Source organism: Triticum aestivum, chromosome 3B (genome assembly GCF_018294505.1).
Source record: "Triticum aestivum cultivar Chinese Spring chromosome 3B, IWGSC CS RefSeq v2.1, whole genome shotgun sequence".
Lineage (NCBI taxonomy): Eukaryota > Viridiplantae > Streptophyta > Magnoliopsida > Poales > Poaceae > Triticum > Triticum aestivum.
In genome coordinates, this window is record NC_057801.1 from 233,953,844 (window position 1) to 234,025,932 (window position 72,089).

Genomic DNA, 72,089 nt, shown 5'->3' on the forward strand with positions numbered 1-72,089 from the left:
TCGTCCATACCGTCGATGTCTTTGGAATCATAATAGAGCATGTCAGTTAAGTCTTCGACAGTGGCTATGAAGTGGGTGGTGGGTGGGAAGCAGAATTCTCCGCCGTCAACATCCAATTCGAACAAGATATAGTTCGCTTGAGAGTCTCCTGACAAGGAGAGGGCTTTTAATGAGTTTAGCACATCAGCAAAAGGCGAGTGCCGGAAGATGTCCACGGAGCTGAACTCAACGATCGGCGCCTCATCAGATTCAATGGGCGCGGATACACGCGGTTTGGAACCTATAGCCAGAGACGAATCTGAGGTTCCGGTGACACGGGCCCCGCTCAAGGTGGGATCTGCGTGCGGCTCCAACGCCGCTGAGTCTGCGGCTTCCGTGACGGGGTTGAGCTTCCCATCCTCAGACGGTGCAATCCGCTCTGGATCTAGGGCCAGAGCGGTTATAGGTGCTATCTCCTGAGCATGGTCTGATGACTGATTTAGGTCACGTTCATCGTGGTGGCAGGGAGCGGCCGTCATGGGCTCGAATCCGTCGAAGATCAAGTCCCCACGGATATCAGCCACGTAATTCAAGCTTCCAAACCTGACCTGATGGCTAGGGGTGTAGCTGTCGATCTGCTCCAGATGGCCAAGCGAGTTGGCCCGCAGTGCTGTCACGCCCAAGATGCGACCCTATCCGAAAGGAACTCGAAGGTCCCACCAAGGATAGAAGCGCATCTTGAAGACGCTTTTGAAAGGTGGATATCATTACATCAACATTACATAATAGATGGGGATACATACAAAAGGCATACAATGCCACACGAATACAAGATCATCTTACATAAGATCAACATCCGGCTACGATGGAACACAAACAGAAACTCAAACGACATCCACCCAGCTAGCCCAGGCTGCCGACCTGGAACCTATCCCCTGATCGAAGAAGAAGTAGAAGAAGAACTCCAAAACAAGCAAACATCACTCTCGCATCATGATCATCGCACAACCTGTAATTGCAACTGCTGTTGTAGTAATTTGTGAGCCACGAGGACTCAACAATCCCATTACCATGGGTATCCAGACTAGCAAAGCTTAATGGGAAAGGAAGGGGTAAAGTGGTGAGGTTGCAGCAGCGACTAAGCATGATATGGTGGCTAACATACGCAAGTAAGAGCGATAAGAGAAGCAAAGGAACGGTCGTCAACTAGCAATGATCAAGAAGTGATCTTGAACACCTACTTACGTCAAACATAACACAAAAACCGTGTTCACTTCCCGGACTCCGCCGAAAAGAGACCATCACGGCTACACATGCGGTTGATGCGTTTTAATTCGGATCTGGTGTCAAGTTATCTACAACCGGACATTAACAAATTCCCATCTGCCACATAACCGCGGGCACGGCTTTCGAAAGATAATACCCTGCAGGGGTGTTCCAACTTAGCCCATACTAAGCTCTCGCGATCAACGAAGGATATACCTTCTCCCAGGAAGACCCGATCAGTCTCGGAATCCCGGTTTACAAGACATTTCGACAATGGTAAAACAAGACCAGCAAGACCGCCCGATGCGCCGACAATCCCGATAGGAGCTGCACATATCTCGTTCTCAGGGCAACACCGGATGAACACTATGTACAACTAGAACTAGACCTCGAGTTTCCCCGAGGTGGCACTGCAAGTGGCTCTGGTTCGGACCAACACTTAGACAAGCATTGGCCCGGGGGGGCTATAATAAAGATGACCCTTGGATTAATTACTCCCAAGGGAAAAGTAGGTGGTGGTGAGGCAAATGGTAAAACCAAGGTTGGGCCTTGCTGGAGGAGTTTTATTCAAAGCGAACTGTCAAGGGGGTCCCATAAATCACCTGACCGCGTAAGGAACGCAAAATCCGGGAACATAACACCGGTATGACGGAAATTAGGGCGGCAAGAGTGGAACAGAACACCAGGCATAAGGCCGAGCCTTCCACCCTTTACCAAGTATATAGATGCATTAATTAAATAAGAGATATTGTGATATCCGAACACAATCCTGTCCACCATGGAGCAATCTTCAACTTCACCTACAACTAACAATGCTATAAGAGGGGCTGAGCAAAGCGGTAACATAGCCAAGCAATGGTTTGCTAGGAAGGGTGACAAGGTTAGAGGCTCACATGGCAATTTCGAAGGCTTGAAGAGCAAATGATAGGTAGCGCAGCATAGCGATAGAACGAAGCAAATAGCATAGCAATGATAGTAGTGAGATCCAAGGTGACGGTCATCTTGCCTGAAATCCCGCAAGGAAGAAGAACGAGTCCATGAAGAAGATGAAGCCACGAAGACGAACCAAGCGTAGACGAACGAATCCTCACGATCGCAACGAAAACGGGAACTATCGAGAAGAAGCACACAACACGGTAAACACACCACACATAGACAAGACATGATGCACAACAAGCATGATGCATAACAAAGCTACATGAAGCTACTCATGGCAAGAGACGATGCATACAGGACCAACACGTCAAAGTAAGTTTAAATGAGGCGAGGAACAACATATAACAACTCCGGTAAGTCCTCATATGCAAATTTCAAAGTTGGTCCAGAACTGAATAAACCTTATGTTCAAGTTGTTAAACAGCAAGTTAAGATGCACCAAGATGATCTACACGAGATTATAGTCAAGTTACATATAAAGTTCATTAGATTCGGAGCTACGGCCTAGAAGATATGAGCAAAACAAGTTAAACATGGCATTGATGCAAAAGGCACTCAAACATCAAGCAAACACCTCAAAACAAGGATGCAACATGATAATATGAAACTACATGCAAAATCAAGCAAGTTTCATATAGAGCACACTCAAAACGGAGCAACGGTCCAATACATACACTCTATAGAAGTTTAAAGGACAAGCTGTCCAAAACAGCAACTAGGCATCTAGCAAGCACCAAAACAACATGCTACAACATCTCAACGTAAGAACAAAAGGCATGGGCATGATTTACAGGTAAAGCATGACAAAACATGAACACTGAGCTATCTCCAGAAATCACTAGAACATGCTCCAGAACACATGGCAAGATTGCAAATAATAACAGTTTCAGGCTTAGCAGAAATAACATCAGGTTGCAATGTTTAGAGCTATCAAACAACATGCTACAGGAACTTATCATGGCCAATAAAGGCATGGCAAGAATCTACTAATTACATAGAACAAAAGTCCCTTACTGACCATAAGCCAAAAAGGATCAGAAGATATGATGGCACCCATGTAAACATGGCAAATAATATGACAGATTCAAACATGGCAGGAACAATGATAAGTAGACGTGCTGGTGAGCTTGAATCACTCATCACAGAGCAATAAATGGCATGACAAGGCAACCAACAGTAAGATGACATGTTTATGAAGCTAAGCATGGCAAGAGCAAGTTCATAGGGTGCATGGATCACTAACAACAAACATGGCAACATTGAACTTAATGTTAACAGGCTGACAACAACATTATTTAGCAGTTTTGAGGCAAGATAACCACATGTTACAGCAGGCTATAAATGCAACAAGGGGCATGAATGGATAGAGCAAGACATGTATAACAAAACATCCTTAGTGAACATCTCCAGATTATGCATAGAATGACTTGTAGCAGCAGGTTTACATAGCAAGAAAATATAACAGAATCAGCCTAGCAAAACAGCAACAGCAAGTACCCTACTTAACAAGCTCGATGCACTCAGTACAAGACTCACAAAAATACATGGATAGCACCACTTTAAAGATGGCATGACATAGTTCAAAACACATGTAGAGCTCATGCTCATAAGATGCACACATCAAATGCAACAAAAATGACAAATCACCAAGTTATAACAGTTTCAGCAGATTAACATCATATAGCACTTTTGCAACGATGATTAGGGCATCAAGATGGACCCAAATGAACATGATGCAATGGAATGAAATGAAGTACTCGTCGAGATGAACAATTCGACATATTACACGCACGAAACAGAGCAGTATGCAAAGAGTTATGATGCGATGAACATGGCATGATAATGCAAATATTTACGGGACTTGGTGGAATAAACGGGTCAACCTCGGGCACGGAAATCGAGGATGGCCGGAGAGCTCACCGGAGTAGACGGGGAAGACGCCGGGGACGGCTGGAGATGGTGGATCCGGGCTGCTCCAGATGGCCAAGCGAGTTGGCCCGCAGCGCGAAGCCGCCATATACGAAGATCTGTCCGGGAAAGAAAACCTCCCCCTAGACTGCATTGTTGTAGATGATTGACGGAGCCATCAAACCTTTTGGCGATGACGCAGTGGAACTCTCAATGAAAGCACTAATGTCGGTGTCAAAAACCGGCGGATCTCATGTAGGGGGTCCCGAACTATGCGTCTAAGGCTAATGGTAACAGGAGGCGGGGGACACGATGTTTACCCAGGTTCGGGCCCTCTCTATGGAGGTAATACCCTACTTCCTACTTGATTGATCTTGATGAATATGAGTATTACAAGAGTTGATCTACCACGAGATCGTAATGGCTAAAACCCTAGAAGTCTAGCCTATGTGATTATGATTGCCTCTACGGACTAAGCCCTCCAGTTTATATAGACACCAGAGGGGGCTAGGGCTGTACAAAGTCGGTTACAGAGAAAAGGAATCTACATATCCGAACACCAAGCTTGCCTTCCATGCCAAGGAGAGTCCCATCCGGACACGGGATGAAGTCCTCTGTCTTGTATCTTCATAGCCCAACAGTCCGGCCGTCCCAGGACCCCTTAATCCAGGACTCCCTCACTCCCCCCCACACACTTTTAAGTCGGCGGGCATAGAGGCATCTCACCAAGATTGATCGTAAAACGGACCAAGAATAATCCACCTTGGTCGTACAACCTCTCTCTTGTTGTTGGTCAAAGTGATGGTCGTCCATGCGACCCCAGATAGGCTAGCTCGCCAATAATTACGCAAGTAGCTAGTCCCCGAAGACAACCACTGCATATGTGTGGCCCAAACATATGTATGGATCAGGTGTGTTTTTTAGTACACAATGGAAAAACTTTGATGTGGCACCGTGATTTCGAACTAGAAATCCCCACACTGAGTGAGGGTTAGGTTGATGATGCATATGTATGTTACACCACACTTCAAGCTGATGACGGTGATTCATGCATGCATGGGTGCATAGTATATGCGCTCAAACTTTAATTAGGTCTGAATCTCACCATGACCTATACTACAATAACACGAACCAAATGAAGAATCTGCCATGGTAACCTATCTTGTTGTCGATCAAGGTGATCTGTGATGTCCACACGGGCCCACGAATATATAGGCTTGTCGCCGATAACCATGCGAGGGAGTGTGCGTTCGAAGACAACCACTACATGCATATGTATGGAGGTGATGCGTGCATGCATGTTTGAATACCATTTCACAACATTGATGTGGCGCGTGCATCGAAATCGGACACTCTCCCCACACAGAGCGAGATCGGTTCATGACGTGTCGTTGTACTAGCCACTTCGACTCGATGGGAGGGATTCATGCGCACACATGCATGCATGTGTGCTCATATATACCATATTTAGAAGCAAAAAAATAACCCCCTCCTAAGTCAAATTAACCACTCTCGTTGTGAGGAAAAAAGTAGTGATGGACCAAGCGGGCCCACAAATGGAAAGCGTCGATATCGCTGATAACTGCTTAAGTGGGTGCGAGAGGACAACCACCATTGCTTTGCAAGTGGGCCAAACATATGTTGAATATAATACCTAAAATGCATAACTTTGATGTGCCACACATGCCTCAAAAACAGTAAACCATGCACCCACACAGAGCGAGGTTCATGAAGCGTACTACATATGATGGTCCCCTGCCCCCTCTTGACGCATACTATATGCTCCTACCGTAACACAACCCAAAAAGAATCCTCATCGATGGCGAAATTAATTAACCTCTCCCGATGTAGGTCAAAGTGATGCACATGCATCGACGATGGCCTCATGGGCCCACAGATTGAAGCGTCACAAGTGAGTGTCCTAGCTAGGATAACCACCGCCTGCATGCATGTGGCGCAAAGAGCTATTGTGTGATATTTGAATAGCCATTTTCACAATTTTGATGTGGCACGTGCCTCGGAAACCGAAAAGTCCCGACACTGAGTGAGGTGTAGTTGTTCACGGACGCGTACGTATAGGATATATATATATATATATATATATATATATATATATATATATATATATATATATATATATATATGCTAGTCCCTTCCCACCTCTTCGACATGTACTATATACCACCATAACACAAACAAAAAGGATTCTACCTTGCTGGTCAAATTAACCTCACTACCGGCTGTTCGTCAAAGTGATGGATGATGACCTCGCGGGCCACAAAAAGCGTCATACGCGAGTATCGAGTGTCGGGACAACCATCGACTGCATGTGGCCAAAAAATGTATGTATGAAAGGGTTGTGTAATGTTTTAAATTACGAATTCACGACTCTGATGTGGGCACTGGCCTGCCTAACAAAACGGCCAACCCACATAGTGGCTCACAACTTGTAGTGTACTGCGAGCCACTCGCGACCCCCAGACGCACACACCCACACACACACACAGCGAATCCACCACAACTATGATGCATGTTAAATTAATTATCATGGGGTGAACATATATATGTTACCAAAGGAGGGACGTTTTAATTTCGAAAAAAAATCAGAGATCATTAAGACATTTTAGTACATTAATTGATTGATTTTCTACGTGTATATTGTGCAAAAATCAAATTCGAGCTACATGCACACATGACAGTGTACCTAAATGGATTGCAAAAACACATGTGTCTCACTGGGTGCATGTTTACTCCCCGTGCAACAAATTTCAAACAATGAGAATCTTGATTTTTAAATTCTAGTACATCCAAAACTTATTTGAAGTTCATGAAACTTACCGTGTTGTCATATGGACACCAATACAATGTTGCATTGTACTTCTTTTGGTCAAATTTGAGACCAGTTTTGATGTAATCTTTATCTAACTACAAATGGGAGATTATTAATAATTGAGAACCAATATCGCAAACGGACTATTTATCCGAACTGTGAGCATTAGACCAACAATGGATACGTGCCATGCTGCGATTAAGCAAAAATAAATCAACATCATTAATCATCCAAATAGAAAACAATATACGTGTCGGCACACGACAGTTGTACCGCGCGAGCAGGCGTGAGTTGACGGGACGCATGCAAGCAGTCGGCCGCGCAGGCAAACCAGGAGGCGTGCGTGCAGGTGTGTGAATTGGCGCAGGCGTGCGAGTAGCTGTGTGACGACCGTAGGCACGCCAACAGTCTGGTGCGCAGGCTCACCGGGAGGCGAGCCAGCGGTTTGACCGCCGCCCGCCTCTCTCCCACTACTCCATATTAATGGTGTGCCTGAGCGGCCGCACCCCCCATCCTCACCACACACACAATCCCCTCTCACCGCTTGCATCCTCGACGCCGCTCTCAGTCATCAAAGTCATGAGTGTATGAGGATGCCGCCGAAGTGCCCCATCGGAGGGAGTGGGGATGCCGGGTCTGCTAAAGCACCCGAGCACGGTGTGGAGATGGAGACAGAGGTTGCCGTCACCGCCGGCGAGTTATCACTGCAACCTGACATCATCGACGATGTTGAGCTTCCACAGCCGGAGGCGGAGTTCCACACCGACTCTGGTGAGGACTCGGGCCACGACTCTGATGGCCACTCCGGCGACGACTCCGACGATGACGGACAACTGGTTAGTCATCTATACCCATTTATGTGTCAAATAGATCCCAGGCTTTCTCCGGTTACTCCTGCCTCCCCCTTTTTGGTATAGAAATCCTATGGTTATGTTCTCCCAATCCATGAAATCTGAGTAAGTTTCATTAGATCCTTGTAGTGTATTGATTGTTTGAATGGTACAAGTGATAAGTGATTGGTTGTTTCATCTGTGGAAATGATTTCTGCTAGTAATCCGACTAGGGTTAGTGTTCATGCCAATAATTCCTAGCCAGGACTTGAAAATTGATTTTGAATGATCTACATATGTTTGTGCCATTATTTTCTTCAAGGGTGGTCTATTCATAGACAAATGTGCTTAGAAATCGAACCATAATCTCTGGATATGTATAAATAAATATCCATAAATTCCTAATCCTACTTCACGGCATGTAATCGTTGATTTGATGCCAATTTGTGGCAACTGCCAAATGTTCGCTAGAGATTAGTTTGTAACCATTAATTTGATGCCACATTTTTTTACTATTTGTATAGGTGTTGTCTGACGATGTGGACAGCGAGGATGAGGATGTCCAGAGGAGGTACAAGAGGCAAATCCTGAGGGAGCTTTATGTGGGAATGCATAACAGACGTATTAGGACCTGGAACGGCGGCTATCAATGCCCATTCTGCAACCACAAGCTTCATGACGCGTATCAAAATGTTCTGGCGCATGCAAGAGGATGGGATGTTGGCTCCTTCAAGCAGAAGTATGCTCGCAGGGTGGAGCACTGTGCATACGCCAAGTACCTGGAGAAGCTTCGGGATCATGTCGGCTTGTGAGATGAGATGTGGGATCACTACAAAAGAAATACACTTCCGTGATGATACATGTACATCCATGACGATTTTATGACAGAATCAAGATAGTCATACCTGTGATGTCGTAGAAGTGTTCCATGACATTACCAAAATTATCATCACGGAAGTGTCCACTTCCATGACGATAAATCGTGCGTCATAGAAGTGCTTTCATCAAGGGTGACCAACACGTGGCATCCACTGTAATGGGACGTCGTTAAGCTATCGGGTCCGGTTTTGGATCCGATAACCCGCTAACAGCCACGACCAATGCCGATTTTCCACGTGTAAAATTCTCATTGGCCGATGGAACCACATGTCAGCTCCGCGTTGGCATAGGTGTCACTCATCCAATGGGCGAGATGTGCCTATGATATGTTGACACGTGGACCAGCCCAAAAGTGGCCCATAAAGATTAAATGGGCCGGCCCAACTAAAAGCCCACAAGATTTTGCGGGCCATAATGGGCCGGCCCAGCTAAAGGCCCACAAGATTTTGAAGACCATAATGGGCCGGCCCAGCTAAAGGCCCAACATTCTCAGTGAAGGCCCGTACGGCTAGTGTCAAATTGGCCTGTCAACGGCCCGTCCTAAACTTTCCATCATCATGGCCCATGGTCACTTCTGGCCCGTTAACAGCCTGCTAAGTATTTGGGCCGAATTATGGCCCGGAGTATTTCTGGACTGTTAAAGGTCCTGCTTCATTTGGGCCCATTTACAGGCCATTGAAACTTTCGGCCCATAAACGACCGTGAAGGATTTGGGTCATATTCGACCATGTCTAACATTTGGCCTGTTAGAGGCCCACTATAGATTTGGGCTAGTTTCAGCCTGTTGTGATTTTTAGCCTGTTAATGTCAGACGAAATCCATGGGCCATATGTGGCCCAATGTCACATCGGGCCTATTAACGGCCCATATAAAAATGACACTAGTCAAGCCCAACCGAACTACCGGCCTGTTAAAGGCCCGTGTAGTAGTTCGGCGCATTTACGGCCCATCCGAATTTTGGCCTGTGAACGATCCGCATTGTAAATGGGCCACCATTTCGATCGGTGGGTTACTTGGCACAATCAGGGCCCAATCTCACTTTCGGCCTATTAACGGCCCATGTTTTTTATGGGCTCGAGATATTTACACCTGTAAACGGCCTATTGTTACTAAGGGCCCAAATTATATTTAGGCATGTTAAAGGCCCACTATGGGCACATGCCTACCAAAAAAATATGAAAGCTTATGCTGATTTAGGCCCAGATATTTTAGTGGGCTACGTGCAAATTTAGGCCCATAATCATTTTTAGCCCAATTGGAATGGGCCCGACGAACGTTGGCATGTTGGGCTCCTACGAAGCTTTCGGCCGAATACATTACTAAGATAAACCTACACTATACAAAAATAGCATCGTAATTACTGCAGCCTTTGGCAGCATCATAAATGTTGTATCACAACAAAATAAATTCCAGACATACAACAAAAGGCGTGTTGGCATAAAGTTTACAGTCCTTGCATATAAAAGCACCATCAGATGTACAGAAGCACAGATCATTTGACCTGAGTGCTAATGTTTCAGGTTGTAGAATCCGATGGAATAGCACGATCTTCACCTTTTTCCGCCATTGCTCTTGAACAACGAAGCGAATGTCTAATAGTCTGGTTTCAAAACCATTCATATCTTGACGACATTTTATTTTGAAAGCTCACTGACAGTAGGAGAGGCTCCTACTGACTTTAAATTAACACAACACCTGGATCAGGGGAGGTGTGGCCCCATAATTACAAAGTGGACTCTGGGTACAAAAGACAACTTACTATATAAAAGAGGTAACAAAACAGACTTAAAAACAGATTAGGGGTGGGGGGGAGGGCAAAAGTCAGACGGCAGCCACCAATCCTCTGATGAAGGGATGGAGAGAGTCTCTCGTGCGATGCACCATCATGGACATGTCATTTCTGAATCTGTCTCTCCAAGACTCCAACGAGGGCATCATATTTCTAAAATATCTTGACGACATTTGTGAACCACTATTCTTGTTTCATAAACGACGTCCATTAGGGATTGGACTTGTGTCTGGAGCACAGACATATCACTCTATCTAGCCGGAAGATTTTGTTCAGTAGGCGATTTGGACGAGGTTACTGATACGTCTCCGTCTTATCTATAATTTTTGATTGTTCAATGCCAATATTTTTCAACTTTCATATACTTTTGGCAACTTTTTATACTATTTTTGGGACTAACATATTGATCCAGTGCCCAGTGTCAGTTCCTGTTTGTTGCATGTTTTATGTTTTGCAGAAAACCCATATCAAACGGAGTCCAAACGGGATAAAAATGGGTGGAGAATTATTTTGGAATATTTATGATTTTTGGGAAGTAAAATCAACGCGAGACGATGCCCGAGGGGGGCAGGAGATGGGTGGCGCGCCCGAGGGAGGCAGGCATGCCCTGGACTCTCCTGGGCCCCCTGTAAGGCGGTTGATGCTGTTACTTTGCCGCAAGAAAGCTAATTTTATGAGAAAGTTCCGGGCGAAAGATTCACCCCAATCAGAGTTATGGATTTCCGGATATAAAAGAAACGGTGAAGGGGCAGAATCTGAGAACGCAGAAACAGAGAGATAGATCCAATCTCAGAGGGGCTCTCGCCCCTCCCAAGCCATGGGAGCCAAGGACCAGAGGGGAAACCCTTCTCCCATCTAGGGAGAAGGTCAAGGAAGAATAAGAAGAAGGGGGCTCTCTCCCCCTTGCTTCCGGTGGCACCGGAACACCGCCGGGGGCCATCATCATCACCGCGATCTTCACCAACACCGTCGTCATCTTTACCAACAACTCCATCACCTTCCCCGTTCTATATCCAGTGGTCCAGTCTCCCGCAACCTGCTGTAACCTCTACTTGAACATGGTGCTTTATGCTTCATATTATTTTTCCAATGAGGTGTTGCCATCCTATGATGTCTGAGTAGATTTTTGTTGTCCTATCGGTGATTGATGAATTGCTATGATTGTTTTGAGTTGCATGTTTTATTATTGGTGCTGTCCTATTGTGCCCTCTGATGTCTACTACACAACCTTCTTCTTTTAGACATTGTTGGGCCTGCAAGTGCATAGGTTTGTAGGACAGTAGCGAATTTCCCTCAAGTGGATGACCTAAGGTTTATCAATCTGTGGGAGGCGTAGGATGAAGATGGTCTCTCTCAAACAACCCTGCAACCAAACAACAAAGAGTCTCTTGTGTCCCCAACACACCCAATACAATGGTAAATTGTATAGGTGCACTAGTTCGGCGAAGAGATGGTGATACAAGTGCAATATGGATAGTAGATATAGGTTTGTGTAATCTAAAAATATAAAAACAGCAAGGTAACTAATGATAAAAGTGAGCGTAAACGGTATTGCAATGATAGGAAACAAGGCATAGGGTTCATACTTTCACTAGTGCAAGTTCTCTCAACAATAATAACATAAATAGATCATATAACTAGACCTCAACATGCAACAAAGAGTCACTCCAAAGCCACTAATAACGGAGAACAAACGTAGAGATTATGGTAGGGTACGAAACCACATCAAAGTTATTCTTTCGGATCAATCTATTCAAGAGTTCGTACTAGAATAACACCTTAAGACACAAATCAACCAAAACCCTAATGGCACCTAGATACTCCATTGTCACCTCAAGTATCCGTGGGCATGATCAAACGATATGCATCACACAATCTCAGATTCATCCAACCAACACAAAGTACTTCAAAGAGTGGCCCAAAGTTTCTACCGGAGAGTCAAGAAAATGTGTGACAACCCCTATGCATAGGTTCATGGGCGGAACCCGCAAGTTGGTCACCAAAACATACATCAAGTGGCATGTGATATCCCATTGTCACCACAGATAAATACGGCAAGACATACATCAAGTGTTCTCAATCAAAAGACTCAATCCGATAAGATAACTTCAAGAGGGAAACTCAATTCATCACAAGAGAGTAGAGGGGGGAGAAACATCATAAGATCCAACTATAATAGCAAAGCTCGTGATACATCAAGATCGTGCCATAGAGAGAACACGAGAGAGAGAGAGAGAGATCAAACACATAGCTACCGGTACATACCCTCAGCCCCGAGGGTGAACTACTCCCTCCTCGTCATGGATAGCGCCGGGATGATGAAGATCGCCAACGGTGATGGGTTCCCCCTCCGGCAGGGTGCCGGAACAGACTCCCGAGAGGTTTTTGGTGGCTACAGAGGCTTGCAGCGGCGGAACTCCCGATCTACTGTGATATTCGATGGTTTTAGGGTACGTAGGCTTATATAGGCGAAAGAAGTCGGTTGGGAGGTGGTCAAGGGGCCCACGAGATAGGGGGCACTCCCTATAGGGGGGGCGCCCTATAGGGGGGGCGCCCTCCTATCTTGTGGCTGCCTCGAGGATCTTCTGACATGAACTCCAAGTCCTCAGGATCATATTCTTCCAAAAAATCACGATGCCGAAGGTTTCATTCCGTTTGGACTCCGTTTGATATTCCTTTTCTTCGAAATATTGAAACATGCAATAAAACAGCAATATGGGCTGGGCCTCCGGTTAATAGGTTAGTCCCAAAAGTAATATAAAAGTGTATAATAAAGCCCGTAATCATTCAAAACAGATAATAAAATAGCATGAATGCTTCATAAATTATAGATACGTTGGAGACGTATCAACATCCCCAAGCTTAATTCCTACTCGTCCTCGAGTAGGTAAATGATAAAAGAAAGAATTTATGAAGTGTGAATGCTAGCAGGTGCACAAGTTTGATCAATGATAAATTCAATCACCTTTCCTAGAATGATAATATGTCATAATAGTAGTTCATCTCATAAAACTTCTCACGATAAAGTAACAAGCAATTCACATGTCGAAGCGTAGACCATAAACTTTCTTGAAAACTAGCAAACTTCATTCTCAGTCATCAAACAATTGCAATTCATCTTATTTTCAGGAATAGCAAACTCCACATACTCCACTATCATATAGTCTTCTACAATTGCTAACACTCACGCAATACTAATGGTTATGGAGTTTCAATCGGACACTGAGAAAGATAGGGGATTATAGTGTTGCCTCCCAACGTATTCACCTTTGGGTGATGTCAACAATAATAGTTCATGCTAACTTACATCCAATTGGATATATAAATCAGGATCACCCCAACACAAAGTGCTTGCCAAAGGATAAAATGAAGAAGGGAAAGGTGAAGATCGCCTAGACTCTTGCATACAAGTAAAAGACATAAAGTAAAAGATAGGCCCTTCGCAGAGGGAAGCAGAGGTTGTCATGGTTTTTAGGGTTGGATACACAAAATCTTAATGCGAAAGAACGTCACTTTATATTGCCCCTTGTATATGGACCTTTATTATGTAGTCCGTTGCTTTTATTGCTTCCATAACAATATCGTACAAAGCTTATTTTCTCCGCACTAATAAGTCATGCATATTTAGAGAGCAATTTTTATTGCTTGCACCGATGACAACTTACTTGAAGGATCTTACTCAATCCATAGGTAGGTATGGTGGACTCTCATGGCAAAACTGGGTTTAAGGATATTTGGAAGCACAAGTAGTATCTCTACTTGGTGCAAGGAATTTTGGCTAGCATGAGGGGGAAAGGAAAGCTCAACATGTTTGAATGATCCATGACAATATACTTTAACTGAGATGTTGAAAAACATAAACCATTACGTTGTCTTCCTTGTCCAACATCAACTCTTTAGCATGTCATACTTAATGAGTGCTCCCAATTATAAAAGATGTCTACGATAGTATATTTATATGTGAAATCTCTCTTCCTTCAATATTCTTTCATGAATTGTTCAAATGACCAATACGATGCTTGCTAACTTTCAATAAATTTACAACCTCTACTTCTTAGATGTGAAGTCATTACTCCCCAAGGGACAAGCAAATGAGACATATATAATTTCAGATTTATGACAATCAACTCATTCAACCATTTACTCATAGGATATAAGTGAAGCACATGAGTAAATGACAAACTACTCCAAAAAGATATAAGTGAAGATCCATGAGTAGCTAAATAATTATGCAACTATGCGAAGACTCTCTCTCATTAAAGAATTTCAGATCTTGGTATTGTATTCAAAAAGCAAGCAAAACAAAATTAAATGACATTGCAAGGATAGCACAACTCATGTGAAGAAGCAAAAACTTAGGTTCAACCGATACTAACCGATAGTTGTTGAAGAGGAAAGGTGGAATGCCTACCGGGGCATCCCCAAGCTTAGATGCTTGAGACTTCTTGAATATTATCTTGGGGTGCCTTGGGCATTCCCAAGCTTGAACTGTTATGTCTCCTTGATTCCTCTCATATCATGGTTTCTCTTTTTATCAAAAGCTTCATCCACACCAAACTCAACAAGAACTCGTGAGATAGGTTAGTATAAACCAATGCAAAACCTTATCATTTTCTACTGTAACAAATCACTAAAATTATTATTCAACATTGCATACTAAATGCCTCTGCATATTTAATACTCCTATCCTCAAATAGAATCATTAAACAAGCAAACATATGCAAACAATGCAACCATAACAGCAATCTGCCAAAACAGTACAGTATGTAAAGAATGCAAGAGTATCAATACTTCCCTAACTCCAAAAATTATGAGATAAAATTCCCACTATAGTGAATTTATCAGAGCTCAATATGCAAAAAGATTCAACATTATACCATTCTCTTACTTTTCTAGGGAATTTTTGCAACAGTGGTAAACTTTCTGTTTTCAAATAGCAACATGTATACTAGCAAAATAAGCATGGCAAAGGCTATCCTTGACCTTTTTTATTGAAACTAAAGATGCAAAACATTATTATAAATAACAGCAATCAAACACTAACAAAAGGAAATGACACTCCAAGCAAAACACATATCATGTGGCGAATAAAAATATAGCTCCAAGTAAAGTTACCGATGAACGAAGACGAAAGAGGGAATGCCATCCGGGGCATCCCCAAGCTTAGGCTCTTGGTTATCCTTGAATATTACCTTGGGGTGCCTCGGGCATCCCCAAGCTTAGGCTCTTGCCACTCCTTATTCCATAGTCCATCGAATCCTTACCCAAAACTTGAAAACTTCACAACACAAAACTCAACAGAAAACTCGTAACTCCGTTAGTATAAGAAAATAAAACCACCACTTAGGTACTGTAACGAACTCATTATAAATTCATATTGGTGTAATATCTACTGTACTCGAACTTCTCTATGGTTCATACCACTTAATACTTGCCATATATGCATCAAAATAAGCAAACAACACACGGAAAATAGAATCTGTCAAAAAAAGAGCAGTCTGTAGTAATCTGTATCAAATGTATAATTATGGAACTACAAAAATTCTACCAAATTAGTAAGACCTGAAAATTTTGTGTACCAATCCAGATCAAAAATAAACAGATCAGAAGCACGTTTCTGTGAATTAACAAAACTAATTTACTGGGTGAAAAAGTTTCTGATTTTCAGCAGGATCAACGCAACTATCACCGTAGGCTATCCTAAAGGTCTTACTTGGCACTTTATTGAAACAAAAGCTATAAAACATGATTACTACAGTAGCATAATCATGTGAACACACAAAAACAGTAAGGGTAAATATTGGGTTGTCTCCCAACATGCGCTTTTCTTTAATGCTTTTCTAGCTAGGCATGATGATGGCAATGATGCTCACATAAAAGATAAGAATTGAAACATAACGGGAGCATCATGAAGCATATGACTAGCACATTTAAGTCTAACCCACTTACTATGCATAGGGATTTTGTGAGCAAACAACTTATGGGAATAATAATCAACTAGCATAGGAAGGTAAAATAAGCATAGCTTCAAGATTTTAAGCACATAGAGAGGAAACTTGATATTATTGCAATTCCTACAAGCATATGTTCCTCTCTCATAATAATTTTCAGTAGCATCATGAATAAATTCAACAATATAACCAGCACCTAAAGCATTCTTTTCATGATCTACAAGCATAGAAAATTTACTACTCTCCACATAAGCAAATTTCTTCTCATTAGGAATAGTGGGAGTATCATAAAAGACTTGAACACTGAAAATTGTTTCCACACTAAAAGAGTAATGTTCAGAAAAAGGGTAATCATAATCATGACAAGATTTGTAAATATAATCATCACTAATTTTTATAGCGTAAGTTTCATCACAATAATCATCATAAGTAGTAACTTCGTTCTCATCATAATCGATTGAAACCTCTCCCAAGATAGTGGAATCACTAAATAAAGTTGACACTCTACCAAATCCACTTTCGTATTCATCACAATAAAATTCAACATCCTCCAAAATAGTGGGATCACTACTTCCTAAAGTTTACACTCTTCCAAACCCACTTTCATCAATATAATCATCATAGGTAGGAGGCATGCTATCATCATAACAACTTTGCATATCAAAACTTGGGATGCTGAAAATATCATCTTCATTAAACATAGCATCCCCAAGCTTGGGACAAACATTAACTCCAGCAAATATATTCTCAAATATTTCATCCTCATCAAACATAGCTTCCCCAAGCTTGGGCCCTTTCATATCGTAAGCATAATCACTCTCATCATTAATAGTATGGATAGCACCAATAGTATAGCAATTATCATTATCACAATGAGTAGTAGGAGCAACATCATTTGGGAGGGATACCTTTTTACCTTTGTTGCTCCTTCTTTTCTTTTTCTTCTTCATATTATGTGTGGGTCCAACCTTCCTCTTTGAGCTCCTTATTGATGAGATTGGTTGAATAGAAAGCTCCTCCTCGTTACCTGATTCATCATAAGAAATAATAGGAGGAGATTGGGAAGTCTCTTTCGTTTCATTAGTATTCTCATCATCTTCTATTTTCTTTCTTTTCTTTAGGTAATTGGCAATATAAGGATTTTCAATGCAATTCTCCGCACAAAACATATAAATCTTTTCTAGATCAATATCAAGGAAATGCTCAACATTAAATTCTGGAATAGGCTTAGTTAAACGTTTCAACTCTTCATAACTCAAAAGCAAACTAAGTTCATTATAATGTGCAAGGTAAATCAAATCATCACAATTTTTGGACACGATTAGGTCATGAAACAATTTGCATTGGAGATGTAAATGACCACGTTCATTGTAAAGTTCACAAGTACGGCAAAGGAATTTTAAATTTTCAGCACTCACATCTAGCCTTTCTTGCAACCATTTAGTTTCTAAATGCTTATGCCTCTTGCAATATATATCTTCTCTATTAGGTGTGTTGATGCAAACATGCATTCCACAAAAGTTGACATGCTCATAAGAGACATTTTCATCATGACTAGAGCAATCATCATTAGTACTATGGATATTCAAGGAGTTCATACTAACAACATTGCAATCATGCTCATCATTCAAAGATTTAGTACCAAGCATTTTAATGCACTCTTCTTCTAGCACTTGAGCACAATTTTCCTTCCCATCAAAATCACGAAAGATATTAAAAAGACGAAGCGTATGAGACAAACTTAACTCCATTGTTTTTGTAGTTTTCTTTTATAAACTAAACTAGTGATAAAACAAGAAACAAAAAGATTCGATTGCAAGATCTAAAGATATACCTTCAAGCACTCACCTCCCCGGCAACGACGACAGACAAGAGCTTGATGTCTACTACACAACCTTCTTCTTGTAGACGTTATTGGGCCTGCAAGTGCATAGGTTTGTAGGATAGTAGCAAATTTCCCTCAAGTGGATGACCTAAGGTTTATCAGTCCGTGGGAGGCGTAGGATGAAGATGGTCTCTCTCAAATAACCCTGCAACCAAACAACAAAGAGTCTCTTGTGTCCCCAACACACCCAATACAATGGTAAATTGTATAAGTGCACTAGTTCGGCGAAGAGATGGTGATGCAAGTGCAAGATGGATAGTAGATATAGGTTTTTGTAATCTGAAAATATAAAAACAGCAAGGTAACTAATGATAAAAGTGAGCGTAAACGGTATTGCAATGATAGGAAACAAGGCATATGTTCATACTTTCACTAGTGCAAGTTCTCTCAACAATAATAACATAGATAGATCATATAACTAACCCTCAACATGCAACAAAGAGTCACTCCAAAAGCCACTAATAGCGGAGAACAAACGTAGATATTATGGTAGGGTACGAAACCACCTCAAAGTTATTCTTTCGGATCAATCGATTCAAGAGTTCGTACTAGAATAACACCTTAAGACACAAATCAACCAAAACCCTAATGTCACCTAGATACTCCATTGTCACCTCAAGTATCCGTGGGCATGATTATACGATATGCATCACACAATCTCAGATTCATCCAACCAACACAAAGTACTTCAAAGAGTGCCCCAAAGTTTCTACCGGAGAGTAAAGAAAACGTGTACCAACCCCTATGCATAGGTTCATGGGCGGAACCCCCAAGTTGGTCACCAAAACATACATCAAGTGGCACGTGATATCCCATTGTCACCACAAATAAACACGGCAAGACATACATCATGTGTTCTCAATCAAAAGACTCAATCTGATAAGATAACTTCAAGAGGGAAACTCAATTCATCACAAGAGAGTAGAGGGGGGAGAAACATCATAAGATCCAACTATAATAGCAAAGCTCGCGATACATTAAGATCGTGACATAGAGAGAACACGAGAGAGAGAGAGAGAGATCAAACACATAGCTACTGGTACACACCCTCAGCCCCGAGGGTGAACTACTCCCTCCTCGTCATGGATAGCGCCGGAATGATGAAGATGGCCACCAGTGATGGGTTCCCCCTCCAGCAGGGTGCCGAAATGGACTCCCGAGAGGTTTTTGGTGGCTACAGAGGCTTGCGGCGGTGGAACTCTCGATCTATTGTGATATTCGATGGTTTTAGGGTACGTAGGCTTATATAGGCGAAAGAAGTCGGTCGGGAGGTGCTCGAGGGGCCCACAAGAGAGGGGGGCGCCCTACAGGGGGGGCGCCCTCCTATCTCGTGGCTGCCTCGAGGATCTTCTGACCTGAACTCCAAGTCTCCAGGATCATATTCTTCCAAAAAAATCATGCCGCCGAAGGTTTCATTCCGTTTGGACTTTGTTTGATATTCTTTTTCTTCGAAATACTGAAACAGGCAATAAAACAGCAATATGGGCTGGGCCTCCGGTTAATAGGTTAGTCCCAAAAGTAATATAAAAGTGTATCATAAAGCCCGTAATCATTCAAAACAGATAATAAAATAGCATGAATGCTTCATAAACTACAGATACGTTGGAGACGTATCACCCTCTGTGTCGCGCAAGCATGAGGGATTCCCGCTGTAGGGTTTGCGATATGTTTATGATTTGCTTATTGTGGGTGGCATGAGTGACAGAAGCACAGACCCGAGTAAGTAGGTTGTTTGCATATGGGATAAAGGGGACTTGATACTTTAATGCTATGCTTGGGTTTTACCTTAATGAATCTTTAGTATTTGCGGATGCTTGCTAGAGTTCCAATCATAAGTGCATATGATCCAAGTAGATAAAGTATGTTAGCTTAGGCCTCTCCCTCAAATAGAATTGCAATAGTGATTATCGATCTAGTAACGTAGTCAATTGCTTAGGGACAATTCCACAACTCCTACCACCACTTTTCCACACTCGCTATATTTACTTTATTGCATCTTTATCTAAACAAACCCTACTTTATGTTTACGTGCTCTTTATTATCTTACAAACCTATCCTATCACACCTACAAAGTACTTCTAGTTTCATACTTGTTCTAGGTAAAGCGAACACTAAGCGTGTGTAGAGTCGTATCAGTGGCAGATAGGACTTGAGAGAGTATTTGTTCTACCTTTAGCTCCTCGTTGGGTTCGACACTCTTACTTATCGAAAGAGGCTACAATTATCCCCTACACTTGTGGGTTATCAGTTACCTTGACAACCAACCCAGAATTACGCAGGAAGGTGCTTTTTGCACTATTAGTGGAGTGATACTGTCACACTGCAACAAGAGGTGACATTGTGCCTCTGGTAGCCTCGTCACCTTCAGGTGGTTGTGGCTATTCATGAAGGAAATATGCCCTAGAGGCAATAATAAAGTTATTATTTATTTCCTTATTTCATGATAAATGTTTATTATTCATGCTAGAATTGTATTAACCGGAAACATAATACATGTGTGAATACATAGACAAACATAGTGTCAATAGTATGCCTCTACTTGACTAGCTCGTTAAATCAAAGATGGTTAAGTTTCCTAACCATAGACATTAGTTGTCATTTGATTAACGGGATCACATCATTAGGAGAATGATGTGATTGACTTGACCCATTCCGTTAGCTTAGCAGTTGATCGTTTAGTATGTTGCTACTGCTTTCTTCATGACTTATACATGTTCCTATAACTATGAGATTATGCAACTCCCGTTTACCGGAGGAACACTTTGTGTGCTACCAAACGTCACAACACAACTGGGTGATTATAAAGGTGCTCTACAGGTGTCTCCGAAGGTACTTGTTGGGTTGGCTTATTTCGAGATTAGGATTTGTCACTCCGATTGTCGGAGAGGTATCTCTAGGCCCACTCGGTAATGCACATCACTATAAGCCTTGCAAGCATTGTAACTAATGAGTTAGTTACAGGATGATGTATTACGGAACGAGTAAAGAGACTTGCTAGTAATGAGATTGAACTAGGTATTGAGATACCGACGATCGAATCTCGGGCAAGTGACATACCGATGACAAAGGGAACAACGTATGTTGTTATGCGGTTTGACCGATAAAGATCTTCGTAGAATATGTGGGAGCCAATATGAGCATCCAGGTTCCACTATTGGTTATTGACCGGAGACGTGTCTCGGTCATGTCTACATAGTTCTCAAACCCGTAGGGTCCGCACGCTTAAAGTTCGATGACAGTTATATTATGAGTTTATGTGTTTAGATGTACCGAAAAAGTTCGGAGTCCCAGATGAGATCGGGGACTTGACGAGGAGTCTCGAAATGGTCGAGACGTAAAGATCGATATATTGGACGACTATATTCGGACATCGGAAAGGTTCCGAGTGATTTGGGTATTTTTTCGGAGTACCAGAGAGTTACGGAATTCGTATTGGGCCTTAATGGGCCATACGGAAAAGGAGAGAAAGGCCGAAAAGGGTGACCGCATCCCTCCCCATGGACTAGTCCAAATTGGACTAGGGAGGGGGGGCGCCCCCTTCCTTCCTTCTCCTTCTCCCTTCCCTTCTTCTACTCCAACAAGGAAAGGAGGAGTCCTACTCCCGGTGGGAGTAGGACTCCCCCCTTTGTCGTGGGTACGAACACCTATGGGGCAGGGCCCCTTTCGGTCCGGCGGGGGGCGGAGATCGCACGAAGAGCGGATCGAGGCGAAGCACGCGAGCGGTTTACCCAGCTTCGGAGCTCTCCGAGAGATAATACTCCTACTGCTGCTTTGTGGTTTGTATTGTGTTCTTGCTCGGGAGCGCAAAGTGCTAAAGTACACACCAGCCGCTAACGAGACCGAGCGTGAGTGCTTTCTGGTTTTCGAACCCCGCCATACGTTGCGCATGGGCTTCCTTTTATATGCTCAAGGGGTCACCGACAGGTGGCAACGCATGCAAGGGTAAAAATGGAAAAGAGGTGCGGTTGGTACACCTACTTGTATAGTGCATCATACCTAACCCTGACGGCAGGGGACAAAGGCATTAAATGCCCGTCTGTGTCGCCCAAACAGTGCAGAAAAGTGACCGTTAGGGGCGCCACCGCTTGCCACGATGGCCATCTTGTCATCTCCGCTTGCCACCTCGCACCGCTGGCTGCACAGCCTCTCGCCACGCGCGCCTGGAAAGATCATAGGGCGACAAGTTGGTGGATGTGCTGGAGCGTGGGTACAGAGTGGTAGCTTGTCGCGGCAAGCGCCTTGCCGCGGTCGTTGTCTTGTTGCGTTCGGAAGCTTGTCGCTCACCGGGCCTTGCCGGGACGCGTGGCGCGTCGCGGAAAGTTCCTTGAAATGCCTTGGTTGGCCTTCCCGGCAAGCTCCTCTTGCCGGGCGTCCGGAAGCTTGTCGGTCACCGGGCCTTGGTTGGCCTTCCCGGCAAGCTCCTCTTGCCTGGGCCTTGTCTTCTTGGCTTAAGCACTTTGTTCTAGAATGGCTCCAAAGGAACCATGGAGGACCTTGGCGGTCACCCGGCAAGCCTTGCCGCAGGGCGCTGCGACTGCCCGTGCACAAGTTCGGGATACTAAGGTACCCCTACTCTAGTACACCGACAGGAGCCCCCGGGCCTGGGCCATACACGGTGCCGAGCGCTGTTGGGCCAGGCCCAAAACAGGGCACGGGCACGCGCGGCCTGGGGTACGCCGTATCTAACTCCGTATCCACCGCGCCCTCCCTTAACGGCACGCGTCGAATGCGGCATCGTGGGAGAGATCGTGGGTGGTTCTTTATTCGGAAAAAGCATAAGGTTCGCCTCCTCCCTCTTTATAAGCAGGGGAAACAGGGGCAATTCCCCCATCTCGCCAGTCGCTGTCCCAATCTCAGAAATCTCCGCCGCTCCCCCCTTCTTCCAAAGCCGAAAGAGAGCAGCGCTCCGCCCCCCATCGCCACCGTCGCCACCAACGCCGTCGATCTCCCCCACCACCTCCGCCATGGCTCCGAAAGCCGGGAAGGGCATGAAGTCGGCCGAGGCGCTGCGGCTCGAGGCGCTGCGAAGGGAGCGGGCAACCCCCCCCCCCCCCGAGCTCGCCGCGACGGAGCTGAGGGAGTGGTATTACCTCTTCTGGTCGACGGAGACATGAGCGCATCCGCGCACGAAGGTACTCTCCGCCGCCGCTTCGAAAGGGGCTCCAAACGGATACCCCTTTCTCGTACTGTTCTTCTACTGCGGGCTCTGCCCGCCTTTCTCTGAGTTCTTCCGCGACATCATGAACACCTACGGGTTCCACCTCCTTGACTTCACCCCCAACGCTGTTCTGACCATGGTAGTTTTCGCACATCTCTGCGAAAACTTTGTCGGAGTCCATCCAAACATAGCCCTCTTCCGCCACTTCTTCATGCCCCGAGTTGAGAGAGGAGAGCCTCTATCCGGCGGGATCGCCTGGATCTCAAGGGCTGGCAAGAAGGAAGCCTATCTGGAGGGGGATCTCCGTAGCAAATGGGAGGAGTGGAGAGCCGATTGGTGCTAGATCGTCGAGGAGAACCTGCAGCCGTTCACCGCCCAGCGCCAAGCCCCAGTAGTGCGCGGCGGCGATTGGAGCAGTCTGGCCCCGGAAGACGATAGGCGGAAGATCGCCGTCACCCGGATTCTGTGCCTAAGGCTTGCCGGGCTCACTTCAGGCGCCGTTGGCGCAGATTTTCTTCGCCGCCGCATCGCCCCCTGCAAGAGAGGAGGAGACCCGCCTGGGAGTTCGGGGGTCCGCCGGATATCATGAGGTTGCGCCCGGGCCTCAACTTGAACTTCACCGTGCTGGAACTGGACGCGATGCTCAAGGAGCTGTTCAAGCACGACCCTCAACATCCTGAATGGTTCAGGTTGCCAAACGGTGTTGTTCCGCTGTGCAACAATTCCTCGCTCGACCGCATCCGTGCAATTGTACCAACCTGGCAAGAGCCTGCAGACGATGTCGTGCAGGCGTTCTTCGACGGCTTGGTGGAGGTGGCGGTCCGCGCCGATGAACAGAAGAGCCTCACCCGCGACACCACTGACGAGGAGATGCAGCGCATCGCCACCAGGGCGGAAGAGGCGGCGGCAGCCGCTGCCGCGGGCGAGTTTGGGTTCACCGTGGAGGAGGCAGAGGCAGCAGAGGCGGCAAGCCTTGCCGAGCGAGAGTGGCTTGACGGCGAGGAAGATATTTCCGCGCCTGACACCGAGTCGAGCGAGCCCGCCGAGGGTGCGAGCGGCCTGCCGTCTCCAGGTAGCTTGCCGCAAGAGGAGCCTCCAGCGCAGCCCCCAGCTCCACCAAGAAGGCGTCTCCGCAAGGCCGGGGATGTAGCAGGGCGGCAAACGAGTCAACAGCCGTCGCGCCGTGCGACACGCTCCACCGCGACAAGCAATGTTGCCGCGGGAGCGCCTCGCACCGCCGCGGCAACTGGAGCGGGGTCATCCCGGACCACCGCCGCTGCCCCCGCCAAGCGGCCAAGGGAACCTACTCCTCCGCCTCGTCGCGCCGAAGGTGGGCCGGACTTCGACCTCTCCGCACTCAGCTCCGACGAGGAAGAAGAAGAGTAAGATTCTCTGCTTGTACTTATAGTTCTTCAATTCTTGCTATTTTTGTCTTGTATCTGACTTGCTTTACTCTGAACTCATAACTTTTCAGGACCCTGGCCTAGAGAGCGGCAAAGAGAGCCAATGCTCTGGTGGTTGTCATCGAAGACGAACCCACAGCGACAACAGGGGGTGCGCCCGAGACCACCTTACCGGACCCAGCAACTCCTCCCCGAAGCAGCCCCCAGCGTAGCCCCCAACGTAAGTATATAGTTTACTTCCCACTGTTAGGCGCACATGGGTGTTCTTTCTTTTGCTGACATCTGACTGTTGGTTTGTGTAGGAGCAGAGCAGCCCCACCAGGAGCACCCGGAGGTTGCCCCTGAGATGCTATCTGCTTCGACTACACCGCCAAGGGAGGATTCCCCGGCAAGGGAGCGTTCTCCGGCAAGGGAGAAATCTCTGGCAAGGGAGGAGTCTCCGGCAAGGGACGGTTCTCCGGCAAGGGACAACACCAACGACCCCGCGGTGGTGGAGCCCATGACCGTGGATCCCAGTACAGGTAATCCTCTTGCCTGAAACTTCCATTGGGTTCTTCTTCTAATTTTCTTTTTGAATATTTGCTTGACTTTTCTTCCTCTTCCAGCCTTCAGATCCACCTTCCATGGAGCCGATGGAGACCGAGGCCACCGGCGAGGAGAACGCGCGCGGCAACACTGACGACGCCGCCGCCACCGAAGAAGAGGCCGGCGCTGACGATCCTGCCGGCGAAGAGGCCTCCAAAGCTGGTGGCGCATGAGCTGGCGAGGGGTCCAGCGATCGCAGTGATGACCCTGAGGCCGCAGGAGCGCAAGGCGCTACGCCGACCGCCGATCCCTCCGCCACTGATGCAGCGCCAGGCTCCGAAGAGCCCCAGCCCGGCGCCTATTTGAAGGCCGGCGATGGTGTCTTCATCAAGCTCCCCTAGGCTTCAAGCTCCAGGGCGCCGGTCGAAGGAGAAACTTTTGACGGGGAGGTGCTCGCCTCTGCTGGGCTGACGCTAGTTGACGTGCCGAGTAGCAGCAGCAGCGAGTCTGAGGAGGAGCAGCTGCAGCGGAAGCTAGTGTCGCTCTACCGCGCTCGACAAGCCAAGGTGGAATCCCGGGAAGTGTTTGTCGCGCAGGCGGGAGCGGACATCGAGAAGCGTGCAGAGGAGCTCCGGGAACGCAATCAGGAAGCTCTCCGGTCCTTGGCAGAGGAGCGGAATCAACTCGCCGAGGAGCGGAAAGCCTTCCTCCTCGAGAAGGCTGAAGCCGAAGAGCAACAGCGGCTTGCCGCCGAGGAGCTGTTTGCGCGGGAGGGTGAGTTGACGCAGTGGAAGGTCAACCTCGACAGCCACGAGGAGGAGCTTGCCGCGCGCGAACAAACATTTGGCGGGGCTCTCAAGGAAGCAAAGGACGCGGCCGCAGCTACCAAGGCCGCCAGGAAGGAGCTGGAGACAAAGGTGGCGCAGCTGGAGGCCGATCTCAAGACAAGCGGCGAAGAGCTTGCCGCGCTCAAGCGTGAGCGTGAGAAGGATGCCTATGCTCATGGCGAGCTGCAGGGTCGTCTCGTCGAGAAGGGCAAGGAGCTTAGCGCCGCCAAGGACTCCAATGCAGATCTTGAGTTGAAGCTGGCCACATTGACCCAGACGCTGGACAGCGCCAAGGAGCGGGAGGTGGCCTTGAAGGAGGAGATCAAGGCCAACGAAGCGCTGCTGACGAGGGCCGCCGAAACCCAGAACACCTTTAGGGAGACGGTGGAGCTCTGGACAGAGGGCCTCGTGAACATCGCTGCAGTCATTGACGAGGAGCTGGTGCAGCTGGGGATGGAGGATTTCGGGTACTCCTCCGACGAGAACCTCCAACCCAGCGCCAAGCTCACTTGTTCTTCAAAGGGCGTGGCGACGGCCCTCCAGCGACTCCGGGAAAGATCCCAAAGCAGCTGGCCGACGAGTCGCGCACGATCTGCGCAAGAGTTCTGCAAAAGGTGTTGGTGAAGGTGGCCTTCCGCAACCCAGGCCTCAACCTCACCAACGTCCTCAAGAAGCTGCCGGCGGATGCTGACCTGGAAGCGCTCAAGGCCCTTGTCGCACCCATTGTGGACAAGGTGAATGAGGTCAAGAGGGTTGATGGCGATCGCGTAGATTAGGCCGCCCGTTTCCTCCTTTTCTTGTCGCTGCTGGTCATGTTACGAGAACAATCTATTAGAGCTGCGACAAGTTATCTTGTAATATAACTTTATTTTGGGTATCGACTGCTATGTTATTTCCTTTACTTGATTCCTTCCTTTGTATGTTTTTGCCCTACGCTTTTAGGGAACTTGCCGGCGCAGGCACCTTAGCCGCGAGCGCTGAGTGCGGAACGTCAGCAGCCTGCTGGCGGTGCCGCTACCGACAAGAAACCTTGTCGCAACTAGTCGCAACACACTTAAATTGTTGAGCGGACTCGAAACAAAGTAAGGGCGCAACTAGCTACGAGTTGGTTCCTCCGCGCACAGGTTTTCCGTACAAAGCAAGGTCGTTCAAGGAAGATAACTTAAAATTTTAAAACTGATTGCTCAAACTTTGGCAACTTAGCTTTTATGTCGTTTGCTTCCCGGTAAGGCTAGACTTTCTTGGACGACGCCTGGTCCACACCGTTATCTTCTCCTTCCCCCCGGCAAACTTGTGGGCGAGGGAACCTTCCCTTTCTTTGAGAAAAAGAAAGAAGAGAAAATAAAGATATGGAGCCTTATGGCTCGTTATTGCTTACCGGGGGTAGGTGCTGCACAAAGTGTCAGATAACACATGCAAAAAATAGAAAGCATGAAATTGACAAGATGTGCGGAGCACATGAGCTTTATTTATGCACGGGGTCTGCGCCCGGCTTTGTACAAAGGGTTACATGCAACAGCGGCAAGGCTTGTACAAAAGGTGGTTGCCGGAACAGGTTCCGGCAACCGCGCCTTACGGGTAAAACTTACGAAGATGCTCAATGTTCCAGGAGTTGCTCACCGGAAAGCCATCTTCGGTCTCAAGGCGGACAGCGCCGGGCCTAGTGACTCGTTTCACCCGGTAAGGGCCTTCCCACTTCGGCGTCAACTTGTTGGAATTCTTGGCGGACTGAACGCGCCGAAGAACAAGGTCGCCTTCCTCGAGACTTCTGGCATTAACTTTGCGGCTATGGTAGCGGCGCAAAGCTTGCTGGTATCGAGCAGCTCGTACAGCAGCCTGAAGACGGTCTTCCTCAAGGAGCAGCGCGTCATCTTGTCGCAGCTGCTCTTGCTCAAGCTCATCATAAGCGAGCACTCGAGGCGACCCGTATACGAGTTCCGTGGGGAGAACTGCCTCTGCTCCATAGACTAGAGCGAAAGGTGTCTGGCCAGTGGCTCGATTTGGCGTCGTCCTGATCGACCAAAGAACCACCGGCAGCTCCTCGATCCAGTTCTTTCCGCACTTGTGCAGCCTGTCGAAAGTCCTGGTCTTGAGCCCGCGCAGCACTTCAGCATTTGCCCTCTCCGCTTGACCGTTGCTTCTCGGGTGAGCAACAGAAGCGAAGCAGACCTTGGCGCCAAGATCTTGGACGTACTGCATGAAGGTGCGGCTCGTGAATTGCGTGCCGTTGTCGGTGATGATCCTGTTAGGGACCCCGAAACGGCAAACAATCGACCTGAAGAACTTGACTGCTGACTGTGCTGTCACCTTCCTCACTGCTTCCACTTCCGGCCACTTTGTGAACTTGTCGATTGCAACGTACAAGTACTCAAAGCCCCCGACAGCTCGGGGAAAGGGGCCGAGGATGTCGAGCCCCCAGACCGAAAATGGCCAGGATAAAGGGATCGTCTGGAGGGCTTGAGCTGGCTGGTGTATCTGCTTGGAATAGAACTGGCACGCTTCACACTTGGTTACTTTTGCAGTTGCATTCTGGAGGGCTGTCGGCCAAAAGAAACCTTGCCGGAATGCTTTGCCGGCAAGTGCTCTTGCGCCAATGTGGTGACCACATATGCCTCCATGTATCTCCGCCAACAGCTCTTGTCCGTCTTCCCGGGAATACACTTCAATTTCACACCGTTGAGTCTTCTTCTGTACAGTGTGTCGTCGACAAACTGGTACATACTTGACTGCCGGGCTACTCTTTCCGCTTCTTCTTGCTCTTCGGGAAGTTCTCCTGTCTGAAGGAAACGGACAATCTGCTGTGCCCATGCTGGAGCTTGCGGCTCGACAACAAGGACTAAAGGCACATATGCTGCTGCGGGAACATCCGCTTCTACGGCGAGAACCTGCGGCTCAGCCGGAGCTTGATGTTCCCCGGCAAGCTTGCCGGAGCAAAACTTGTCGGGAGTGTCTGCTTCAACGGAACAAACCCTAGGGCTTGTCGGAGCAGACTGCTCCTCAGCACCCTTGGTGTTGATCTTGGGGACCTTCTTGGCGGCGGCTTCGGGGAGCTCTGCCGGAAAATAGTCACCAGAAATCAACTTCCTCTTCTTGCTCTGTCCAGTTGATGGCGTCACGGATGGTTGAGTCAGTTTGAGCACAAAGATCCCTGGTTCCACAGGTAACTTTAGTGCAGCGCACTTTGACAGGCCATCGGCAATGTCGTTCTGAGCTCTTGGGACATGTTCCATCTGTAGGCCGTCAAAGTGCTCTTCTAACTTTCTCACTTCATCAACGTAAGCTTCCATCAACGGACTCTGATAATTCTTGTTCACTTGGCGGACGACAAGCTGCGAGTCACCCCTGACAATGAGCTTCTTGATCCCAAGGTCTGCCGCGATCCTGAGACCGGCAAGCAAACCTTCATACTCTGCAGTATTGTTCGTTGCTTGCTCCTTGGGAAAGTGCATCTGGACTACGTACTTGAGGTGCTCTCCGGTGGGTGCGACAAGCAGCACGCCCGCACCGGCGCCTTGCAGCGAGAAGGCACCATCAAAGTACATCAGCCACTCTTTGCTTGCTTCCTTGACGGGGATGCTCGTTTCTGGAATTTCTTCATCTGGTGTTGGCGTCCACTCTGCTATGAATTCTGCCAATGCTCTGCTCTGGATAGTTGAAGTGCTCTCAAACTTGAGGCCAAAGCTTGACAGTTCCAGTGCCCACTCGACAATCCTGCCTGTTGCTTCTGGATTCTGCAGTATCCTCTTCAGCGGAAAGCGAGTGACAACTGTGATCTCATGTGCTTGGAAGTAATGGCGCAGCTTTCTCGAGGCCATGAGAAGGCCGAAAAGCAATTTCTGCACACCAGAGTACCTTGACCTAGCCCCCTGCAGAAGGGAACTGACAAAGTAAACTGGGCGCTGCACCATTTTCTTCTGCACCTCCTCATGCGCCTGCGCAGATCCACCCTTGTCGGGACCAGAGCTTGTCGGCGAAGCCCCCTGCTTGTCGCTGGATGCATCTGCCGTGGTTGCCGGCTCATCATCCGCCTCCCTCTCCGCTACTAACGCAGCACTAACCACTTGATTGGTTGCCGCTATATACAGCAGCAACTTCTCTTGTGGCTTAGGTGCGACAAGTATTGGAGTGGAGGACAGGTATCTCTTCAAGTCCTGCAGCGCAGCCTCCGCTTCCGGAGTCCATTTCATTGGACCTGCCTTTTTCAATATTTTGAAAAATGGCAGGGCGCGCTCAGCAGACTTAGAGATAAACCTGCTGAGAGCAGCCACGCAACCGGCAAGCCTTCGTACATCCTTGACGCGCTTTGGTGCTTCAATTCGCTCAATGGCCTTGATCTTATCGGGATTGGCTTCAATTCCCCGCTGAGACACGAAGAACCCGAGAAGCTTGCCGGAGGGGACTCCAAACACACACTTCTCGGGGTTAAGCTTGAGGTTGATCTTGCGCAGATTTGCAAAGGTTTCATCTAAATCTTGAATCAGAGTTGCTTTGTCCTTGCTCTTGACCACTATGTCATCCATGTAGGCTTCCACATTTCTGTGTATTTGTGGCTCAAAAGCGTCATGGACTACTCTTGCAAATGTTGAACCAGCATTCTTCAAACCGAAAGGCATCTGTACGAAACAGTATGTGCCACATGGAGTGATGAATGCGGTCTTCTCTTCATCCTCTTTTGCCATGAAGATCTGATGGTATCCTGAGTATGCGTCAAGAAATGAAAGCAAGTCACATCCGGCCGTGGAGTCAACAATCTGGTCAATGCGCGGCAAGGGAAATGGGTCTTTGGGACAAGCTTTATTAACATCGGTAAAATCGATACAAAGCCTCCATTTCCCGTTTGCCTTGCGCACGACTACAGGATTGGCCAACCACGTAGGATGGAGCACTCCTCTGACAAGTCCTGCTGCTTCCAGCTTCTTGATTTCTTCTGCGATGAATTCTTGGCGCTCCACTGCTTGTTTCCTGACTTTCTGCTTGACGAGCCGCGCATGAGGACAAATGGCAAGATGGTGCTTGATTACTTTCCTGGGAACACCGGGGATGTCAGACGGTTGCCATGCAAACACATCGATGTTCACCCGCAGGAAAGCAACGAGCGCGCTTTCCTATTTAGGGCCGAGCGTGGCACTGATGGTGAAGGTACCACCAGTGCCGTCCTCCTTGGCGGACACCTTCTTGGTCTCTAGTGAAGCTGTCTTCGTCTTCTTACACTTGCCGGTGGAGCTCGATGGTGCGTCCTCGACGATAGCGCAGCACTCCGAAGAGGTGCGCTTGCCGGAGTGGGCACCAGAGCTCTTGCCGGACTTGGTCTTCTTCTTCCCCCCGGGAGCTTCAGCGGCAAGTGTCTTGCGATCTGCTGCGGCTGCTGCTTCCTGGTAAATCTTGTCGGTGCAGATAAGAGAATCTTTCTTGTCGCCAGGGACAGAGATGATACTTATCGTGCCTGGCATCTTCAGTATGTTGTATGCATAGTGAGAGGCCGCCATGAACTTGACGAGTGCTGGACGGCCGAGTATCCCATTGTAGGGCAATGGAAAGTCAGCAACGTCAAAAGTGACCCTCTCAGTCCTGAAGTTCAACTCGCTGCCAAATGTTACCGGCAACATGATCTTCCCCTTCGGCTTGCTCCTTCCCGGGTTGATTCCTTGGAATGTGCCGGTCTCTTCAAGCTCGCTGTCAGGGATCTGGAGTTTCTGAAGTACCGCGGAGGAGATCAGGTTCAAGCCGGCCCCGCCGTCAACTAGCATCTTAGTGACCTTGAGGTTGCGGATAGTTGGTGAAACCAACATCGGCAAGCACCCGACCGCAGTTATGCGATCAGGGTGGTCCTCAATATCAAAGATGATAGGCGTGCTGGACCATTTCAGAGGCTTGCGTGACTCGACGGGTGGTTCTGCCGCATTGACTTCCCGCACCCACTGCTTGAGCTGGCGGTGTGAAGTATGCAGAGAAGCACCGCCGTCAACGCACAGGACCTCTGTGGCTTTCTGGAACTCCTGCTCATCGGCCTCGTCATCATCCATATCTTCATCTTCGTCGTCATCTTCATCCTTGTCGCGGCCGCGGGGAGGTCTGTCTCCTTGCCGCTGCTTGGCCTTGCCGCGGCGTCCTCCTCGGCCGGGACGTTTCTTGCCGGATCCTCCAGTACCTTCTTGGGCCTTCTCCTTGTCGCGTCGCTCGTATTCAGCTTTCTGCTGCTCAACAAGCTGCTCGACCTTCTTGCAGCTCTAGAGATCATGGTCCTTGGTGCGGTGGATCTTGCAGTACTGCTTGCCGGAGCCGTCCTGCTTGTCGGCGGCCGCCACAGCTTCAGCTTCCTTGGCGCCACCTCCGTTGCCGGACTGCTCAACGACTAGCACATCTTTGCCTTTCTTCTTCCTGTTGTTCCGCCGCCGGTTTTTCCTTGCCGGGGCGGCATCCTCACTGTCAGATCCTCCTGCTCCTGCGTTCTCTCCAGGGAGTTTCCTCCCTTCCTCAGCATGTGCACACTTGTCGGCCAGGGCGTATAGCTCACTGACGTCCCTGATCTTGCACATCGCCATCTCCTGTCGCATCCTGCGGTTTCGCACGTTCTGATGGAACGCGCTGATGACCGTGGCAGGGTGGACATCTGGGATGTTGCGTTGTACTTGGCTGAATCTCTGAACGTACTTGTGCAGGGGCTCTCCTTCCTTCTGGGCAAGCAGATGAAGATCGCTTTCTTGGCCATGGGGCTTGTGGCCGCCTGTAAAGGCGCCGACAAACTGATGGCATAGATCTGCCCAGGAGGATATGGAGTTGTCCGGCAAGTGCATGAGCCAGGACCTGACATTGGGCTTGAGCACCAGTGGGAAGTAGTTGGCAAGGATCTTGTCGTTGCGCCCCCCAGCAGCTTGCACCGCGATGGTGTAGATGCTGAGGAACTCCGACGGATGCAACTTGCCGTCATACTTCTCTGGTACATCTGGCTTGAAATTCTTCGTACTGGGCCACTGGACTTGCCGCAGCTCACGAGTGAACGCAGGGCAGCCCACCGCGTATGGCAAGTCGCCTGGTTCCCCTAGCGCATGCATGTCGACAGCGGGCCCAGCGCGTTGGTCTGATTGACGCCGCGTTTCTCTTCGGTGCTCGATGCGAGTACGAGCGTCTTCTTGCTGTCGTTCGTGAAGAACTTGGCGCTGATCGCGACGAGCTCGCGAATCCGACGATGCGGTGGAGTCGCTGTCGGGGTTGTCCTGGCGAGTCGGCGATCTTGGCCTTCGGGGTGGAGAGTGCACGGTGGTTGCACCCCCACCGGTCTTGTCGCCACCGGCTTGTGCCTGGCAATCTTGCCGCGACTGCGATGTACCCGGCTGCCGCGGAGTGTCGCCGTTGGCGAAGCCGATGAGACTCTGAATGGTGGCCCTCCAATCGTCGATCTTGTCTGCCGTTGGAGGGTAATCCAGGAGCAGTTGAGCTCGGGCCAACGCTTCTTCTGGAGTCTTTGGCGGCGGCGGTGAACGGTGCGAGGAGCGGGATATGCTCGGACTTCCAACTGGGTTGGAAGGAGCAGTACCCCGCCCTGGCGACCGTATCTCGCTCGTGCCAGCATGCTGGCGTGCATGCTGGTCTTGAGCGCCCCGAGATCCACCAGCTCGATCTTGTTCCAACGTGCGTATGGTACTGCGAGTACCATGACGCTGTCGGTCCCGCGCCTCCTGATATGGGCGCGGTGCATGTACGGATGCTGAGGTTTGCGGGGCCATGTCCTTGGACCCGGCAGCACCGTGAGCTCCCTCGTCGGCGCCCGTTCCTCCGCCGACGTCTACCCCACCACTTGTCTGCTCCGGTGGTGGTGGGTTCGACGCGGACGGAGCAGCCACCTCCGAAGCCTTCTTCTTCGGTGGCATGTCGATGAAGATGATGAAGATCTAGTCCGCATGAACGCCGGATCAGGTTCACACAACCTCGATGCCCCCTACCTGGTGCGCCAAAGATGTCGTGGGAACGAACACCTATGAGGCAGGGCCCCTTTCGGTCCGGCGGGGGGCGGAGATCGCATGAAGAGCGGATCGAGGCGAAGCACGCGAGCGGTTTACCCAGCTTCGGAGCTCTCCGGAGAGATAATACTCCTACTGCTCCTTTGTGGTTTGTATTGTGTTCTTGCTCGACAGCGCAAAGTGCTACAGTACACACCAGCCGCTAATGAGACCGAGCGTGAGTGCTTTCTGGTTTTCGAACCCCCCCCCCATACGTTGCGCATGGGCCTCCTTTTATATGCTCAAGGGGTCATCGACAGGTGGCAACTCATGCAAGGGTAAAAATGGAAAAGAGGTGTGGTTGGTACACCTACTTGTACAGTGCATCATACCTAACCCTGACGGCAGGGGACAAAGGCATTAAATGCCCGTCTGTGTCGCCCAAACAGTGCAGAAAAGTGACCGTTAGGGGCGCCACCGCTTGCCACGATGGCCATCTTGTCATCTCCGCTTGCCACCTCGCACCGCTGGCTGCACAGCCTCTCGCCACGCGCGCCTGGAAAGATCACAGGGCGACACGTTGGTGGATGTGCTGGAGCGTGGGTACAGAGTGGTAGCTTGCTGCGGCAAGCGCCTTGCCGCAGTCGTTGTCTTGTCGCGTACGGAAGCTTGTCGCTCACCGGGCCTTGCCGGGACGCGTGGCACGTCGCGTCAAGTTCCTTGAAATGCCTTGGTTGGCCTTCCTGGCAAGCTCCTCTTGCTGGGCGTCCGGAAGCTTGTCGCTCACCGGGCCATGGTTGGCCTTCCCGGCAAGCTCCTCTTGCCGGGGCCTTGTCTTCTTGGCTTAAGCACTTTGTTCTTGAATGGCTCCAAAGGAACCACGGAGGACCTTGGCGGTCACCCGGCAAGCCTTGCCGCGGGGCGCTGCGACTGCCTGTGCACAAGTTCGGGATACTAAGGTACCCCTACTCTAGTACACCGACACCCTTGGCGCGCCCTCTTCCTAGGCCGGCCACCTCCCCCCTTGCTCCTATATATACGGGGGCAGGGGGCACCTCTAGACACAATAATTGATCATTGATCTCTTAGCCATGTGCAGTGCCCCCCTCCACCATAGTCCTCCTTGATAATATCATAGCGGTGCTTAGGCGAAGCCCTGCATCGGTAGAACATCATCATCGTCACCACGCCGTCGTGCTGACGGAACTCTCCCTCAAAGCTCAGCTGGATTGGAGTTCGAGGGACGTCATCGAGATGAACGTGTGCAAGAACTCGGAGGTGCCGTGCGTTCGGTACTTGATTGGTCGGATCGTGAAGACGTACGACTACATCAACCGTGTTGTGCTAACGCTTCCGCTTTCGGTCTACGAGGGTACAGGGACACACTATCCCCTCTCGTTGCTATGCATCACCATGATCTTGCGTGTGCGTAAGAAATTTTTTGAAATTACTACATTCCCCAACAGTGGCATCCGAGCCCGGTTTTATGCTTAGATGTTATATGCACGAGTAGAACACAAGTGAGTTGTGGGCGATACAAGTCATACTGCTTACCATCATGTCATACTTTGGTTCGGTGGTATTGTTGGATGAAGCGGCCCGGACCGACATTACGCGTACACTTATGCGAGACTGGTTCTACCGACGTGCTTTGCACACAGGTGGCTGGCAGGTGTCAGTTTCTCTAACTTTAGTTGAATAGAGTGTGGCTACGCCCGGTCCTTGTGAAGGTTAAAACAACACTAACTTGACAAAATATGTTGTGGTTTTGATGCGTAGGTAAGAATGGTTCTTGCTCAGCCCGTAGCAGCCACGTAAAACTTGCAACAACAAAGTAGAGGACGTCTAACTTGTTTTTGCAGGGCATGTTGTGATGTGATATGGTAAAGACGTGATGATATATAAGTTGTTGTATGAGATGATCATGCTTTGTTGAAGTTATCGGCAACTGGCAGGAGCCTTATGGTTGTCTCTTTATTTCATAACATGCAAGCGCCAAATAATTGCTTTACTTTATCGCTTTGCGATAGCAATAGTTGCAAGAGCAATAGTTGGCGAGACGACCATGTGACGACACATTGATATAGATCAAGATGATGGAGATCATGGTGTCATGCCGGTGACGAAGAGACCATGACAATCCTTTGGAGATGGAGATCAAAGGCACAAGATGATGATGGCCATATCATGTCACATATTTTTGATTGCATGTGATGTTTATCTTTTATACATCTTATTTTGCTTAGTTCGTCGGTAGCTTTATAAGATGATCCCTTACTAAAATTTCAAGGTATAAGTGTTCTCTCTGAGTATGCACCGTTGCGAAAGTTCTTCGTGCTGAGACACCACGTAATGATCGGGTGTGATAGGCTCTACGTTCAAATACAACGGGTGCAAAATAGTTCCACACGCGGAATACTCAGGTTAAACTTGACGAGCCTAGCATATATAGATACAGCCTCGGTACACTGAGACCGAAAGGTCGAGCGTGAATCATATAGTAGATATGATCAACATAGTGATGTTCACCATTGAAAACTACTCCATCTCACGTGATGATCGGACATGGTTTAGTTGATTTGGATCATGTGATCACTTAGATGATTAGAGGGATGTCTATCTAAGTGGGAGTTCTTAAAGTAATATGATTAATTGAACTTTAATTTATCATGAACTTAGTCCTGATAGTATTTTGTAAATTATGTTGTAGATCAATAGCTCGCGTTGTTGCTTCCCTATGTTTATTTTGATATGTTCCTAGAGAAAACTAAGTTGAAAGATGATAGTAGCAATGATGCGGACTGGGTCCGTGATCTGAGGTTTATCCTCATTGCTGCACAGAAGAATTATGTCCTTGAAGCACCGCTAGGTGACAGACCTATTGCAGGAGCAGATGCAGACGTTATGAACGTTTGGCTAGCTCAATATGATGACTACTTGATAGTTTAGTGCACCATGCTTAATGGCTGAGAATCGGGACTTCAAAGATGTTTTGAACGTCATGGACCATATGAGATGTTCCAGGAGTTGAAGTTAATATTTCAAGCAAATACACGAGTTGAGAGATATGAAGTCTCCAACAAGTTCTATAGCTAAAAGATGAAGGAGAATTGCTCAACTAGTGAGATTGTCTGGGTACTACAATCGCTTGAATCAAGTGGGAGTTAATCTTACGGATAAGATAGTGATTGACAGATTTCTCTAGTCACCATCACCAAGTTATTAGAACTTCGTGATGAACTATAGTATGCAAGGGATGACGAAAACGATTCCCAAGCTCTTCGTGATGTTGAAATCGACGAAGGTAGAACTCAAGAAAAGAGCATCAAGTGTTGATGATTAACAAGACCACTAGTTTCAAGAAAAGGGCAAAGGGAAAGAAAGGGAACTTCAAGTAGAATGACACGCAAGTTATCATTCCCGCGAAGAAGCCCAAAGCTGGACCAACGCTTGAAACTGAGTGCTTACACTGCAAAGGAAATGGTCACCGGAAGTGGAAATGCCCTGAATATTTGGTGGATAAGAAGGATGGCAAAGTGAACAAGGGTATATTTGAAATACAGGTTATTGATGTGTGCCTTACTAGTGTTTATAGTAGCCCCTGAGTATTCGATACTTGTTTGGTTGCTAAGATTAGTAACTCGAAACAGGAGTTACATAATAAACAGAAACTAGTTGAGGGAAGTGACGATGAGTGTTGGAAGCAGTTCCAAGATTGATATGATCATCATCACACACTCCCTATACTTTCGGGATTAGTGTTGAACCTAAATAAATGTTATTTGGCATTTGCGTTGAGCATGAATATGATTTGATCATGTTTATTGCAATACGCTTATTCATTTAAAGTCAGAGAATAATTGTTGTTCTATTTACATGAATAAAACCTTCGATGGTCATACACCCAATGAAAATAGTTTGTTGGATCTCGATCATAGTTATACACATATTCATGATATTGATGCCAAAAGATGCAAAGTTGATAATGATAGTGCAACTTATTTGTAGCAATGCTGTTTAGGTCATATTGGTATAAAGCGCATGAAGAAACTCCATGCTGATGGGATTTTGGAATCACTTAATTATGAATCACTTGATGCTTGCGAACCATGCCTTATGGGCAAGATGACTAAGACTCCGGTCTCCGAAACAATGGAGCGAGCAACTAACTTATTGGAAATAATACATACTGATGTATGCAATCTGATGACTGTTGAGGCTCGCGGCGGGTATCGTTATTTTCTGACCTTCATAAATGATTTGAGCAGATATGAGTATATCTACTTGATGAAACATAAAGTCTGAAATAGTTGAAAGGTTCAAAGAATTTCAGAGTGAAGTGGAAAATGATCGTAACAAGAAAATAAAGTTTATGCGATCTGATCGTGGAGATGAATATTTGAGTTACGAGTTTGGCCTTCAGTTAAAACAATGTGGAATAGTTTCACAAACTCATGCCACCTGGAACACCACAGCATCACGATGTGTCTGAACGTCATAACTACACTTTATTTGATATGGTGCAATCAATGATGTATCTTATAGATTTACCAATATCGTTTTAGGGTTATGCATTAGAGACAGTTGCATTCACTTTAAATAGGGCACCATCAAAATCCGTTGAGACGACGCCTTATGAACTGTGGTTTGGCAAGAAACCAAAGTTGTCGTTTCTTAAAGTTTGGGGTTGTGATGCTTATGTGAAAAAGTTTCAACCTGATAAGCTCTAACCCAAATCGAAGAAGTGCGTCTTCATAGAATACCCAAAGGAAACTGTTGGGTACACCTTCTATCACAGATCTGAAGGCAAGATATTCGTTGCTAAGATGGATCCTTTCTAGAGAAGGAGTTTCTCTCGAAAGAAGTGAGTGGGAGAGAAGTAGAACTTGATGAGGTAATAGTACCTTCTCCCGAATTGGAAAATAGTTCATCACTAAAATCAGTTCCAGTGATGCCTACACCAATTAGTGAGGAAGCTAATGATGATGATCATGAAACTTGAAATCAAGTTACTACAGAACCTCGTAGGTCTTCTAGAGTACAGTCCGAACCAGAGTGGTACGATAATCCTATTCTGGAAGTCGTGTTACTCGACCATGATAAACCTACAAACTATGAGGAAGCGATGATGAGCCCAGATTCCGCGAAATGGTTTGAGGCCATGAAATCTGAGATGGGATCCATGTATGAGAACAAAGTGTGGACTTTGGTGGACTTGCCTGATGATCGGCAAGCCATAGAAAATAAATGGATCTTCAAGAGGAAGACAGACGCTGATAGTAGTGTTACTATCTACAAAGCTCGACTTGTCGAAAAAGTTTTTCGACAAGTTCAAGGTGTTGAATACAATGAGATTTTCTCACTCGTATCGATGCTTAAGTCTGTCCGAATCATGTTAGCAATAGCCACATTTTATGAAATATGGCAAATGGATGTCAAAGCTGCATGGATTTATTAAAGAAGAGTTGTATATGATGCAACCAGAAGGTTTTGTCAATCCTAAAGATGCTAACAAAATGTGCAAGCTCCAGAGATCCATCTATGGACTGGTGCAAGCATCTCGGAGTTGGAATATATGCTTTGATGAGTTGATCAAAGAATATGGTTTTATACAGACTTTTGGAGAAGCCTGTATTTACAAGAAAGTGAGTGGGAGCTCTGTAACATTTCTAATATTATATGTGGATGACATATTGTTGATTGGAAATGATATAGAATTTCTGGATAGCATAAAAGGATACTTGAATAAGAGTTTTTTTAAAGAAATACCTCGGTGAAGCTGCTTACACATTGAGCATCAAAATCTATAGAAATAGATCAAGACGCTTGATAAGATTTTTCAATAAGTACATACCTTGATAAGTTTTTGAAGTAGTTCAAAATGGAACAGTCAAAGAAGGAGTTCTTGCCTGTGATGCAAGGTGTGAAGTTGAGTAAGACTCAAAACCTGACCATGACAGAAAATAGAAAGAGAATGAAAAGTCATTCCTTATGCCTCAGTCATAGGTTCTATAAAGTATGCTATGCTGTGTACCAAACCCATTGTATACTTTGTTCTGAGTTTGGCAAGGGAGTACAATTTTGATCTAAGAGTAGATCACTGAACAACGGTCAAGAATATCCTTAGTGAGGACTAAGGAGATATTTCTCGATTATGGAGGTGATAAAAGAGCCTATCGTAAAGAGTTACATCGGTGCAAGCTTTTACACCGATCTAGATGACTCTAAGTCTCAATCTGGATACATATTGAAAGTGGGAGCAATTAGCTAGAGTAGCTCCGTGCAGAGCATTGTAGACATAGAATATTTGCAAAATACATACGGCCCTGAATGTGACAGACCCGTTGACTAAACTTCTCTCACGAGAAAAACATGATCACACCTTAGTACTCTTTGGGTGTTAATCACATATCAATGTGAACTAGATTATTGACTCTAGTAAACCCTTTGGGTGTTGGTCACATGATGATGTGAACTATGGGTGTTAATCATATACAGATATGAATATTGGTGTTAAATCACATGGCGACGTGAACTAGATTATTGACTCTAGTGCAAGTGGGAGACTGAAGGAAATATGCCCTAGAGGCAATAATAAAGTTATTATTTATTTCCTTATTTCATGATAAATGTTTATTATTCATGCTAGAATTGTATTAACCGGAAACATAATACATGTGTGAATACATAGACAAACATAGTGTCACTAGTATGCCTCTACTTGACTAGCTCGTTAAATCAAAGATGGTTAAGTTTCCTAACCATACACATGAGTTGTCATTTGATTAACGGGATCACATCATTAGGAGAATGATGTGATTGACTTGACCCATTCCGTTAGCTTAGTAGTTGATTGTTTAGTATGTTGCTATTGCTTTCTTCATGACTTATACATGTTCCTATAACTATGAGATTATGCAACTCCCGTTTACCGGAGGAACACTTTGTGTGCTACCAAACGTCACAACGTAACTGGGTGATTATAAAGGTGCTCTACTGGTATCCCCAAAGGTACTTGTTGGGTTGGCGTATTTCAAGATTAGGATTTGTCACTCCAATTGTCAGAGAGGTATCTCTAGGCCCACTCGGTAATGCACATCACTATAAGCCTTGCAAGCATTGTAACTAATGAGTTAGTTACAGGATGATGTATTACGGAACGAGTAAAGAGACTTGCCGGTAACGAGATTGAACTAGGTATTGAGATAACAACTATCGAATCTCGGGCAAGTAACATACCAATGACAAAGGGAACAACGTATGTTGTTATGCGGTTTGACCGATAAAGATCTTCGTAGAATATGTGGGAGCCAATATGAGCATCCAGGTTCCGCTATTGGTTATTGATCGGAGACGTGTCTTGGTCATGTCTACATAGTTCTCGAACCCGTAGGGTCCGCACGCTTAAAGTTCAATGACAGTTATATTATGAGTTTATGTGTTTTGATGTACCGATGGAGTTCGGAGTCCCGGATGAGATCGGGGACTTGACGAGGAGTCTCTAAATGGTCGATACATAAAGATCGATATATTGGACGACTATATTCAGACATCGGAAAGGTTGCGAGTGATTCGGGTATTTTTCAGAGTACCGGAGAGTTACGGGAATTCATATTGGGCCTTAATGGGCCATACGGGAAAGGATAGAAAGGCCCCAAAGGGTGACCGCACCCCTCCCCATGGACTAGTCCGAATTGGACTAGGGAGGGGGGGCGCCTCCTTCCTTCCTTCTCCTTCTCCCTTCCCTTCTTCTACTCCAACAAGGAAAGGAGGAATCCTACTCCCGGTGGGAGTAGGACTCCCCCCTTGGTGCGCCCTCTTCCTAGGCCGGCCGCCTCCCCCTTGCTCCTTTATATATGGGGGCAGGGGGGCACCTCTAGACACAACAATTGATCATTGATTTCTTAGCCGTTTGCGGTGCCCCCCTCCACCATAGTCCTCCTCGATAATATCGTAGCGGTGCTTAGGCGAAGCCCTGCATCGGTAGAACATCATCATCGTCACCACGCCGTCATGCTGACGGAACTCTCCCTCAAAGCTCGGCTGGATCGGAGTTCGAGGGACGTCATCGAGCTGAACGTGTGCAAGAACTCGGAGGTGTCGTGCGTTCGGTACTTGATCGGTCGGATCGTGAAGACGTACGACTATATCAACCGCGTTGTGCTAACGCTTCCTCTTTCGGTCTACGAGGGTACGTGGACACACTCTCCCCTCTCGTTGCTATGCATCACCATGATCTTGCGTGTGCGTAGGATTTTTTTTAAATTACTACGTTCCCAACAGTTCAATCATATGTTCCATAGCTTGCTGAAAGTTTGAACTTGTAGATTAGTGTACCAGATAAGTTACTAATGAGACAAAAACAAACAAAGTAGGTTACATGTTTATACATAACTTATTTTGGTGGACTACTATAATACATTAGCATGTATTGTAGTGCCAACTACATAATAAAATCACTTTCGGAACATATGTCCATGTAGCATGCCTACTGTATTGTCTATTTCTTCACATTCGCTGACATCTAAGGATAAAGAGACATGGTTTAAAGTAGGATGAACATAGTATGACATCATTCATATCATGGGCAAACAGATATAAAACAAATGTGCTATTTTATCATTGTGTATGCACGTGAACATCACAACTAGATTATAGATCAAGACCAAAAGAATATCCTTATCTCTTTTAAACCATGTAAGGTGAAATGATACGTTAAGACAACTGTGTATAAAAGTGAACAGAGTAGCTGACACTGGCTGCAAACCAAGCAGTTAAATGAACACATCACAGTACCAATCAGTTCAAAGGCAGGAGGAGTAAGGACTTACAACAACGGCTTGAACTAGTGTGCTCACGCCCTTCATCTTGCTGGTGTGGCAATCCTTGAAGATTTGCACTGCATTCGGTTCAGGTTCTTTTTGGTCCGCACGGGCTTTCCTCTGTATTTGGAACAATTCAGTATAGATACGATAATATGGCACACAAAAAAGAAGGAAGTAGCAGCTATTTAAAAGAGCCTCACAGTGTGCAATATAGCTACGATATCCTGTTGTCTGTTGGAATTTCACTTTAGAACGGTTGGTCTTGTTCTTCAAATAGTTAGCCTAGAAGAAGATACACTTGTAAGGCACATACATAAATACAAGTTCAATATGTGGTCTAATCAAATACATATAGCCTACCTGATACTTTGGATTAGACTAGTGTTTAACAAGTGTTGTCCAGTCTTCATCTATAATATATTCCACTAGAGATGTTTGGGTTAGACTAGTGAGATTTTCTAAGGTGGTACCGATACTATTGCAGAGCGGACTAAAAAACATGAGTGCATGATTGTTTAGTTGCATCATCTTTCGGATCCAACTTAAACCTCATCTATTGAAAAAAAGAATGTCAGTCTTATTAGGAGGAAGCTAGAAAGTATGGGACAGAGCAAGACAACATTACTAATTGCGATGAATAACATTACTTACGGATAAATGGTCAAGGAAGGTGTTAAACTGGGTATTGTATTTCTCATTCCTGTATTGGATCCACGTTGGTAGGATACGTGCATGACACCTAACGGCAACGGCTGCCTCTGATACTAACTTGGCTGACTCTGTAGCATCACGTGGCCTTTTTAAACCTGCCTCAAAATGGATCTCTTCCTCCTTTAGATTTTGTTAATCTGTCAAGCATTATCCCTGATGTCTATTTCCACTTGGTCGTGGTGCTAGTTCAACAACGAATATGGAAAGTGTTAGTGTACATCAAACTGTGAGAGTACATATAAAGGAGCATGCAACTGCAACTTGACTCAGTCAGGTACCGTCTTTGTGTTGATGCTCATGAGGTTCATCTGATCTTGCCAAGTCCTGTTGTGTCATTAGTGCTTCAGAAGTAGTGTTAGGTGTGAAGGCAGCTTGGGAACTGGCCAGTTCCGGAGCAAACAAGCGAGTAACTCATTGAGATGCTGGTACAGTTGAAGTAGATGCTGCAGCTGGTGGAGCAGGTGATACTGTGTTTGTAGATTTAGCCGATGGACTTGGAACTTCTACTGCACTATAAGTACCAGTAGAATCTCGAGGGCAGATAATTTTCCGTTTCACCCGACGAGTAACACCATTCCCTACTATATTCTTTTCCTTGCTCTTTTTTGACTTTGCCATGTCAAGCCGTACCCACAACACAAAAGAATAAAATCGCTCTTCAGAACTCATTGATGCATGATACAAACAAGCAATACTTTGATGTAAGTCAACCGTATGAGGATGGAATATGTAAGAAAAATAGGATGGCGTGACATATTCACACCTACGATGTGTAAACTAAGCAGTAGGGTTTTCAAGAAAATAGAAGTAATGCAAGCTAGACACCATATGAAAGATGCAACCATTATTACTCTGCCAAGTTAAAAGTGTCTTGTCATAAGTCGCAATTCGAAAAATTAGAAGCAGTATAACATAGAAATCAATGCAAGATGCAACCACTATCAAACTTCCATGTTAAAAGCATCCAATCATGAGTGACTGATGCGGGATACACAACAATAGTACCTTGATGTAAGAACATGATATGATAGATAGATATAGTGTATTCTAGACACAGAAAGCCATGTCATATGCACATGTATAACATATAAACTCAGCAGGTGCAATTTTATCAAAATAGAAGAAATACATGCTAGACAACATATGCAACATGAAACCAATTATCACACTGTCAACTTAGAGCAAGCACTTGCGATGGTGGAGTACGGGAGATGAACTCATCATGTAGACTTGGGACTTCAACTTCATTAGCAATAGCAGTGGCAAATCTAGAGAGTCTCTTTTTGCGTCAGTGTGGAGGACCACCAACATCGCCTAACTTACTCTTTTCCTTCCTATTTTTTGATATTGCCTTATGAAGTCAAAACCACAAGAAGATCAATAAAATTAGCTCTGCATAACTGGTTGATGCATGATACAGACGAACACTACTTTGATGTAAGGTGAGTGCGGGATAGGAGGATGGAATATATACAAAAAAAGACAGCATTGCATATTCACATGTACGATTGGAGGATGGAATATGTATGAAAAAAATAGTAAGCAGAAGGCATTTCAAAAAATTTAGAAGAAATGAGAGCTAGGCAACATATGAACATCCAACCAATATCACTCTATCAGGTAAAAAGTGTCTCGTCGTAAGTGCCATTTCAAGAAATTAGAAGCAGTACAAGCTAGAAGACAATGCAAGATGCAACCTACATCACAGTCCCAAGTTAAATGTGTCTTATGGGTAAGTGATCGTTCCAGGTATAAGTTGTAAGCTACGCAGATGCAATTCAACATAATCAGAAGCAATACAAACTAGACATCATACGGAACACGCAACCACATATAACAGTTCCAAGTTAGAGCAAGCACCTGTGATGGTGGAGTAGGGGAGATGTGCCCATCATGTACATGTATGTTCTAGAAACAGGAACACGTGTCATATTCATAGGCATTATGTGTAAAGTAAGCATATGCAATTCAACAAAGTTAGAAGCAATAGAAGCTAGACATCATACACAACATGCAACCACATATAATAGTGCCAAGTTAGAGCAAGCACATATGATGGTGGAGTAGGGGAGATGTTCTCATCAACTACACAGCTAAGTTGACTGTCTAGCCTTGTGTTGTCTTGCGAATCTTGTTGGGAGGATGGCAGAGTAGAATCTATAGAGACCCCCTGTTTGAGTTGCTTCGAAGGACCACCATCGTCCACTGTCATACTAACTTCCTTCAGCTGTAATGTTTTTGCATTGTGAAGTCAAACCGATAAGAGAAGGGAATAAAATTAGCTCTTCAGAACTCATTCATGCATGATACTGACAAACACTACTTGGATGAAAGGCAAGCACATGATGCGAGGATGGAATATGTACGAAAAACAGGATGGCATGACATATTCACACCTATAATGTGGTAACTGAGCAGAAGGCATTTCAACAAATTAGAAGCACTGCAAGCTAGACACCATATGAAAGATGCAACCAATATCACTCTGCCAAGTTCAAACTGTATGGCGTTTCAACAAATTAGAAGTAGTACATGCTAGAAATCATATGCAAGACACAACCAATATCACGGTGGCGACTTAAAGGTGCCTTATCATAGTGACTGATGCGGGATATGCAAGAACAATAGTCTGATGTAAGAACATGGTGTGATCAGATATAGTATGTTCTAGAAATAGGAACACATGTCATATTCACAGGCACTATGTGTAAAGTAAGCAGATGCAATTCAACAAAGTTAGAAGCAATACAAGCTAGACATCATACGCAACATGCAACCACATATAATAGTGCCAAGTTAGAGCAAGCACCTGTGATGGTGGAGTAGGGGAGATGTGCTCATCATCACAGCTACGTTGACTGTCTAGCCTTGCTTTGTCTTGCGAATCTTGTTGGGAGGATGGCGGAGTAGAATCTATAGAGACCCTCCGTTTTAGTTGCTCGGAAGGACCACCATCATCCAATGCCTTACCAATTTCCTTACGCTTTATTGATTTTGCATTGTGAGGTCAAACTGACAAGAAAAAGGAATATAATTTGCTATTTAGAACTCATTCATGCATGATACTAACGAACATTACTCTGATGAAAGGCAAAGTCATGATATGAGGATGGAATATGTATGAAAAACTAGATGGCTTGACATATTCACACCTATGATGTGGTAACTAAGCAGAAGGCACTTCAACAAATTAGAAGCATTCCAAGCTAGACACCATATGGAAGGTGCAATCAATATCACTCTGCCAAGTTAAAAATGTCTCGTCATAGGTGGCGTTCATCAAACTAGAAGCACTACATGCTAGAAATCATATTCAAGATGCAAACCAATATCACACTGCCAACTTAAAGGTGTCCCATCATAAGTGACTGATGCAGGATACACAAGAAGAGTACTTTCATGTAAGAACATGGTGTGATAGACAGATATAGTATGTACCAAAAACAGGAAATCGTGTCATATTCACGTATCATGTGTAAGCTAAGCAGATGCAGTTTACACTAATTAGGAGCAATACAATCTAGACACCATATGCAACATGCAACCAGATATCACACTGCCAAGTTAGAGCAAGCACCTTGGATGGTGGAGTAGGGGAGCGGAGACTTGGACCTTGTAATGCACTGGCAGTACAAGGAGAATCTGTACAGATGCTCCGTTTACATTGCTGCAGAGGACCACCCTCATCGCCTTCCTTACTCTTTTCCTTCCTCTTTCTTGATTTTGCCTTGTCAAGTCAAACCCACAAGAAAAAGGAATAAAATTTGCTCTTCAGAACTCATTGATGCATGATATTGACGAACACTACTTTCATGTAAGGCAGCCGCATGATAGGAGGACAGAATATGTATGAAAAACAGGACGGCATGACATATTGACATGTATGATGTATAAAGTGTAAACTAAGCACAAGGTGTTTGAACTTGTTAGAAGCAATGCAAGCTAGAAGCCATATGAAATATGAAATCAATATCACTCTGCCAAATTAAAAGGGTGGCCTAACAAATGTATTTAACCAAATTAGAATCAATACATGGCAACAGGCTAGAAATAATATGCAATATGCAACGAATAAAGGTATCTCATCGTAAGTGATTGATGCAGGATACAGAAGAGAAGTAGTTTCATGTAAGAACATGGTCAACACATAGATGTAGTGTGTACCAAAAATAGGAAGGTATGTCATATTCACAGGTATAATGTTTAAACTAAGCAGATGGAATTTACCCTAATTAGAAGCAATACAAGCTAGACACCGTATGCAACATGCAACCACATATCACACTGCGAAGTTAGAGCAAGCACCTGTGATGGTGGTGTAGGGGAAGTGCGATCTTCAAGTACAGAGCTACGCTGAATATCTTAATTTAGGCTTGTTGTTTCTTGAGAATCATGTGGCGAGGATGAAACTGCACTCTTTATAATAGTAGTGCGTCTCATACTAACCCACGGGCGTGACTGTCTCATCATAAGCGATAGATGCAGGATACACAAGAACAGTAGTTTGATGTAAGAACATGGTGTGATAGGGAGATGTAGTATGTACCAAAAACAGGAAGGTGTGTCATATTCACATGTATAATGTGTAAGCTAAGGAGATTCAATTTAACAAATTAGGAGAAATACAAGCTAGGCACCATATGCAACATGCAACCAGATATCACACTGCCATGTTAGAGCAAGCACCTGGGGTTGTGGAGTAGGGGAGATGAGATTTGGAACTTGCACTGCAGTAGGAGTAGCAGGAGAATCTAAAGAGATCATCTATTTTGTTTCCTCCAGGGGACCACCATCATTCCGTGCCTTCATCCTTTTAGATTTTGCCTTGTCAAGTAAACACACAAGAAAAAGGAATGAAATTCGCACATACAAATTCATTGATGCATGATACTGACAAACACAACTTTTATGTATGGCAACCACATTGTAGGAGGATGGAATATGTTTGAAAAACGCTAAGCAGAAGGCATTTCAACAAATTGGAAGCAATGCAATCTAGACACCATATGAAAGATCCAACCAAAATCAGTCTACCAAGTTAGATGTGTCTCATTATAAGTGGCACTTCAACAAATTATAGGCAATACATGTTTGAAATGATATGCAAGATGCAACCAATATTACACTGTCAACTTGAAGGTGTATCTTCAGAAGTGACTGATGAGGGATACACAAGAAAAGTAGTTTGATGTAAGAACATGGTTAATAGAAAGACGTAGTATGTACCAAAAACAAGAAGGCATGTCATATTCACAGGTATAATGTGTTAACTAAGCAGATGCAATTTACCCTAATTAGAAGCATTACAAGGTAGACACCATATGCAACATGCAACCACATATCACACTGCCAAGTAAGAGCAAGCACCTGCGATGGTGGTGTGGGGGAATTGCGGTCATCAACTAGAGAGCTACGTTGACTATCTTCATTTAGCCTTGCTGTTTCTTGAGAATCATGTTGGGAGGATGACACTGCGCTCTTTAAACGAGTAGCGCGTCTCACAGTAACCCACTAGGGTGATTTTCTCATCATAAGTGATTGAGGAGGGATACAAAAGAGCATTAATTTGATGTACGAACATGGTTAATAGACATATGTAGTATGTATCAAAAACAGGAAGGCATGTCATTATCAAAGGTATAATGTGTAAAGTAAGCAGATGCAATTTAACCAAATTGGAAGCAATACAAGCTAGACACCATATGCAACATGCAACCACATTTTACAGCGCAAAGTTAAAGCAAGCACCTGGGATGGTTGTGTGTGGCAATTGAGGTCATCAACTGCAGAGCTACGTTTATTGTCTCCATCTACTGACACTGCACCCTTTAAAGCGCTGAAACGCTTAGTGCTTATCTTCAAATTACACTGGAGTGACTTCTGTCTTTTCTTTTTTGTATTCATCAACACTGCATCAGAGTCTGAAATACCCATGCATAAAAAAACAATAGTGTGAGTATGGGTGAAGTATGTGCACAAGTAGTACAGTGTAAAGGTAGCAGATAGCAGGTCGGTGAGAAATAAATGACGGGAGACATATGATAGCTCTACAACATGCATGGCACACGAAATTACTACAGGAATCTATGAAAATAACAGTCGACTGAAAACAAATAGGTCAGTCCATTTTTTCTGCACCGTCCGATGTACAAAGAATGGGCAGATCGCCTTCATCTACCTCCAGCCAGCCAGTGTTACGATCTTCCTCGAAATGCCAGCGACCACCAGCCCAGTCCCCTGCCTCCGCCCTCCCCTCGACCTCACCGCACCGTCGTGCTAGGCACCGCCCCCCGGCCATCGCTTCAAGCCCCACAGACCTCCAGATTGGGCGCAAGCAGCTCCTGCTCCCCACACCCCTATGATAGACACTAATGCACCGCTTCCCTAGCGAACAGACGGACTAGGTGCTCCGCGCGCCTAAGCAGGTGCTGCTTCTTTTAATTGCTGTTCGAATAACCGTGAATTGAAATCCAGGAGGGCTACTGACCTCTAGCAAAGGTGAAATAGTAAATGGGAGGAAACCTTGTGCATTCAGTATCACGAATAAGATGCAGTAAGAAGCGCTCAACTAGTTTCTTTCGTGGGATGAATACAGTGTGAGTAGAGACGTAAGATTTGCACGAATAAGGGAAGAGGAGTACCTCTTTCTACTGGCAGTGTTGTGTCCTCCTTCTATTTTTCCAACAACCTTCTTGTGGTTCGCTGGAAACGAGAAGTTGTGGAGGTCGGTGGAGCCTTGGACGAACCCATGGCTAAGTTGTTGAGTGTGGTGCGGTGGTCGTCTGTCAGCGGCGAGGAAGCAGATCCGAGACGTCGAACGATGGCGTAGCGGGAACAGCTCCTGTGCGGTGGACGGTTGCGACAGTGGAGCAGCAACGGTGAGGCGCAGGACATCGTGGTTGAAGTGGTTCTGGTACGACACACATCGGCATCTGCATCGTGGAGGCAGCTCTGCCTCGGCTTCAGCTGCTAAGTCCTTGAGGGCGCTGCGGTTGCGGTTGCGTTGGACGACGATGTCGGGGTACCGACTCCAGCGTGATGGAGGAGGGTGGCGGTGGATTGGGCGCTATGGGGTGGAGGACGGAGGAGGCTGGGGTTTCGCGGCTAGTGGAGAGGGCGTTTTGGCGACCACGGAGTATGAATGGGGAAACGGAGGGAGGGGGAACAATGTTTTGGTTTGGGACGCGCTTGTTTGAAATTTGGGGGAAGTTACAAACTTTTCCCCCATCTAAAATTTGGAACATATTGTGGGTTGGGGGTAGGACAGTAATCTCAGATGTCCCAAATGGTGGGCAGAATAGATTTCGGCCGAGCGCATGGGTGTTTAGGTGCCCACGGCGTATGTATGCTTCTCGGAGGCGGTTGAGACTGGCGTCTTGGTGAAGTTACAAACCTACCCCGGTTTAGACCTTTGGACATCGGGCCGATAGCCTACACGTTCCAGAGTCAGTACAGTAATTTCCTACTACCAAATATTAGTATCGCGCGGTTTCGGGTGACCAGAGCTTATTTGGCGCTTCGTTCAATATTTGGGAGCAGAAGCATTAACGTTTTTCGTTCTCTTGAACTGAACTTTCAGGATTTATCAAACTTCACAAATCTTTACTCTTGAAAATCCTAATGCTACGATTATTTTGGAATGGAGGGGGTACATTTGAATATACATTGTACACGAGTATATATTAAAAAATATGCAACTTACCTCAGTTCATGCATGCTTCCAGATATAATCTCCTTGTTGCAAAAAAAAAGTTAGACATGCGTATGAATATATAGCATGTTCAAACGCACAACAAAGATTGATGCCCCCTTTTAAATCTGATTTACAAATGCCATTATCTCGGGTTCAAATAGATGAATGCACTTCCTATGAATTCGAATCTTCGAAACCCCCTTTATGTTGAATTCAACATGTATTCTATTTCATAGGTAGCAATTTGGAATGTATCCATGTAAGTGACAAATGTATAAAGTGCTTCACACTAACAACATGGAGTGCACTAATTAATGTTTATATATGAATTGCAAAAGCAATGCATTGCCTGTATTTCAAACCACTCTCACTCTATGGATCGATAATATGAAATAAACACATGCACACGCTAGAATTCAATAGAGTATGGGTGTCTGATAGACCAATTTTCGTTCATACGCAAATTGCAAAATTCATGATCTCATCCAAAAATAATAATGTCATTTATATTTTAATTAATGCGTAGAACCGCCTTTTACATGAAGATGCACTATGCCTCGGCCCGTTCTCACAAACGCGCTATATCTCTCTCTATCCAACGCATAAGTGGACACACTTTATATGCATCGGCATTTCTCTTTCAGACATGCTCACAATCTCTCATGGGGTGTCGGGGTGTCTCACGCACACGCTCTCTCTATATATCTCTCTCTTTCTGACTACTATGTACCACTCTTTTCACTAATCTCAGTTGGAAAACACTATTTCTCTCACATGCATATATACACACGCACGGTCTCTACTAGCCCTCTATACGCACATATATGTGCCTACGTGTCTCCCGCACGCACATTATCTTTAGGCCTCTCTGCTACCTCTTGAGCATGCGTTGGTTTTCCCTTGAAGAGGAAAGGGTGATGCAGCAAAGTAGCGTAAGTATTTCCCTCGGTTTTTGAGAACCAAGGTATCAATCCAGTAGGAGGCTACACGCAAATCCCTCGTACCTACACAAACAAATAAGAACCTTGCAACCAACGCGATAAAGGGGTTGTTAATCCCCTCACGACCACTTGCAAAAGTGAGATCTGATAGAGATAATAAGATAAATATTTTTGGTATTTTTATGAAAGTAAAGATTGCAAAATAAAATAGATTGGAAACTTATATGATGGAAAATACATCCGAGGGCCATAGGTTTCACTACTGACTTCTCTCAAGATAGCATAAGTATTACGTTGGGTGAACAAATTACTATCGAGCAATTGATAGAAAAGTGCATAGTTATGAGAATATCTAGGCATGATCATGTATATAGGCATCACGTCCGCGACAAGTAGATCGAATCGATTCTGCATCTACTACTATTACTCCACACATCGACCGCTATCCAGCATGCATCTAGAGTATTAAGTTCATAAGAACAGAGTAACGCATTAGGCAAGATGACATGATGTAGAGGGATAAACTCAAGCAATATGATATAAACCCCATCTTTTTATCCTCGATGGCAACAATACAATATGTGCCTTGCTGCCTCTGCTGTCACTGGGAAAGGACACCGCAAGATTGAACCCAAAGCTAAGCACTTCTCCCATTGCAAGAAAGATCAATCTAGTAGGCCAAACCAAACCGATAATTCGAAGAGACTTGCAAAGATAACAAATCATACATAAAAGACTTCAGAGGAGATTCAAATATTGTTCATAGATAATCTTGATCATAAACCCACAATTCATGGATCTCGACAAACACACCGCAAAAAGAATTACATCGAATAGATCTCCAAGAAGATCGAGGAGAACTTTGTATTGAGATCCAAAGAGAGAGAATAAGCCATCTAGCTAATAACTATGGACCCGAAGGTCTATGGTAAACTACTCACACTTCATCATAGAGGCTATGGTGTTGATGTAGAAGCCCTCCATGATCGATTCCCCCTCCGGTGGAGCACCGGAAAAGGCCCCAAGATGGGATCTCACAGGAACAGAAGGTTGCGGCGGTGGAAATAGGGTTTCGTGGTGCTCTCGGATGTTTTCAGGGTATATGAGTATATATAGGTGAAGGAAGTCGGTCAGGGGAGCCACAAGGGGCCCACGAGGGTGGGGGCGCGCCTACCCCCCTGGGCGCGCCTCCCTGCCTTGTGGCCTCCTCGTTTATTTCTTCACGTCCACTCCAAGTTTCCTGGATTGTGTTCGTTCCAAAAATAACTCTCCCGAAGGTTTCATTCCGTTTGGACTCCGTTTGATATTCATTTTCTGCGTAACACTGAAATAGGCAAAAAAACAACAATTTGGACTGGGCCTTCGGTTAATAGGTTAGTCCCAAAAATATTATAGAAGTGCATAGTAAAGCCAATTAAATATCCAAAACACGTAATATAATAGCATGGAACAATCAATAATTATAGATACGTTGGAGACGTATCAAGCATCCCCAAGCTTAATTCCTGCTCGTCCTCGAGTAGGTAAATGATAAAAACAGAATTTTTGATGTGGAATGCTACCTAGCATAATTCTGAATGTAATTTTCTTTATTGTGGCATGAATGTTCAGATCCAAAAGATTCAAGATAAAAGTTTAATATTGACATAAAAATAGTAATACTGCAAGCATACTAACAAAGTAATCATGTCTTATCAAAATAACATAGCCAAAGAAATCTTATCCCTACAAAATCATATAGTTTGGTCATGCTTCATTTTCGTCACACAAAATGCTCCCATCATGCGCAACCCCGGTTTTAGCCAAGCAATTGGTTCATACTTTTTAACGCGCTTCAGCCTTTTCAACCCTCATGCAATACATGAGCGTAAGCCATGGATATAGGACCATGGGTGGAGTAGAGTATGATGATAGGGATTATGTGAGAAAACAAAAAAAAGGAGAAAGTCTCATATTGACACGACTAATCAACGGGCTATGGAGATGCCCATCAATTGATGTCAATACGAGGAGTAGGGATGCCATGCAATGGATGCACTAGAGCTATAAATGTATGAAAGCTCATCAAAAGAAACTAAGTGGGTGTGCATCCAACTTGCTTGCTCACGAAGACCTAGGGCATTTTGAGGAAGCCATCATTGGAATATACAAGCCAAGTTCTATAATGAAAAATTCCCACTAGTATATGAAAGTGACAACATAGGAGACTCTCTATCATGAAGATCATGGTGCTACTTTGAAGCACAAGTGTGGAAAAATGATAGTATTGTCCCTTCTCTCCTTTTCTCTCATTTTTTTCTCTTTTTTGTTTTGGCGGGCTTCTTTGGCCTCTTTTTTTATTTGGGCTTCTTTGGCCTCTTTTATTTTTCATAAAGTCCGGAGTCTCATCCTGACTTGTGGGGGAATCATAGTATCCATCATCCTTTCCTCACATGGGACAATGCTCTAATAATGAAGATCATCACACTTCTATTTATTTACAACTCAAGAATTACAACTCAATACTTAGGATAAAATATGACTCTATGTGAATGCCTCCGGCGGGGTACCGGGATATGCAATGAATCAAGAGCGGTATGTATGAAAGAATTATAAATTGTGCCTTTGCCACAAATACGATGTCAACTACATGATCATGCAAAAGCAATATGACAATGATGGAGCGTGTCATAATAAACGGAATGGTGGAAAGTTGCATGGAATTATATCTCGGAATGGCTATGGAAATTCCATAATAGGTAGGTATGGTGGCTGTTTCGAGGAATATATAAGGAGGTTTATGTGTGATAGAGTGTATCGTGTCACGGGGTTTGGATGCACCGGTGAAGTTTGCACCAACTCTCAAGGTGAGAAAGGGCAATGCACGGTACCGTAGAGGCTAGCAAATTGCGGAAGGGTAAGAGTGTGTATAATCTGTGGACTCACATTAGTCATAAAGAACTCATATACCTATTGCCAAAGTTTATTAGACCTCGAAGCAAAGTACTACTACCCATGCTCCTAGGGGGAGGGTTGGTAGGAGTTAACCATCGCGCGATCCCGACCTCCACTCATAAGGAAGGCAATCAAAGAACACCCCATGCTTCAAATTTGTCATACAACGTTCACCATACATGCATGCTACTGGACTTGCCAACTTTAACACAAGTATTTCTCAATTTCATAAATACCCAACTAGCATGACTCTAACATTACCACCTTTATATATCAAAACAATTATCAAGTATCAAATTTATCATAGTGTTTAATACACTCTATATGATAGTTTTTATTATACCTATCTTGGATGCTCATCATTTTAAGACTAAAATTTTTACCAAAGAAAATTAACATGCTGTTCTAAAAGACTCTCAAAATAATATATGTGAAGCATGAGAGATCAATAATTTCTATATAATAAAACCACTATCGTGCTCTAGAAAGATATAAGTGAAGCACTAGAGCAAAATTATCTAGCTCAAAAGATATAAGTGAAGCACATAGAGTACAACAACAACAACAACAACAAAGCCTTTAGTCCCAAACAAGTTGGGGTAGGCTAGAGGTGAAACCCATAAGATCTTGCAACCAGCTCATGGCTCTGGCACATGGATAGCCAGCTTCCACGCACCCCTATCCATATCTAGCTCTTTGTCGATACTCCAATCCTTCAGGTCTCTCTTAACGGACTCCTCCCATTTCAAATTCGGTCGACCCCACCCTCTCTTGACATTCTCCGCACGCTTTAGCCATCCGCTATGCACTGGAGCTTCTGGAGGCCTGCGCTGAATATGCCCAAACCATCTCAGACGATGTTGGACAAGCTTCTCCTCTGTTGGTGCTACCCCAACTCTATCTCGTATATCATCATTCCGGACTCGATCCTTCCTCGTGTGGCCACACATCCATCTCAACATACGCATCTCTGCCACACCTAACTGTTGAACATGTCGCCTTTTAGTCGGCCAACACTCCGGGCCATACAACATTGCGGGTCAAACCGCCGTCTTGTAGAACTTGCCTTTTAGCTTTTGTGGCACTCTCTTGTCACAGAGAATGCCAGAAGCTTGGCACCACTTCATCCATCCGGCTTTGATTCGATGGTTCACATCTTCATCAATACCCCCATCCTCCTGCAACCCTAACCCTAAACCCTAAACCCTAAACCATAAACCCTAAACCCTAAACCCTAAAGCACATAGAGTATTCTAATAAATTCCGATTCATGTGTGTCTCTCCCAAAAGGTGTGTACAACAAGGATGATTGTGGTAAACTAAAAAGCAAATACTCATATCATACAACACGCTCTAAGCAAAACACATATCATGTGGTGAATAAAAATATAGCATCAAGTAAAGTTACCGATGGACGAAGACGAAAGAGGGGATGCCTTCCGGGGCATCCCCAAGCTTAGGCTTTTGGTTGTCCTTGAATTTTACCTTGGGGTGCCTTGGGCATCCCCAAGCTTAGGCTCTTGCCACTCATTATTCCATAATCCATCAAATCTTTACCCAAAACTCGAAAACTTCACAACACAAAACTCAACAGAAAATCTCATGAGCTCCGTTAGCAAAATAAAACAAACCACCACTTTAATTTACTATAATGAACTCATTCTTTATTTAGATTGGTGTTAAACCTACTGTATTCCAACTTCTCTATGGTTCATACCCCCCGATACTAGCCATAGACTCATCAAAATAAGCAAACAATACATGAAAAACAGAATCTGTCAAAAACAGAACAGTCTGTAGTCATATGTAACTTTCGAATACTTCTGTAAGCCCAAAACTTCTACCAAAATAGGAAGTCCTAGAAAATTTGTTTATTAATCTTCTTCAAAAATAATCAACTAAAAAGCACGTTTCTGTGATTTACTAAAATAATTCTCGTGAGCACAAAAGTTTGTGTTTTTCAACAAGATCAAATTAACTATCACCCAAGATGATCCTATAGGTTCTACTTGGCACAAACACTAACTAAACTATAAAACCACATCTAAAGAGAAGCTAGATGAATTATTTATTACTAAACAGGAACAAAAAGTAAAGAACAAAAATAAAATTGGGTTGCCTCCCAACAAGCGCTATCGTTTAACGCCCCTAGCTAGGCATAAAAGCAAGAATAGATCTAAGTATTGCCATCTTTGGTATTTGTCTTTTTAATGGAGTTATGCTCGGATCCGGGAGTTTCCTTGCGTTTTCTTTCATGCTCGGAGATCTTCAGATCTAGAGCATCCAACCGCTTATTGCAAAGTGTAATCAAAGTATTCATGCAGTTGAGATTCCCACCAATATTTTTAAGGGGTTCAATAGATTTTTGCAATTCACATAATTTCTCTAAGATTTGGGTTCCTTCTTGAGTAAGGGGTGGTCCCTTTTGTAGGGAAAGTACTCTTACTATCCCCTCTATAATTTCATAAGAAATACTAGGATCAATTTCAATAAAATTCCCTTTGGCGGCAAAATCAAAGAGTTGTCTATGGGATATGGTTAGCCCAACATAAAAATTATGAAGTAAAATCTTGAAATCTCCTTCTATATTGCAACTACGATAGGATTCTAACATCCTATACCAAGCATCTTTTAAGTTTTCTCCTTGTCTTTGTTCGAAGTGGAGGACTTCAAAATCGGGAGACGGAGGAAGGAAGAAAGGGCTAGCCATGACGACGAACAACGACACAAGAAGCAAGCGAAAGAGAGGCGAACGGGAAAAAGAGGGCGAATAAAATGGCAAGGGTGAAGTGCGGGAGATGAAAACGAGAGGCAAATGGCAAATAATGTAATTGTAACATCCCAAATTTTCAATTTGGAATGTTATACATTAGATCATAATTGCTTATCATATTTTATTCCATTTTGGTTTATCCTAAAAATTCTAAGCAACTCAAGGACCCACAGAGAGAGTTGGGGATTTCATTATTTTCAAATTTGAGTTTTCTCAAATTTTTAAAAGGGGATCATTTGGTTTTAAGTATTTTTCTTTTCTAATATTTCTAAATATAAAAATATACGAGATGAGATAATATGACTTCTCCAAAATAAATGAAATATTAGAGTAAAAATATTAAAATCAAATAAATAATTTTATTTGGATTTTATTGCAATTTTATTTGAATTAGAAAAATTCCACATTTTCAAAATTGCATTTTTAGGCCAAGAAAATGTTCTTCTTGATCTAAATATTTTACTTAGACGGTGAAATTTTGTTTTGACATTTTTTGTCAGGACCCCGACTCGATGCCACATAGGTCTAGCATGTAACACCTCATATCACTTTGCGGCCTCACGCACGGTATTCCCACGGGTGTCGTCTTACCTTTGCCCGGGACCGTTTGCGCCTTTTGGCACACGTATATGATAGTGTTGCTAGCACCCATATGATAAGGAGCCCGGGCTGACATGGCTAGTCGTAAACCCAAAGTGGCACAGACTTACAGGGAGAGGCATCCATGACCCAGCATTGAACATGTCGGTCATCAGCAAGTGGGTCCGGGCTGTAGCACTGGGCTAGCAGGACTCCGGTAAACCGGGCTGTAGCGGGCTAACAGGACTCCGGTACTCAATGCGTGACATTTCCCCGAAGGGACAGACACAGGAACGAAGAAGGACACATGCCGGCCAGCCTAAGTGTTCCAGAGCAGTAGCAAGCTACCATGGCTCAGTGGTAACACTAGGAGACATTTCCCGGTAAGAGAGGCTACTAAAGATAAACAACTAGATAGTCAGATCCCACACATACCAAGCATTTCAATCATACACACAATATGCTCGATATGTGCAAATACAACAAGGCATCACAACATGACTCTACGACACAAGTACTTTATTTAAGGCTCAGAGAGCCATACATAACATACACATAGGTACGGGTCACACGACCCAGCATTCAATTCATACAGTCATACAAACCAGCAGCGGAAGTAACTTGTCTGAGTATAGACAACTAGTAAAATAAAAGAGGCTTGGAAAGCCTAGCTATACTACATGGTCCTTCACAAGCTCAGGATCACCACCTGGGCCTTAGCCTACTCATTGATGTCAACGTCTACGAAGAACCCATCAGAAGGGGTTGCAGCGTCTTCTGTAAAAGTGTAAATTATAGCAACATGAGTACAAAGGTACTCAGCAAGACTTACATCAGATCCTACATACATGCACATTATCAAGAAGGGTTGGTGGAGTTGTTGCAGCAAGCCAGCTTTGACTCTTGGCTAGGCTATCCTACGAGACTCCAACTTGAAATGGTTTTGCGCACACGAGTCCACTACTCACCACTTCAATACACTACCGAGGATCCACCTCCGTCTTCCTACGGAAGAGCCATCCTCGGCACTCACACTTATCTTGAGGCTTTTAGTAGTTTCCATTTACTTGTCTATGAACTGTATAGGCAACCAAGTAGTCCTTTACCGCGGACGCGGCTATTCGAATAGATCATGTTAACCCTGCAGGGGTGTGCTTCTTCATACATGTTTCCACCACTTAGCGTCTGCACACGACATGTGCTCGGCAGACTTCAAGCGAAAGCTGACGTGGGTGTAGACCACGACCTACCTAAACACCTAAGTCTCCAATCCAGGTTTATCGCCTATCCAGGTTCCATCCGTAGGGAGTCCGGCCGAGGTTTCCCATACGGCCCCGAACGATGTGTACAGGGTTCCGTGACACCTAACGGGTGCCCGGTATTCCCGGCCACGTACCTACCGCATCACAGCTCACCCCTACGGTCAGCGCTGTCCACGGCCTGCAGTAGGCTACAAACACCAGAAACTACATGCAACTCCTGGACAGAGAACTAGGGTGAATAAGAAGTTGAGCGGGGTCATATTTCAGGGCCCAATGCATGGTGGTAGCTGTATCTTAAATCACACATACAGATCTCAGTGCTTAAGGTCGGCTTCAATGAAACAACCCACCATGTACTCCTACATGGCCTCTCATCGATACCTTTACCAAATCGTGTTCACCACACCACTCTTATTACCGACATAATCATTTCACTCTAGCCCATCACCCAGATGAACCAGACCTGACACGACTCTAAGCATAGCAAGGTAGGAACAACACATACATATGGCTCAAACAACTCCTACACATGCTAGTGGGTTTCATCTAGTTACTGTGGCAATGATAGGTCATGCAGAAGAAGTGGGTTCAACTACCGTAGCACACAGCAGTTTGAAACGCGTTGTCTTAATGCAGTAAAAGAGAGCAGGAGCGAGAACATGGGATTGTATCGATATGATCAAATGGTTGGTTGCTTGCCTGATGGTTCGATGCACTGATACGGTTCTTCGTTAGGGTAATCACGGTACTCCTCGGAGGCAGAACCTGCCGCAAAGAACACCGATACACAACCATCACCAAACAATGTGTGACAATATGATGCATGCATGAAACAAGGCAATATGAGTGTGTTGGGCTAACGCAACTAAGACTAGAAGGGTTTGAACCAATTTGAACCAAAGATTCAAATTTCAAACTCATACATGGCCCTTTAAAGTGTTTTACCTTGTTCTGCATTAAACATCAATTTAACTTATTTAATCATGCATGAAAATAGTACAGATGGATAGATTGGATTTTTCTGATCATTTTTCATATATAACTTGTCTGATTTGGAGTTACAGATTAAAAGTTATGAATTTTTGAAGTTTAAACTATATTCTGGAATTTCCTATATTAGATTAAATCCAGAAAATCACTTACTGCGTCAGCCTGACGTTAGTGTGACATCAGCAGGTCAACGGGACATGGTCCGGGTCAAACCTGACAGTGGGTCCCGCGTGTCAGTGTGATTAGCTAAACTAAAATTAATTTAAACTAATCCTAATTAGTTAACAGGGCTGGGCCCCACCTGTCATTGACTCAGGAGAGTCAACCAGGGCCCACCCGTGGTCAAACCCGGGTCGGCTGCACCGGCGTTTAGCCGCCGGCGAGCCCAACACGGCGGCAGAAGTGGTTTTGGCCGTTCCGGCCACCAAATGGGTCGCGGAGGCCATCGGAGTGGAGCTGAGGATGAGCCGCAGCTCTTGGTGGAGTCTGTTGGGGTCGGGGTGGCCGGAGTTGGCGCCGGCGACGACTTTGGCGGCCACCGGAGTTCGGCCGAAGATGAACTTGACGCTAGAGGGGTCGGTGAGGTGCGGGGAGTAGCTGGTTAGGTGCTACATGACATGGTGAACATGATGGACACCAGTTTGTGGCCGGAGGGTGACCGGGAGCACGTCGGCGACGAGCTCCACGGCGGTGGGTGCGGTTGAGCTCCGGGAGGTCACTACACAGCTTGGGAGCAAGAAAAGAAGGGAGGGGAAGACGGCTAAGCTCACGGGGAGTTCGACGAAGCACTTGGTGCGGCCGGGGACGGGCTGAGGCGGCGACGGCGTTGAAGGGGATCTCCGGCGACGGCGGTTCGGTCAAGGTCGATGGGGTGGGCTCGGGCCTTGCGAGCGCTCGGGGCTCGGCTTGCTCGAAGGAGAGGAGGGTAGCGGAGCTCCTGGACACGGCGACACGGCGTGGGGTTGACGGAGGGCGTGGCTACGGCGAGGGGGTGGCGGCGATGGCGTCGGCCATGGCGGGGGAGCGCGAGAGAGAGGAGTTGGGGGAGAATGGAGGTGTCCTGGAGGTTCACGGCGCGGCGTGGAGCTCATCCATCCAGCCCCGAGGCGAGGAGGTGAAGCAGGGCGACGGCCAGCTGCGTGGCGCACGCTGCGGTCGCCGTCGGGCACCTGCCTGCCTGCCTGGCCGGCAAGCAGCTCGCTGGAGCGGCACTGGGCTAGGCCGGCAGGTGGGCCGGGTGCTGGGCGCCAGGTAGGTTTTTTGCTATTTCTCTTGTTTTCTGTTTTTTTAATACTTCTGCAACTTTGTTGACTTATTAAAAATACTTAGGCAACTCCTAAAATCACCAAACTACTCCTGGTCCATAGTTGGATTATTTCCAACATGAAACATTTTAGTTTGGAGATATTTGAGCATTTAAATATTTTATATAATTTTAAATGCCCAAATTCAAATATTTATGATTTAATTCAAAGACCCTAAGATGACCTAGGAAAATGTGCATCACTTTTGGCAGAGGTTCTGAACCAAGACAAAAATGATGGGCATTTTAGAAGGGCATTTCAGGTTCATTGAAAAAGTTTTTAGTAAACCCTAGTTGGTTTCAGAGGGGGCCGGGGGTTCTGTCATCCCCATTTCAGGTTTCTGATGAAAGAATAAACATGATGCAACACTCTAATGCATGAACTAGCTAGGGTGTGACAACTCACCCCCACTCAAAAGAATCTCGTCCCGAGATTTGGGTTCCTCCGGAAAGAAGGCGGGATACTCGAGTCGAAGACGATCCTCCCTTTCCCAAGTTGCTTCATCCTCAGAATGGTGCGACCATTGAACTTTGAGAAACTTGATATTATGATGTCCAGTGATACGGTCGGCCTGATCGAGGATACGAATGGGGTACTCTCGATACGTGAGATTATCTTGGAGATCAAGCGTTTCGTGGTCCACTCCACGGATAGGATCCGAGAAGCAACGCCTGAGTTGAGAAACGTGGAAGACATCGTGGACTTTGGAGAGATGCGGAGGTAGTTCCAACTGGTAGGCAACTTCTCCTCGTTTAGCGAGAATACGAAAAGGTCCAATGTAACGGGGAGCCAATTTGCCTTTGATACCGAAACGATGGGTTCCCTTCAGAGCAGTAACCCGAAGGTAAGCCTTCTCGTCAACCTCGAAAGTCATAGCCTTATGTTTTCGGTCATATTGACTCTTTTGACGAGATTGGGCTGTTTTCAACTTTTCACGAACGATGCGAACTTGCTCTTCTGCTTCCTGAATCATATCCGGGCCAAAGAATTGTCTTTCCCCGGTTTCTGACCAGTTAAGGGGTGTTCGACACCGTCGTCCATAGAGAACTTCAAAAGGGGCTTTACCCAAGCTAGATTGATAGCTGTTGTTGTAAGCAAATTCGGCAAATGGAAGGCATTTCTCCCACTCCATTTCGAATGAGATAACAGAGGCTCGAAGCATGTCTTCTAGGATCTGGTTGACGCGTTCTACCTGACCACTAGATTGAGGGTGAAAAGCGGTGCTAAAAGAAAGGCGGGTTCCCATAGCATTTTGGAAACTTTCCCAAAATCGAGAGGTGAAAAGACTTCCTCGATCCGAGTTAATTTCCAAAGGAACACCATGGAGAGACAGGATTCGGGAGATGTATAAGTCTGCCAATTGACTAGCGGTTATACTCTCACGAACAGGTAAGAAATGGGCTACCTTGGAAAGACGATCGACCACGACGAAGATAGCATTATTCCCTCTCTTGGTCCTGGGAAAACCGGTAATGAAATCCATACCAATTTTATCCCATTTCCATTCAGGAATAGCTAGGGGTTGAAGGGTGCCAGCAGGCCGTTGATGCTCTGCTTTTACACGACAGCAGACGTCGCAATTAGCAATATACTGAGCAATTTCTCTCTTCATCCTAGTCCACCAGAACCTCTGGCGTAGGTCCTGATACATCTTGGTACTACCGGGATGAATGGTGAGAGGAGATTCATGAGCCTCCTTAAGGATCAACTGCCGTAGATGCTGGTTCTTGGGAACCACTAAATGGTTCTCAAAGTGCACAACACCATGATCATTTGTGGAGAAACAACTAGCACCTCCGCTAGCAATGTTCTCCTTGATTTTAGATATTCCCTTATCTCGCTTTTGGGCAGCGATAATTTGATCCGTAAGAGTAGGTTTCGCCACCAAGGTGGAGAGAAATCCTTGAGGAACAATGTGAAGGTTAAGCTTCCGAAATTCCTCATGGAGAAGCGGTTGACTTTGTTGTAACATCAGGTTGTTACAATAAGATTTACGACTTAGCGCATCAACCATGACGTTGGCTTTCCCTGGGGTGTAAGTTATTCCTAAGTCGAAATCTGTGATCAACTCAACCCAATGTCTTTTCCTGAGATTCAAATCCGGTTGGGTGAAGATGTACTTCAGACTTTGGTGATCAGTGAATATTTCGCAACGATTACCGAGGAGGTAATGTCGCCAGGTTTTAAGTGCATAGACTACAGCTGCAAGCTCTAGATCATGAGTAGGATAATTCTCCTCATGTGGGTGCAATTGCCGTGAAGCATAAGCAATTACGGGTCGATCTTGCATGAGAATGCAACCTAGTCCTTGTCGCGAGGCGTCGCAGTAGATAACAAAGTCCTTAGAGAAGTCTGGCGGTACCAGCACGGGAGCAGAGGTTAGGCGTCTTTTCAGTTCCTGAAAGCTGTGCTCACATTGTGGAGTCCATTCGAACTTTTTATCTTTCTTGAGGAGTTCGGTTAGAGGTTTTGCAACTTTGGAGAAATTTTCGACAAAGCGACGGCAATAGCTCGCTAAGCCCAGGAAACTCCGAACTTGCTTGACTGATTCAGGTGGAGTCCAATTAAGGACGGCTTGAACTCGCTCAGGGTTAACAGCAATACCTTTACCAGATATTACATGACCCAGATAGGTCACTTCTGTCAACCAAAATTCACATTTAGAGAATTTGGCATAAAGACGATGCTCTTGAAGTTTCTTCAACACTAGCCTTAGATGTTCGGCATGTTCTTCCTCATTCTTGGAGTAGATGAGTATATCATCGAGGTAAACCACGACGAATTTATCCAAATACTCCATGAAGATTGAGTTCATTAACCGCGAAAAGGTGGTTGGAGCGTTGGTTAAACCGAAGGACATGACGGTGTACTCGTATTGGCCATAACGAGTAACAAAGGCCGTTTTAGGAATGTCCCCGTTCCTGATTTTTATTTGATGGTAGCCCAACCTCAAATCCATTTTGGAGAAGATTGAGGATCCAGCGAGCTGATCATACAGGTCGTTGATCCTGGGGAGCGGATATTTGTTCTTGATTGTGACCAAATTGACAGGTCGATAATCTACAACCATCCGGTCCGTACCATCCTTCTTCTTGACGAAGAGGATGGGGCAAGCCCACGGAAATGAACTAGGTCGGATGGAACCCTTTTTCAAGGACTCATCGAGTTGTTTCTTAAGCTCGGCTAGTTCTAGTGGTGCCATCTTATAGGGTCTTCTAGCAATCGGGACGGTTCCTGGAATAAGGTCTATTACGAACTCTACATCCCTGTCAGGTGGAACACCTGGCAATTCCTCTAGGAAGACATCCGGGATGTCACGGACTACCGGAACGTCCTCAAGGTCTGGCAAAGGGCTGGCGTTAAGAGAATATAACTGTCGCTTGGCTATTCGGGTCAAGACATTGACTATCTTTCCCGAGGGATGGGTGAGTTGAACAGTCCTAGAGAAGCAATCAATTTTGGCATGATGAGCTGACATCCAGTCCATACCCAAGATGATATTAATATCTGAAGATTTGAGAGCTATCAAAGATGCAAGGAAAACAAGTCTGTCGACTTGGATTTCATTTCCATAACTTACCCTGGAGGTTTGCCATCTAGAACCGGGAGTAGAAATTTCCATAGTGGATGGCATGTCACAGAATGCGGTGTTATGCAAACGAACATAATTTTCGGATATAAATGAATGAGAGGCTCCTGTATCGAAAAGAACAGATGCCGGGTGGCAATTAACAAGGAGCGTACCGAGAACGACGTTGGGATCCTCTTGAGCTTCTTCGGCAGAGATACAGTTGACATGGCCACGTGCAGTGGTGGCCGGCTTGGCGTGGAACACTTTACCTGTCGGCTTGCCACGGCCAACAGCTTTAGCAGATTGGTTGGGGTTGGTCTGGGGACACTCGCGGATATAGTGGCCAGATTCCCCACACTTAAAGCACGTCACGGAACTGGTACGTGGGGGAGCATTGTTGGTTGGACCACCATAGGGCTTGGCTGGTGCCGACTGTTGAACGGGGCGAGGCGCCTGGAAGGATGACCTCGGTGTGAACCTGGGTGGCAGGACAGTGTTGGGCACCCACACGCGGCGCTTCTGAGGACCAGCACCGGACGAGGAACCCACGTCACGGCCATGCTTGCGTGTGGCGTCATAATCAGTCTGACCAGTCTCAGCACTGATGGCCTTGTTAACAAGCTTCTGAAAAGATGTGCACTCATGCAGACGGAGGTCGCGGCGTAGCTCAGGACTAAGTCCCTTACGGAACCTTGCTTGCTTCTTGGCATCAGTAGAAACTTCCTCAGTGGCATATCGTGCGAGGTTACCGAACTCCCTGCTGTAAGCATCCATAGAGAGTCGGCCCTGAGTGAAACTGCAAAATTCCTCATGTTTACGGTCCATGAGACCCTCCGGAATGTGATGTTCACAGAAAGCCTCGCTGAATTTAGCCCAAGTAGTGACATGGCCTGCTAGGCGCATAGCTCCATAATTCTCCCACCATAGACTGGCGGGGCCTTCAAGATGATATGCAGCAAAGGTGACCTTGTCAGCCTCAGCTACTAGCGCGGAACGCAGTTTGTGAGAAATACTGCGAAGCCAGTCATCAGCGTCGAGAGGCTCGACAGAGTGGTGGAACGTGGGTGGATGTAACTTGATGAAATCACTGAGTGACACCAAGTTATTTCTCTGATGGTGTGCGGTGTTCTGTTCAATACGCTCCAACAAACGGTTGGTCTCCCGCTTGTTTCTCTCGGCTTCCAGCATAACCTCGGCTAGGGAAGGAGGATGAGGCAGATTTGCATTCCTGACTTCACTGCCTTCGGCCCGCTCTTGAGGAGCAGGGTTATTGCGCGTGTTGACCATCCTAGGTAAACAAGACAATGATTTAGTCAGAATGATAAGATTCCGACATAGAATACAGAATGTAAGGAATAACTCGGAATGCAAGATGATCATCCGAATGACATGGTAGATACAGAAACTGCTTCTTTATTCCATCGTCATACACACCATACAAGGTTTAGTACAAGACCAAACAAGGTACTATTACGGTGAAAAGAGGATTACATCTCTTCGGAGGCATCCCAAGCTCCTATACATTATTTTTCTACACCTCCGGAAGGCGGTACAAACTAGGTCATATCCCACGAGTCATGCAGGACGATAGACGACACAGCTAGTACGAACTAGTGATACTACCACTAACTCAGACCGATCCGTAGTAGTCCTCGTAGAAATCACCTCCATAGCCTGGAAGCTCAACATGATCATCCGGAAACAGACGATCTCGCGGAGCTTGTGGACCATAGGGGCTAGGATGAGGTCTTGGACCAACAGACGGTGGCCTGCGGGGACCGCGAGGTGGGGTGATGCCTCCTACATCACGCCAACCCATCACGTCTGGCAGAGCAGATCTCACAGGATAGAGATTGCGCATATCTGAATATCCAGCTTGCACAGCCGGTGCAAACCGAGTCAATGTGGCCCAATGGTCAGCACGAGTATTGAAAACCTCTAGCCTCAAGGCCCGATTTTCATGGTCCTTATCCTCGAGCATCTCAGCAGTGGTGCGAGTCCGTGAATCCTCCTGAGTGGGGTCAGCATAGATAGCTTGGAGATACCCTTGTGCTCCCGGAAGTGATCCTGGCATATACCGGAAATCAGAGTCCCGAAATAGGCGAGTCCTGACTCGCATGATGGTCATCATAGAATAGGCGGCATCCTGCACAGCCATCTCAATAGTAACCCCGAGTCCATAGGAGCAGTGAAGGGGCTCGGTGGATCCAGGATAAGATGGAAATATCCTGACAGTGCAGAGATACTGGCTTTGATTAAAGTCTCGAAATTGCTCTTCGACCGTGTACTCACGATACCATCGGTATCCAGCCTCAGTCATTACCCTGACCAACATGGCGGTATGGTCGGGTACATCTAGGCATCGAGTCAGGCGAACCACTTGATTGAGGTCGCGAGTGACCATCTGAAAGCACAACCATAATGCAAAGGCATTAGAATTTCTAGTAGAATTTCGACAGCATAACAGCTGTAAATGCTCAAAAAGGATTTTGAGACATTTGACAAAGGATTTCATACACACCCAACAACATCATATCAAAGTTCTGAGTCCATCCTAGCAACATAATGTGGTAGTAGAACTGAACTAGGCTTGTATCCATCAAACCTATAAGGTACTACTGATTAGTAACACGTGAACCTGATAGAGAGAAAAGATCCTAATTCCTTAACCCCCGGTGGAAGAGTAGACTGACTCAGATCAGAATGTCATAAGATAAAGGAGTAAAAAGAGCCTTACGTTCCAACCCACAAACAATTCCCCTACATATAACTAAAGAATTTCTAGACTCAACATCGACCAGTTTGGCTTGGAGAACCTACAGGCAGTCCGGCTCTGATGCCAACGCTGTCAGGACCCCGACTCGATGCCACATAGGTCTAGCATGTAACACCTCATATCACTTTGCGGCCTCACGCACGGTATTCCCACGGGTGTCGTCTTACCTTTGCCTGGGACCGTTTGCGCCTTTTGGCACACGTATATGATAGTGTCGCTAGCACCCATATGATAAGGAGCCCGGGCTGACATGGCTAGTCGTAAACCCAAAGTGGCACAGACTTACAGGGACAGTCATCCATGACCCAGCATCGAACGTGTCGGTCATCAGCAAGTGGGTCCGGGCTGTAGCACTGGGCTAGCAGGACTCCGGTAAACCGGGCTGTAGCGGGCTAACAGGACTCCGGTACTCAATGCGTGACATTTCCCCGAAGGGACAGACATAGGAACGAAGAAGGACACATGCCGGCCAGCCTAAGTGTTCCAGAGCAGTAGCAAGCTACCATGGCTCAGTGGTAACACTAGGAGACATTTCCCGGTAAGAGAGGCTACTAAAGATAAACAACTAGATAGTCAGATCCCACACATACCAAGCATTTCAATCATACACACAATATGCTCGATATGTGCAAATACAACAAGGCATCACAACATGACTCTACGACACAAGTACTTTATTTAAGGCTCAGAGAGCCATACATAACATACACATAGGTATGGGTCACACGACCCAACATTCAAGTCATACAGTCATACAAACCAGCAGCGGAAGTAACTTGTCTAAGTACAGACAAGTAGTAAAATAAAAGAGGCTTGGAAAGCCTAGCTATACTACGTGGTCCTTCACAAGCTCAGGATCACCACCTGGGCCTTAGCCTACTCATTGATGTCAACGTCTACGAAGAACCCATCAGAAGGGGTTGCAGCGTCTTCTGTAAAAGTGTAAATTATAGCAACATGAGTACAAAGGTACTCAGCAAGACTTACATCAGATCCTACATACATGCACATTATCAAGAAGGGTTGGTGGAGTTGTTGCAGCAAGCCAGCTTTGACTCTTGGCTAGGCTATCCTACGAGACTCCAACTTGAAATGGTTTTGCGCACACGAGTCCACTACTCACCACTTCAATACACTACCGAGGATCCACCTCCGTCTTCCTACAGAAGAGCCATCCTCGGCACTCACACTTATCTTGAGGCTTTTAGTAGTTTCCATTTACTTGTCTATGAACTGTATAGGCAACCAAGTAGTCCTTTACCGCGGACGCGGCTATTCGAATAGATCATGTTAACCCTGCAGGGGTGTACTTCTTCATACATGTTTCCACCACTTAGCGTCTGCACACGACATGTGCTCGGCAGACTTCAAGCGAAAGCCGACGTGGGTGTAGACCACGACCTACCTAAACACCTAAGTCTCCAATCCCGGTTTATCGCCTATCCAGGTTCCATCCGCAGGGAGTCCGACCGAGGTTTCCCATACGGCCTCGAATGATGTGCATAGGGTTCCGTGACACCTAACGGGTGCCCGGTATTCCCGGCCACGTACCTACCGCATCACAGCCCACCCCTACGGTCAGCGCTGTCCACGGCCTCCAGTAGGCTACAAACACCAGAAACTACTTGCAACTCCTGGACAGAGAACTAGGGTGAATAAGAAGTCGAGCGGGGTCATATTTCAGGGCCCAATGCATGGTAGTAGTTGTATCTTAAATCACACATATAGATCTCAGTGCTTAAGGTCGGCTTCAATGAAACAACCCACCATGTACTCCTACATGGCCTCTCATCGATACCTTTACCAAATCGTGTTCACCACACCACTCTTATTACCGACATAATCATTTCACTCTAGCCCATCACCCAGATGAACCAGACCTGACACGACTCTAAGCATAGCAGGCATAGCAAGGTAGGAACAACACATACATATGGCTCAAACAACTCCTACACATGCTAGTGGGTTTCATCTAGTTACTGTGGCAATGACAGGTCATGCAGAGGAAGTGGGTTCAACTACCGTAGCACACAGTAGTTTGAAACGCGTTGTCTTAATCTAGTAAAAGAGAGCAGGAGTGAGAACATGGGATTTTATCGATATGATCAAATGGTTGGTTGCTTGCCTGATGGTTCGATGCACTGATACGGTTCTTCGTTAGGGTAATCATGGTACTCTTCGGAGGCAGAACCTGCCGCAAAGAACACCGATACACAACCATCACCAAATAATGTGTGACAATATGATGCATGCATGAAACATGGCAATATGAGTGTGTTGGGCTAATGCAACTAAGACCAGAAGGGTTTGAACCAATTTGAACCAAAGATTCAAATTTCAAACTCATACATGGCCCTTTAAAGTGTTTTACCTTGTTCTGCATTAAACATCAAGTTAACTTGTTTAATCATGCATGAAAATAGTACAGATGGATAGATTGGATTTTTCTCATCATTTTTCATATATAACTTGTCTGATTTGGAGTTACAGATTAAAAGTTATGAATTTTTGAAGTTTAAACTATATTCTGGAATTTCCTATATTAGATTAAATCCAGAAAATCACTTACTGCGTCAGCCTGACGTCAGTGTGACATCAGCAGGTCAACAGGACACGGTCCGGGTCAAACTTGACAGTGGGTCCCGCGTGTCAGTGTGATTAGCTAAACTAAAATTATTTTAAACTAATCCTAATTAGTTAACAGGGCTGGGCCCCACCTGTCATTGACTCAGGAGAGTCAACCAGGGCCCACCCGTGGTCAAACCCGGGTCGGCTGCACCGGCGTTTAGCCGCCGGCGAGCCCGACGCAGCGGCGGAAGTGGTTTTGGCCGTTCGGGCCACCAAATGGGTCGCGGAGGCCATCGGAGTGGAGCTGAGGACGAGCCGCAGCTCTTGGTGGAGTCCGTTGGGGTCGGGGTGGCCGGAGTTGGCGCCGGCGACGACTTTGGCGGCCACCGGAGTTCGGCCGAAGACGAACTTGATGCTAGAGGGGTCGGTGAGGTGCGGGGAGTAGCTGGTTAGGTGGTACGTGACATGGTGAACATGATGGACACCAGTTTGTGTCCGGAGGGTGACCGGGAGCACGTCGGCGACGAGCTCCGCGGCGGTGGGTGCGGTTGAGCTCCGGGAGGTCGCTACACAGCTCGGGAGCAAGAAAAGAAGGGAGGGGAAGACGGCTAAGCTCACGGGGAGTTCGACGAAGCACTTGGTGCGGCCGGGGACGGGCTGAGGCGGCGACGGCGTTGAAGGGGATCTCCGGCGATGGCGGTTCGATCGAGGTTGATGCGGTGGGCTCGGGCCTTGCGAGCGCTCGGGGCTCGGCTTGCTCGAAGGAGAGGAGGGTAGCGGAGCTCCTGGACACGGCGGCACGGCGTGGGGTTGACGGAGGGCGTGGCTACGACGAGGGGGTGGCGGCGATGGCGTCGGCCATGGCAGGGGAGCGCGAGAGAGAGGAGTTGGGGGAGAATGGAGGTGTCCTGGAGGTTCACGGCGCGGCGTGGAGCTCATCCATCCAGCCCCGAGGCGAGGAGGTGAAGCAGGGCGACGGCCAGCTGCGTGGCGCGCGTTGCGGTCGCCGTCGGGCACCTGCCTGCCTGCCTGGCCGGCAAGCAGCTCGCTGGAGCGGCG